The sequence below is a fragment of the Mytilus trossulus genome, chromosome 12 (genome assembly GCF_036588685.1).
Source record: "Mytilus trossulus isolate FHL-02 chromosome 12, PNRI_Mtr1.1.1.hap1, whole genome shotgun sequence".
Lineage (NCBI taxonomy): Eukaryota > Metazoa > Mollusca > Bivalvia > Mytilida > Mytilidae > Mytilus > Mytilus trossulus.
The window spans coordinates 11,317,630-11,389,718 of record NC_086384.1 but is presented as its reverse complement, the minus strand read 5'-3'; the positions used below and the strand labels follow the sequence as shown (position 1 = coordinate 11,389,718).

Here is a 72,089-nt window from a genome sequence, read left to right as displayed (position 1 = left end):
ACATTTTTCCTTCAGACAATTTTGAAAAAAAGTAAAAGAGCAAGAAACTGTTATTTTCAATTTCACAATTAATGTAAAATCAAAAGGTCAAAAGGTCTTGGTCAACATCATCATTGGCAACTTTTGATTAAAGAACAGTTTGGATCCATGGTTGCGGCTAAGGACTTCCTCTAAATGTTTTTAAGAAGTATCAAGAAATAAGAAAATATGAAAAATTAATTGAAAAAGACCAGCCCTCTCTCCCATGTAAACATGATCAGTCCCTTAAGTTACATTACAACTATTGATGTTATGGAATACATCATCCACATAGTTGAAAAGACAAATTAACAATGAAATATACGATATGGTTTTTTTTTCTGGCATCTTGAACATTTTAGCTATGTCTCAAACGAAGGAAATGGCATGACCAAGTCTTCATGAAGGGTTGATCAATTTCAATTCTAAAAATCAATAAAATGGAATTACATATATTGCCGACATGATAAAGCCCTTGTTGCTTTACTTATTCACGTTATAATGGCAGTAAAATATGGTGATTCGAAATCAACAATACACTCGATACATTACAACTTAAGATGTTTTGAAATACATCATCACTATAATTAGAAAGACAAATTAACTATATATTAAATACAACGATATGTTTTGGTCAAGTTTATTTTCTGTTAATGTAAAAGGAGTGTTCAATTTTTTTTCATAAATTCAAAGTTCGGGAATTAAATGTATCTCTTATGGAACATTTGGGAACTTTTAAATAAGCAAGTACATCCTACATATAATGTATGTCAAGGTAAGGGTTTTCAATTTTAACATTTAGCATGTTTTAAAGATAGACGGGGTCACATTTTCTAAAACTTTTATATATGTTTCATTTCAAAATGACCAGCCCTCCCTCCCAGGTAAAAAAGGTATGTCCCAAATGTAGCATCAACAACTGTAACGCAATTTTAGGGACTTCTCATTTTTTTTCATGGGAGGGAAGACTGGTTATTTGGAAATCAATCATATTAAATGTTCTTGATCCCCGTTCAATAAGATTTTTTTAATGTACCCCCTCTTTTCAAATCACAGGTAAAAACTGGATTCCCCATACATTTTGACCATCCCGTTCCATGTAAAACATGATTAGTCTTTTAGTAGTTATGTATTGTAAAACAATTAGAAGAAAGCGAGTGGACGAGTAAAATGTCAATGGTAATTAATCGTTTTCTATATCAAATATCATAGGCTGATTTCTTTGAATATTAAATACAATAAATCCCTATCGTTATTTTTCAAAGCAAAAAGACAAATGTTTTCCCCATGTCTTCATCCTGTTTCACACACAAAAAACATTATACACGTTTTATTGTTCATGATCTACAGGCTTTAAATACTTCTTGAATATTGTTAATTAATACACAACCCTGAACTTAAATGATGACAGTAAAATATTGTCATGTTTGATTTCGATACATAACATATATATCGCGTAGCATTTAAATTGACAAACTTTTTACGTAACATAACTTTTCTATCATGTCACTTAGATTCACAAATCTTGTTTTCAGGAGCATCAAATGATCGGAGTGTGTCAAATACCAAAATCAGGTCAATTTCACATTGACCATCACCGGAAATCATATGATATGCCAATGGAACAGATCAACTACAACAGAAAAACAACAGACCAAACGAAACACTGAACATGCTGCAAAAAAATCCACACATAGACACGCACTATTTGTTAACAGGTGCCATATTCTGGTCAAAGTACAGGACAAGAAAAATTGTGGGTTAAACCTGGTTTCAAGACTAGCAAAACCTACCGCTGATATGGCAGTGCTGAAAACAACGCTAAAATGACAACATCACGAGACGGTTAAAATAAACACAAAAACACTCCGGACAGAGTAATACATGATTAAAAAGTATACAAGTATACTAGAGCATGTCAACTACAGAATAACAACTGATATCTTTCTTAAATCTACAACAACACACCAGTACACCACAGTTTGTTTTGATAAGTGTGCCAAAAAATTATGGCACAGGGATTTTATTTTAAATAGAGTTTTCAATTCGATTTTTGTAAATGTGTTGTTTTGTTTATTTTCTTATCTTTACATGAAAACGTATAAACGTTTAAAATTTTATTATCTACATGCTTTAAATACTTCTTGGTTATTGTGAATTGAGACACGTGTGTAAAGTTATGGTGAATCAATGTGGTGTTGACAGTTTCACATGTGTAATATCGATTTCAGTTGTTTTTAGGCATCTAGATCTATCCCTTGAGTTTTAAAAACCCATCAGTCTACAAAACACAATATTAAAATACAAATGATATGCAACAAAAACCCAATCAAAAACTGGTCATGACCTCACTTGCTCCAGAATAGCCTCCAGATCATGTTCAACATGTGTCACCTACCATGTTGGTTATGGTATATTTAATCTCATGCATTTATATGTCTTATTAAGTAATGCCATGATCGAGTAAAAGAGGATGGAGTTTGATAAAACAATTGGAACATATTTGCGTTATCTGTGAGACAGATATTTTTTATCAATCGACTAACCTTCTAAGGGAAATAATCTTATAATTACTAAGTGATAACTTAATAGAAGGCAACTATGATAGAAAATGCTAGCTCTCGAATATCGTATCAACTGACAGGCATATACATTCTAAGTTCCTAATCTTAATGTCATTTTACTATCTAAGTAAAAATTCTAGAATGCTAATTTGCTATGTTATTCACATAATTTTCTTCAAAAATAGGAAATGTACGCGTCTAGTCATTGAATAGCGAAAATGACACTTGTATAAACCTCTTTATCAATACTACCACTAGGTGATCTTGATGAAGTAAAACAATAGGAATATTAGCAACATGATAATTAATCATTAAGTCGAAGACATCAATTTACACCCCACCACAGGAGGCTTTATTATACATTCATTATACTATGAAACAGATGTAAAAAGACGCAATGTCGATTAATCTCAAGAGATCACGTACAAGGGACAACCGAATGAGTCCTTATATATTCATGCATAGACCTGGCATGGTATATATACAAACCTCTTCAATCATTAAACCTGGAGACTTTTGTATATTATCAAATAAGTGCTTAAACTTACACAACAGTAAACTCGGAGTACTTATAACTACTATCTCTATTAGATATCGTGTAGATGTATGATTGATTAATTTACGGAAATAAAGACAATAAGAATGTTCATCATATGAATGAATAATAAAACAAAAGTGCTGTCAGTTTCTTTAGTCTAATAAAAAGACTATCATCAACGTAGACCTAAATGCACGTGTTATAAATTAGAGAAAAAAACTGTTATGAAACAGACACACATCTATCTACTATGCTAGATACGAAAGGTTGGCCTCTGAAGAGAGTTTACCTGGAAGTATTATAGAAAGAACCCGAAACATTGCAAATAAAGTTCTAAAGAATTTAGCAATTATTATAAAAAGGACGTAAAGTCAGATCAGAAATATTGATACAGTTCCATGAAAAAATGGGTTTATGGTCATTTCATAAAACATCATCTTCTTCTCGTGTCAGACCACCAATTACTCCCTCCTAATTAGAACGTATGTAAAAGTAGCACAAAAAACAAAAGATACAAAATAGTGCTTTTGTTGTCCTTGTTTACTTTAACAAACCAACAAATTTGCAGAAATGAAACTTTTGGTGAGAGATAAAGGTAATTAGATCATTTTGAGCCAAAATTTACTTCTCTATGAGTTTTAAATTGAAAATTAGAGGATTAAAGCGCACCATATTATACTTATTTATGATTATTATGATTTTCAGAAAACCAAGGTCATGTTAAAATATAAGTATTTATAAGTTATAATCATATACATTTGTTCTATTAAATGAAAATTAACATTAGTTATCTGATTCTTGCATCAAATTTTGTTAGCTTGATTGAAAATCTGGATTTCTTTGTTTTTACCATCCAAAATAGCGAAAGACACCCATCCCGCAATCTTTTTTAAAAGTAATTCGTGAGCAGCTAACAGTTCTTTCTGTGGTTGGCATGTATCATTGAAACATGTGTCTAGCGCAAATACAAAATTTCAATGATGGTGTATATGATGATTTTATTTGAATAATTAACTTATAAAAATTAAAATTAAAATTATTCTAATTCATCGTTTTAACTTAACATACTTCGGAGCTCTGATGTTGTCAAATTCTATTTAATGTGTTCTAAGAAATATAAAAACAAACAGTCTAATTATGATTTCTATACACGTATAAACACGAAGAAGACTGAAATTAATGGTGTGGTACGTATTACAGGATGTAAGAATTTAAATGAGATATGTAATATAAATGTGTTTGTAAGTAAAGTTTATGCAGTATTTTTAGTATTAAAGAATTCAATCTCAATTAAAGATGATTGCAATTAAGTTCCATATAGTTTTCTTATCTATAATTTATGGATTTATCAGTTGTGACGAGAAAGGTAAGTTCGTAGTATTCTATATTAAGTTATTACTTCGTTGAGCAATTGCATTCGTATTTCATGTTCACCCACAAAATTAACTAGAGGCTCTAAATAGCCTGTGTTGCTCACCTTGGTATATGTGAATTAAACAATGGAAGCAGACAGTTCATGACAAAATTGTGTTTAGGTGATTGTGATGTGTTTTTACATCTTACTTTACTGAACATTCTTGCTGCTTACAATTATATCTATCTATAATGAACTTGTCCGTGTAGTTTCAGTGGAAAATGTTAGTAAAAATTTACAAATTTTATGAAAATTGTTAAAAATTGATTATAAAGGACAATAACTTCTTAGGGGGTCAATTGACCATTTTGGTCATTTTGACTTATTTTTGAGTCTTGAATTGCTGTACATGATTGCTGTTTACAGTTTATCTCTATTTATAAAAATATTCAAGATAATCACCCAAAACAGCAAAATTTCCTTAAAATTACCAATTTAGGGGCAGCAACCTAACAACCAGTTGTCCGATTCATCTAAAAATTACAGGGCAGATAGATCTTCACCAGATAAACAATTTTACCCCTTGTCAGATTTGCTCTAAGGGCTTTGGTTTTTGAGTTATAAGCCAAAAACTGCATTTTACCCCTATGTTCTATTTTTAGCCGTAGCGGCCATCTTAGTTGGTTTGCCCGGTCACAAAACACAACTTTTTAACTAGATAGCCTAATAATGAGTCTGGCTATGTTTGGTAAAATTTAGCCCAGTAGTTTCAGAGGAGAAGATTTTTGTAAAAGTTAACTAAGATTTACGAAAAATGGTTAAAAATTGACTATAAAGGTCAATTACTCCTAAAGGGGTCAACTGACCATTTTGATCCTGTTAACTTATTTGTAAATCTTACTGTGCTGAACATTTTTGCTGTTTACAGTTTATCTCTATCTATAATAATATTCAAGATAATATCCAAAAACTGCAAAATTTCCTTAAAATTACCAATTCAGGGCCAGCAACCCAACAACGGGTTGTCCCATTCATCTTAAAATTTCAGGGCAGATAGAACTTGACCAGATAAACAATTTTACCCTGTCAGATTTGCTCTAAATGCTTTGGTTTTTTAGTAATAACCAAAAACTGCATTTAACCTCTATGTTCTATTTTTAGCCGTGGCGGCCATCTTGGTTGGTTGGCCAGGTAAAAAAACACAATTTTTAAACTAGATACGTCAATGATGATTGTGGCCAAGTTTGGATTAATTTGGCCTAGTAGTTTCAGAGGAGACGATTTTTGTAAAAGATCATGGAGATTTACGAAAAATGGTTAAAAATTGACTATAAAGGGCTATAACTCCTAAAGGGCTCAACTTACCATTTTGGTCATGTTGACTTATTTTTAAATCTTACTTTGCTGAACATTATCGCTGTTTACAGTTTATCTCCATCTATAATAATATTCAAGATAATAACCAAAAACAGTAAAAAGTAAAAACACAAAAATACCGAACTCCGAGGAAAATTCAAAAAGGAAAATCAAAAATCAAAAGGCAAAATCAAAAGTCCAAACACATCAAACGAATGGGTAACAACTGTCATATTCCTGACTTGGTACAGGCATTATCTAATGTAGAAAATGGTGGATTGAACCTGGTTTTATAGCTAGCTAAACCTCTCACTTATATGACAGTCGCATCAAATTCCATTAAATTGTCAACGATGCATGAACAAAACAAACATACTCAAAGAGTAAAAATGTCAAAAATAGGGGTACAACAGTCAATATTGTGTTATCATCTTAATATCTCTACATAAACAACAAATGTAACAAAGAAGCACAAAAAGGCATACATTAATTTAACATTCTCATTTTGCTTTTCTTATACGGCTGAATTTATCTATGTAAAGTCTACCCATAATGATAGAAGATTTCATTACTGGTTTAAAAATGCGCGTTTGAAATTCGCACAGGTAGACATAAAAATAATTTTGTCGTATGACGGCATACATAAATGAAGACTTACGTAAAGTTGATATAACAAAAACAGACTTAACAGTAAAAGTAATAATAATAAATAAAATAATGGTGTGGTTCAAAGTATGACGGGATACATAAGAACAGTTTCACGTCAAATACGGCTGAATTTATCTATGTAAAGTCTACCCATAAATGATAGAAGGTTTTCATTACTGGTGTAAAATAGCGCGTTTGAAATTCGCACAGGTAGACATAAAAATAATTTTGTCGTATGTCGGCATACATAAATACAGACTCACGTAAAGTAGATATACCAAAAACCAGACTTAACAGTAAAAGTAATAATAATAAATAAAATAACGGTGTGGTTCAAAGTATGACGGGATACATAAGTACAGTTTCACGTCAAATGTATATCATGAAAAACAGACTAAACAGAAAAAGTAGTGTTATAAAATTTCCTTAAAATTACCAATTTAGGGGCAGCAACCCAACAATGGAATGTCTGATAGATCTTGACCTGATAAACAATTTTACCCTGTCAGATTTGCTCTAAATGCTTTGGTTTTTGAGTTATACGCCAAAAACTGCATTTTACCCCTATGTTCTATTTTTAGCCATGGCGGCCATCTTGGTTGGTTGGCAGGGTCAAAAAAATAAATTTTCAAACTAGATACATCAATGATGATTGTGGCCAAGTTTGGTTTAATTTGGCCCAGTAGTTTCAGAGGAGAAGATTTTTGTAAAAGTTAACGACGACGGACGACGACAGACGACGGACGACAGACGACGGATGACGGACGCCGGACGCCAAGTGATGAGAAAAGCTCACTTGGCCTTTTAGGCCAGGTGAGCTAATAAAAATGTGATTCCCATTTATGATAATTAATCCACATAAAAAGAAGGAAATCAAGTAACTGCGTTTTTTTCAATTTACCGACTAACACCTTTTATTAAGATTGATAGTTCACTGTATTTTAATCCTAGAAATAATAAACTACAACCAAACAATGTGGTTCCAAAACAAACACTATTCTCACTCATAAGCATTGTATCATTACCGACAATTTAAGGATACCATTATAAAATATATACCAATATGTTGGAGAAAACTTCGACATAGAAACAATTACCTGGAAATACAAAGAGAAAATAACAAATCAACCATATGTTATCTTAAATTGCGAATAAGAGACAACAGTGCTTTAATAAGGTTAATAAGAGGCAACAGTGCTTAACTAGTGCTTTTTATGACTTTCGAACAGTGGTATACATGTACTACTGTTGCCTTTAATCTTAAGAATTCATTAACAATATACCAATCAAGGTTAAAGAAAAAAGGGTACTCAAAACAACTAAGCATAAAGAAGACAAGATCGGTTATCTTAACATATTAAGCGTCTCCTGTATTGACCAACTGGTATGGTTTATTTTATTTATTGAAATTATAGTTAATATGTTTTCATACTTTCTCTTTGCTCTCCTTGTATCAAAATCCTTATCAAACCATAGTAAGAAAAGTTGGTTTAATTCTATAAATTCATTAGCAAAATATTAAGACATAGATTTATCACAAGTTTTTAATATGAAATCAAACTTGAAAAGATTTATTTTAAATAAACTTAAATTAAAGTATAATAAGTTGTGGTATTCATCTTTAAACGATGACAGAAAAAAATGTCATTTGGAAATAAACTTAGAACATACAGATTTTTTAAGAGAAGTATATATTTTGAACCTTATATGGCTATAGGTAATAGGAATCTGAGAATTCTAATGACAAAATTCAGAATTAGTAATCATGATTTAGAAATAGAGAGAGGTAGATACAGGGGACTTCAGGCAATGGATAGAATTTGTAATCTTTGTAAAAAAGAAGTGGAAGATGAACTCCATTTTTTACTTAAATGTTCATCTTTGGAAAGTGAGAGAGTTTTCATTATTTCCAACATAACTAAAAGTTACAAAAACTTTCACAATTTAGATTATCAATCACAATTTATTTGGCTTATGTCCAATAAAGATAGTCACATTTTTAATCAAGTAAGCAATTTAATTTATAATCTAAATGTTGTTCAAAAACAACTATTAGAAACTTAGTCAGTTTATATATTTTACTGTAAAAAGACAGAGGCATAATTTAGAAGTTTAGATATTTGTAAAGCTTCTTTTTGTAAATGTAGAAAGCACCAGGGAAAAAAACAGAATATTGAAATTCAGTTTCCTATACTTTTTAGGATCACTGTATTTGTCAAAGTTGAAACATGATACATTTTATAAATACACATTAGTGTGTGTTTCTTGTCTTTACATTGTAATCATTGATTTCATTGTATTCAAATAATTGTAATCATTTTGTAATCATTGAACCAAATTTAACTTGTGATTATTCTGCCTGTAATGGGCGTTTTTAATTGACAATAAAAATATATTTGATTTCATTTGGTATGGGGATATACATAGTAAAAACAGCAACATATCTTGATAATATACAGTTCCATAATGTCACATTTATCAATGATATATAGTCAATAAAACCAACACCACATATTCAATATCATGTGTTATAAACGTGTTATAAACTCATATGTTATTTTTTAATAATGATAATAACTTTTCTTTTTATTTGATTTATAGCGTACCAATATATTCAATTGCTAACGAAAGACACAATGAACCCGACAAGGCATGCGAGAAATGTTCGGTCTATTGGAAACTGTGCACAGTGTAAAGCAAATTGCGATTGTGAGTGTGTAAGACGAACTTGTGTTGATACTAGTTGTTGTAACGAAACCGAAAGAATTTGAACTTTCTTGCTGTCTTGCTTATCTTCAAGGAATAATGTTATACAATGTATGAGAACAAATAAAAGCGACAGCAGTTAATAAGCGATGTATTAGTGTGTTTATTTTTGTATTATAAAGTTTTACGTATCTGAAAGAGGGTCCGAAGATACAAAATGAAAAAAATAGAAATGAATGGACAACGCCATGGTCAAAAAAGAAATAGACCACTGTTTAACAATTATATACAGAACACAACATATAAAATCATAGTCTGAGCAACACGAACCTCATCAAACTTTGAAGTTTATCCCGTGGGCTTCTGAAGGGTAACTACTGGATAATAAATGATACGGTTCTAACATTAATGAATATAACATATAACAGTTTTATTAAAAACTGTTTTTCGGTATTGATAATGAATGAATGTGGTAATACTGTTTTGATGAGCCTTTATCGTACCTCCCTACTTCAATTCAGCAGGAATGCTCAAACATAGAGTAAGACGAAAGATTAAAGTACAAAATCAGGTCGAATCAATGTCAATGTAAAATAAGAAAGAATATAAGACAAACATGAAATTATATAATGCAAGATTTGAAAAAAAAACCTAAAGACTGAGCAACACGAAACTTCAACAAAAAGCGGAAGTGATACCAGGTAAGCAGATTCTGCTCCACGTGTGGCATTTTTCGCGATCTCAAAATGGTGGAAAACGGTATGGTTTAGTCAAAATAATTAGTACCTCGTCACAGCATAAATTGTAAATAACCTTTTATAAGACCTTCATAAACATGATACATATTTGAACTAGTATTGTGAGAACAAAATTGTAATTTTGTAAATCTCGTTTTATATAAGTGTTTGAATTTCAAGATTATATACACGTCATAAAATACGTCCCTTTTTGCGGTGGGTTGTGTTGGTATTAAAAACTCCGCTTTTAAATAGTCGTAAATCGATTGAGCAAAAACAAATCTGGATAATAATTAAAACCATGGGAAAACATCAACTATTTGTTAACAACTGCCATATTCCTGACAAGGTACCGAGCATTTTGAAGAAAAATAGTGGATTGAAACAGATTTTAGGATTAGCTAAACCTCCCACTGATATGGACATGTTAAAAATACCGCTTAAATGACAACATCACTACAGGAGAAATAAACACAAGAACATTCCGGACAGAGAAATACATAGTTCAAAATATAGTAGTATATTATAACATTTCAACTACAGAAAAACAATGAATACCTTTCTTTAATTAAGAATAATTCACCATTTCACCACAATAGTATTATGATAAGTGCGCCATAAAAAGTGACGTCACAGGGATTTTTATTTTTAAATGGAATTTAAAATTGGGTTTTGTAACGGTGTTGTCAACTTTGTATTTGTTTGGCTTTTTAATTATTTTGATCTGAGCGTCACTGATGAGTCTTATGTAGACGAAACGCGCGTCTGGCGTATAAAATTATAATCCTGGTACTTTTGATAACTATTGTTTTATTTATGTTCTTACCATTACAAGAAAGCCCGGGTTTTATGAGTATTGCCAAGCCCAGTGGAGAAATACTGGGAAAACCCGGGTTTTAATGGGTTTTAATGGGTAATAATCGGCAATACTGGGTAATACAAAATACAGGCCTGAATTTTAAAGTGGATTCAGTGATCAAACTCAATTGCAATACATTTAAGATATTTATAAACACATTTTGATTTATAAATTAGTTAACTTGTTTGAGAGTCATAATACAAGTGTATATACATTTGAAAAAGTACTATTCTTGCAACTATGATACCAGTAAATATGTAGGCACACATTACACAAATATTAATGGAAAAGGCCTTTGTCAATAATTCTCTTCTGAAAGTCTATTAAATCACCCTATCGTCTAGATTGGTCAAACTGTTAACATAAATTAAAGGAATTGATTTTTCAAATGTATATATCTTACATTAAGAATTTACAAAAAAATGGAAGAAAAAATACTTGTGCATAATTTATATGTACATCACTAATTAATAAGTAATTATTTAGATTAGGACAATGTTTATATAACAATATTCAGTCTTTTCATTTCTATGAGGGTTAATGACTTGACCCTGTAGGGTGTTTATTTAGCAATATGATTGCATAGACATTTAAATTTATAATTCACATAAACACTGTCATAAAATGCATTTTTTTTACGTTTGGATAGCCGAAACAATACATGGAAATTAACAAGGTATAAATAATCCTAAAATATTTGAATTTTGTATTCTGCCTACATAGAAGTAGTGGAGAAAAGAATGAAATTGAATTTTCAATCTTCAAGAAACATGACGCTCAATTGTTATCTGTATAAAACGTATATATTTAGCTATAATACTATGAAAGTACAACAAGACTACTATTTTGTGTTAAAATAAGCTTAAAAAGTCTTATTGCCCAGTATTGCCAAGTATTACCAAGTATTATCCATTTCTGGGAGTATTGCCCAGCCCGGGAAAAACGAGGAATTCCCGCCTGTGTTTTCCCGGGTGAGTAATACTTTGCCAACCCTGCAAAAAAAGTAATATTGTGTTAATCGAGCCATACCTGTTCCCTAGATAACGCAATTGAATTAAATTTTGTTAAACAAAGTGTGGAAGTCCATAATAGTGAGGTAATGTGTCAATAAGAAAAGGTCAGTGTAGCTTTGATCCTTAACTCCAAAAAGTTCAGTGACTTTTACTATTGAAATAACTGAAAAGCAAAACCCTAAAAATGACATTCTTTCAAAACTGAATTTCACGTCATCAACTAAAATGTATGTTCAGGTGTTTACAATTCGTGTATTGTGTATGAGCTTTTGATTTAGGCATGAAATTAGGAGCCTTTTGTTTTGAATTTTCCTCGGAGTTTGATATTAATGTTTTTTACTTTTTTCTATTTCGAGTAATGCCTGTAGTTAAATACTGATTCCCTAATACTTTCAGTATTGGTTGTCGTATACATTGATTGATTGCAATAGAAGAAAAAAGAAACTTCCAGAAAATATTTGTGCATTGTTTCGAAAGGCTACAGGAATCTAGCGTAGATGTCGAAGTTTAAAAATTATGTTTGCATTTTAATATGATTTTTAAATAAGGGAAGATAAAACATAATTGACAGTATAAATCGTCTTTGGCTCCTTTTTGAATTAGACTCCAAAAAACAGTCTTCATCACCTGAAATTATGACTGAATTTTGTACTATGATATTATTCACTGGGAATTCATTATTTTTCGTTGGATACCAATTTTTGTTGATTTTGTGGGAACAGTTAAACCAAAAAATTCAATGTCCACCGAATCTCAAATTTTCAAGAGGCTTGTATGAATACTTCGGCAAAACAACGAAATTCAATATCCACGAACATGAAAGTTTTCAGTAATCCACGAAAATTACTTCCCACGAAAATAAATGAATTCACAGTATAGAGATTTTCAGATAGTTTTAAAACAATTTTGGCATTTACTCAAATCATTATTCCACATACTAAAATGTTTGCGTATTTTGATCGAATTTACAAATGATATTTTGTTTCTGTATTTTTCCTTTCCTTTCCTCAATAGTTTGCGTTTTGACTAAAAGTTGTTTTTGTTTGTTGTTTGCTGTTATATGACCCAAAATAGAAGGCTATAATTCAGTAGGTTTCTTTTGTTTAAATTGAGCGTCAGTGGTGAGTCTTATGTAAAAGAAACGCCCGTCTGGCGTATTACGTAATAATGTGGTACCTTTGATTATTTTTCAATCTGTCATACTTTTTATCATAAATGGTTGTATGTAATAACCATATGTACTAACAGTGAATAGTTCCAGTATGTCTTTTTATGCCGGGGACTTTCACATCTTGCTATATGGTTTGGGTTCAGCTTTTTGTTACAGGCATAACGGTGACCTTTAGTTGTGTATTCACCACTGGTGGATAGTTGTCTCATGACAATCATACAACATATCTATATTTTCATCTCAAGAACAATGTTTCAGGTATTTGTATTCCGTAGCGAATGTACGTTTAATATCAACATTTGCATGATGATATTAACGATAGCACTGTTATGATTTTACTGGATCATAGTTCTATCAAGTATGTTTTAAAACAACACAGAATAGCAATGGATGTCACATTACGAAAACGTATTTCTATAAGAAACTATGACATTAACTTCATAAAAGATAGTCATCCGATATTAATTATTTCCATAACAAAAAAGCGCGACGTGAGGCTAATAGACTGAAATGTCACACCATGAAATAGGAATAAAGTTTCATTATCAAATCTTCAAACCCTTAATTATACTGCAAGATCTATTAATGCTGCTCATTAAGTAAAACTAGTATTGTCAAAAAGTATATAGCCATTAGATAACAATAATATAGTTGTATCGGTCGGGTAGTCTTTTGTTTTCTATGTTTTGCTTTGTGTACTTTTGTGTGTGTGTTTATTCTTTTTCTTTTTAGGCCATATCGTCGTCAGTTTATTTTCGATTTATGAGTTTGTATTTCCCTCTGGTATCTTTCATCCCTCTTCTTTCAAACATTAAGACTGTAAATTTATATATTTTTGTAGATAATTGGTTGAGCTGATTTTTCTAAATCTGCATGCACATGTACAAGCCTATAGAAAATTTGAACTTCGTTTAACATTTAAAATAGTGGTTTACATTTACCAATAGATCAACACAACAAGTTGTATTCCACAAATTTCAATGAGGCCTCAGTTGTGAACGGACAGTCCCAAGCTACAAATTGTGTGTCCTAAATGAAAATGGTAGCAAAATTTCTAAGGATTCATATTCGAGAGTATATAAATAACGGGTACAGTAGTATACCACTGTTCAATAGTCATAATTCGAGTATGCAAAAATAAATCTGGGTAACAGAATAAAACCGCGGGAAGCACATCAACTATAAGAGGGAAACAATGGAACAACAGAAACACTAAACTTCACCTAAAACAAATGCCAACGTATGTAGAAACGGATTGAATATCAAAACTGACATATTTCTGACTTGGTAAAGGATGTCTTAACTTTTTACTTTGATGGGTGTAAACGAAAAAAAAACATTTTGCTTCCTAAATCGAGAACAACTTTGTTTTGGGTATATTTTTGTGGCATTAAAAAAGGAATATTTACCTGATGCCTTCAATTTAATGTTTATAAACATACATTTGGTCTATGTCACTGCTTGTGAACGTTTCTCCGCAAAAGTATCAAAAGGCTAGTAGGCCGCGCTTCTGTGTTGACATGGTATATCAATGATAAGTAAAACAACAATACCTAATGTGTAGTCAAATTCAAAATACTATAGGAAAGTCCTGGAAACTGTTATAATCAAACGCTATTAATCAACTGGACAGATGGAAAACATTTTCCATATTCCTGACTTTATACAGATATTTTCCGACGAAAATGGTGACTAAACCTGATCGCACAGCTACTAAAACCACTCATTTTAATGTAAGTCATTTTGTGCTGACATGAATTGTCTTTGATATGGTTATATTTATTTTACTGTTTACCAAATATTGATTTTTTTTAAATACTAAGGCTTTTCTTCCTCAGGCATAGATTACCTTAGCTGTATTTGGCAAAACTTTTAGAAATTTTGGTTCTCAATGCTCTTCAACTTCGTACTATATTTGGCCTTTTTAACTTTTTTGGACTCCAACGTCACTGTTGAGTCTTTTGTAGACGAAACACGCGTCTGGCGTATATACAACATTTAGTCCTGGTTTCTATGATGAGTTTATTTATACCCACTGGGTCGATCCCCCTGCTGGTGGAGATACTATTTCCCCGAGGCCTAGGGTATCACAAGCCCAGTAGTCAGCACTTTTTGTGCTGACATGAATTGTCATTGATATGGTTATATTTATAAATTTACTGTTTACAAAATATTGATTTTTTTGAAATACTAAGGCTTTTCTACCTCAGGCATAGATTACCTTAGCTGTATTTGGCAAAACTTTTATGAATTTTGGTCCGTCACTGATAAGTCTTTTGTAGATGAAACGCGCGTCTGGCTTATATACAAAATTTAGTCCTGGTATCTATGATGAGTTTATTGATGTTCCTTTATATTGTGCACATCAGTTAGTATCATGTCAAATAGAGTATGTACACAGCCAAAAAAATAAGTAAAACTAATTATCAAGTAGACTCTCTAACAACGAAAACACTATCGTTCATCCTCGGAAATGAGAAGTATAAATGACAGCCAAAGAAACCATAATTATATAAAAACACTAGTTCCTCAAATACAACATTCTAAAAGTGCAGGAAAAGTTTATATTTAGTACGTTTTTGTCATATTAATGTCACTTTCAGTCATACCTTCTAGCTCAAGAATTATGTTCGTGATTCTAATTTAACACTTGTAACTGTCAACATATAGTTTTTCTGTTGGAAAAATTGTTATAAACAATGCCATAATATGTTATCCTATCCTATGGCCGTTATTCGGTAAGTAACACATACTTTATTACTATTATTTGTTCCCGTGCAAATAACATTACGGAATAGTTCTTCTACTAGGAATTTACATTATGAAGGAAATTTTGTTTTAGGTCAGAGTGTCTCAACAAATGGTAATTCATTAAATCCTCAGCGATTTGTTTTACATATTCATTTCGCTAATTTGGATAAGCAATATAAGCATTGCTCTTCAGCCTAAAAGATGAGTGTAAAGGAAATGTGCTATCCCTAAGATCAAAACATCAATTTTTTTTATTCCCATGAACACTATAATAAAAACATTCCATAGTTACAATGGTTTAAAGATACCGAGATGTCGATTTACATGTGTGCGACACGGGATATAGGAAAATTAATGATCCGATACATTTGAGAATACCCTAAAATATTGAAACGTTCGAGAGTATACAACCACATGCAGTGCCTTCACAGAATTCCAGACAACCTGTAAAATTCTTATTTCTAAATTATTATTATTCTCGTTTTAACTTGAAATAACTAACGATGACATGTCGTTAGATTATAAAATTGAAATAACAAATCATTTTCATTTTCATTTCTAATTGACATTATTTAGAGGTTTTAAGTTGTTATCAATTTGTTTTGTTATAATTTGGCTATTATATTTCTCAATTGAACTGTGTCATATCTTTCATGTCGGTTTAAAACGCACTATATGGAAAGGGTTTTTCTCATTGTTGAAGGCCGTAAAGTTGCCCTTAATTGATGACATCCACTTTATTAAAACTTTGGTAGCTAGTTATATAAAAATTTACTCATTGGCAAAATCATACCGCATTTACTTTATATATATATATATAAATTCTATCTACTGTGCTGTATGCATTCTATTTAGAACAATAAACCAGTTTAATGTTGTTTTCTATGCACGTAGAAGTATAAGAAATTGACTTGTAAAATTAATGATGTTGTAAATAATGTTTTGACGGTTTATTAAAATAAGTAATGTAATGTTAATGTTTTTTGTAATAGCGCTTAAGTTGTATCCTTGATTTTAATGTCAGTTAGAGATGGCTGAAACTCAATACCAAGTTATATTCGTTTTCATTTATATAATTTGTGGATTTGTCAATAGCTACAGTAATGACCCAAAATGTAATTTTTTAGTATTCTATATTTTTAGTATATTATATTTTTTTTAAATTTTATCTTGTGACAAATTAAAATTTTTAGTATTTTCTATTTTATATTTTACCTTCAGAGAAAGTAGGTGAACAAGTAGCAGCCATTTTCAATTTCACAAACGAAAATAGAGAAAGGAAATGGGGAATGTGTCAAAGCGACAACAACCCGACCATTGAGCATACAACAGCCTTCGTACAACAGCCGAAGGCTGTTTCAGTGTTTGTTTTTACGTTGGTTACAAGCGTCTGACGCATTTAAAACGCTCGATTAACCACCTATTAAACAACAACGCCATTTGTACTTGAAGTATCACGGGTGATACCTATTTGAAAACATTGTTTTGTAAGAAAAAAAAATCTTGGCCTTATATAATTCTATTTACTCCCTTTGTTTTTATTGACAGCGTACAAACCTAGTAACTCGATGACGACATCAACAACGAGTACATTACCGACGAGTACATCAACGACGAGTACATCAACGATAAATACAAAAACGGATGTACTAGATAATCCGATCGAAAGACAATGGGAATGCGCTCTATGCAGAGCAAGATGCGACTGCCCTTGTGTGAGACGCACTTGTGTTGATACGTCCTGCTGCCTCCTGCCGGGTAGAAGAGTTTAAGCTTATCTACAACACCAAAACCCACGGATAATGGAAAAACTTTAAGGTGGCGTATGATGTGATAACAATTAAGCGGATATTCAAACAACTTAAACAAAAAGAGTTTTTCAGTAAGGTGGTTGAAAATACAGTGGTCCCTTAGTATGCGACTTTGGCTACTTAGTTATTTGTGTTCTGTAAAAATAAAAATAAAAAGAATTTGTAGATTTAGATTCACTTCACTGGGCAGTTCAGGGCAAAACTATCGTATAGCCCAAACATGACCATGCAATGTTATATCAATCAGATTTAAATACAGATCTTGAATCTTAGCTTCGCTCACTAGAGTCAGCCACCACTCTCTCTGGTAATATTATATCACACACTGAAATTCCCGGCTACAAATTTTGAAGCAGTGTATTATGATACGACAAAACCAGAGGTTCCCGATCGTCTTTGAAATAAAAGTAGTACCGAGCGTAGTGTTATCATTGTTAGGAAAGCGGTGAAACAGTCTCTTATTGAAATTAGATTACTGCTACATTTTACTCGTCACTGATGGGTCTTTTGTACAAAAAACGCGCTTATGACATACACAACTTTAAACCTGTTATATATAATGATTCTACTGACACAACAAAACATACAGTTATTTTACAATATAAACACAACATATAGAACAACCAAAGAATATAAGATTTGGTGCGTTATTTTCAGTGACATATGAGTGTAGCATTGAATCCAAGATAAATGAATAGGCAAACCCTGTACATGTAGCTGTATCAAAAGAAATAAACATCAATAATGTTTGGTGATGGACATGATTTTTTCTGCGTATGATTTTTTTGTATCTGCTTAAAATATATTATTTTTTAATGTTCATTAAAAAGTAAAATCACAAAAATACTGAATTAAGAGGAAAATCAATTCGGAAAGTCCATTATCACATAGCAATATCAAATAACAGAACGCATCAAAAACGAATGTTCAAGAACTGTCATATTCCTGACTTGGTACAGGCATTTTCAAATGTAGAAAATGGTGGATTAAACCTGGTTCTATAGCGCGAACCGTCTCACTTTAATGACAGTCTCATCAAATTCCGTTATATTTACATTGATACATTAAATAAACAGACACAATAAATAAAATAGTCAAAATTTGGATACATCAGGCATCATCGTATAACAATTTTAAAAGGAAAAATTTAACAGAACACAAAAACATCTACTATCTACAAACACATTCATTGATTTGAGTGTCTGACGTCAGAAAATTTTGTACGTCACATACATTTGTGGTTCAATGTGCATACAAACAATTTTAAAATTTACATAGGCAATGTTAGCATTGATTGATTGATTGTTAGTTGCTTTACGCCGCATTAGCACAAAAAGGCTATATCGCGGCGATGCAATGTTAGCATACAGGGTTAAAAAATCAAAAAGTATAAAAGAATTAATTTCAGAAATAGACCTAGATTTAAACTAGTCCAAAAGATATATATAGAATTTATAAGAATCCACAAATAGTTAATTCAACTACGCGATTAAATGATTTTGACGTTTGTGGTTCAACGTATATTGTAATTCATAATAGCAATATGTCATTATGACATATAAAAGAACAATAGCATAATGACGGGATCACAGAGTCACGTTATAAGAACAAAAGAAATACAAGAAGTCGCATATACAAAACAAACCACAAAAAATGGAAAGCCAATACAAACACATTGACGAGATGTATAAGTACCGAGCCACGTCAAACTAATATGACCAACAAAACAATCTGCAGAGGTAAGCTAAGATGAAGAGTCAGATTGTTAAAGAAATTAAAGAAACCCGAATTACAATTAACAACCATTTAGATGAAATACAAAATGACATACTAGAAAAGTTAAATGCAGTGGAAGTAGAAGAAAACACGAAGATGGTCACGTTGTTGTTACTATTAAAGGAAAAAGAAGATGAGATAAGCGAATGCCAGAAAAGCATGGGGGAAATCAAGAAAAATGCAAAAGATCTAAAGAGTTATCTCCTCATGAAATATTTTGAAAACGAAGTATCAAGCAAAGGTGAATTCCTCCAATCATTTGCAATGATCGACACAGAAAATTTTCAGGAACGTAATTTGTCATATAAAGCACATGCCGCCATTCAAAAACTCCTAATCGATATCAACAATTTCGGGGCTATAACGATTGAGACAAAACCAAGTAATGTAGTCATAAAAAGAAGAAACTTCAAAGAAGAACAACTATTGGTGCCATCCTTATCAACGGTGGACCATATTGAATTAAATCTGATAAAAACTATAGATTCTACGGGAGATAACACATGGGGATGTTGCACGTTTCCAGATGGTAGACTTGCGTTTCCAGATTACTATAGTAAAACTATCAGAGTATTCAACACTGACGGATCCTTTTCATTTGATGTGAAAACAGCAACATGTGCATGTGACATAGCGTACATTAGTGAAGACAACACGTTAGCTGTATCATCAGGAGGATCAGATACGCCATCCATTTCACTAATTGACATACAAAACAAACAAATGAAGGAAACAATACCAGTTGGTTCTTATTGTTATGGCATAGCAATAAAAGAGAACGAGCTCATTTGTTCTGCGGCTGATGATGGAATACAAGTCATCAACATGTTCAACAACTCCACGAATGATATAGTCTCAGAACAAATACCATCTGGTGGCTACGTTGCTACATTTTGTGACAAAGTTTACCATGCAAATAACGAAACAGACTGCGTCACGTGTTTAGATCTACACGGTATTGACCAATGGACATTCCAGAATGAGAATATTCTAAAGGAGCCACGTGGTATATCTGTAGACAACGACGGTAATGTGTACGTAGTGGGGGTAGCATCTTTTAATGTCGTAGTTATATCTGCGGATGGAACACAATATAAGGAACTATTTATAGTCAGTGATGACCTTTTTGAACCGTATACTCTTGACTATAATAAAGATACTAATCAGTTATTAGTTGCCGATAATAGTAACAAAGCAATGCTTTTTGATGTTGGCCGTTGATTCCGTAGTTAACAGAACAAAGAGTACTTAATTGAATATGACTGATAATTCAATGATATGAAGTTAACGTTTTGAAAAATGATGCATTAGAACATGTGGCAAAGTAGAATATATTTTTATACCTGAGTGTGTGTGTGTGTATGTAAATATAACAATGTCACTTTTATGATTTTATTGAAAACTAAGAATATAAGCATTGTAATTTAGTCTGGTTTTGTTTTATGTTTTAAATTCTATAAATCATGGAATTGACGAGTTAACTGATCAATCATTTGGCAATTATTTAAGTGTTACAGATTTAAATTTATACCAGTATTAAATAAAGGCAACAGAAGTATACCGCTGTTCGAAAGTCAAACATCGATTGAGATAAAACAAATCCGAGTTACAAATTAAAACTGAGGTAAACACACCAACAATAACAGGATTACAATGAAACAACAGAAACACTGAAGTGGAACAAAAAACCAAAACGACAATGCAACACACAGAGAAACGAACTATAAGATAATAACTGCCATTTTCCTGACTTGGTACAGGACATTTAAAGAAAAAAATTTACTCAGTATAAATCTTCAATTGACGAGTTTTTTCCGGTGACGGATGAACTCGAAAGTGGCCAGCCCATATGTGTCACAGATATTCCATATCAGGATTCTGTAAAACTTCTAAGGGAGATAACTTTATTATTACTAAACAAGAACCTGCATGTGATGTGATACTGAGATGTGCTTAACATAGGTACCAAACTACGAATTATTTCATGAAAGGACATCATCATCAATAAAGCGAACCATGTGCGCGCGTAAGTTATCATTGAAGATGTGTAAATGCCATACGATTGGTCAGAGTTTGCACCCCTGAAAAAAAGGGAGCTGCCAATGGGAAGTTTAGAATACCAAATTTAGTACTGCGCATTTTGACAATCAATGTTGTTCATTCATCCTGGGGGGGGGGGGGGGGGGGGGGGTGACATTTGAAAATCCAAAACCTAGGTAAAAAGTCGTCACGCGTTTGAACAAGTACCGTTGGAATGAGTATTTTTTTTAAATAAAATATCCACCAATCAGATTCACTATATATATATGGTTGATGCAACAACTTGATTATGGAATTGTGACAGCATATAAGTTTGGAAATAATTATAGATTAATGAATATATCTTCCTCATTCAAAGGTCATATTCCTTGTCAGCTTTGGCTTTACTTTTTGTACTTTATGGTTTTATCAGCTGTTCAATTTTTAATAAGTTTTAAAACTTTTGGATTTTCAAATATTGTTGCCTCCAGCATTACTAAAAAAACATCATTTGTGGAAATGCGCATCTGGTGCAGTGAAATTGGTATCGTTAATTTTGCAATTATAAAAATAAGAAGATGTGGTATAATTGCAAATTAGACAACTCTTCACAAGAGACCAAATAGTCCCGTCTGATTGATACTTAAAAAGGTATCCATTAATGTTCGATCTCTCTGTGCGGTGCAATCTATGTTTTGGTTTTGTTTTAATATTTGGGTTAGTCGTTTTTAATAAGATGTTCATTATTTGATCAATAGTCTGAAATACTAGTATTACTTATGTTTTATTACAATGTTGATACATACTTGCAATGGGTTAAATATTGATATATCAAATCATCAAGGATAGTGTCACAAATAAAGTCAAATAAGCTTGCAATTGTTAATAAATAAAACACATGACAGATTCACTTGCATAATCTTTTTGTGTATTGATAGATAATCTAATTTTAGATGCATGATTTTTTTATAAATTGCTATTGGCTTTCAATTATAGCTGTTAGACACTGTGAGTACTATCAGATCCGTACTTAGTGTCTTTTTGTTGGATGTACAAGTACCCGGTACGTCCTCTCTGTGTTTTTGTTATAAGTATTTCTATCTGTATCGAGCTGATGAGTTAAGCCTTTTTCAACTGATTTTTATCTGACAAATATTTCATCTATATTGTCTTCAAGATTGGCATCTTATTAAAAATGACTCTTCCTCAACAGATTGTATTTCCATCACGTCCTGTTATTGCTAATCGCAGACCGGAAAATCAGAGACATATTTATTACATGGTCGGGTTGTTGTCTCTTTGACACATTCACCATTTCCGTTCTCAATTTTATTGTTAAATATAAAGTAAAAAACACCATGAGAACTCTAAAATCGGGTATTTACAAACGACGCAGAAGAAGTTATTGTAAGTGCTGTTAAGTCGCCAACACTGAAAACTCTTTCACACCAGCACAGTAACGAAGCAGCGATACAACATCTATGTAACATCTAATTGTAAAACGGATACAATATACGTGTTATATATACTCACTTGTAAAACTTGTGACATGCAATATGTTGGTGACACTGAAACATCAGACTTATTTATCACCGGGCATTTACAATCTGGTTGTTTGGATTTAAGTTGTTTATTTTCCTATGTGCAGAAATTGAAGAACTCTCTACAAACGAGGCAATGGATTTTACTGGCGTCCCCTTTCCAACTGGATGTGGATGTGTATTTTAAATATTAAAATATACTTCACGTTAAAATGCCATAATTTGAAAGTCTAATGCCTAGTAAACGGTTTGTATTGAACAGGTTAGTTTTCTGTGTACTGTTTATCGAAATTGAACTTCCATCTTTTTCATGCATTTCGTTTTTACCATGGCGTTGTCAGTTTCTCTCTGAATGTCACCTTGGTATCTTCCCTCTTTATATCATAAGATGTAAAGCGTGTTGATGTTAAGTCTCATAAATTTTATTTTAACACTTAAAATGGCATGTTTCAATAACTTTTTTTAAGCCTATGTGTCCTATAAATTGTACTTTTTTAAATGTCCAAAGCAAGAGCTGAAGAGTGAATAGACTATGACTGAGGGATCGAAACCAAATACTCTCCCTGAAATGAGGTGTGTCGCAATTGCTAATATATCAGCATACAAAAAAATTTGCATACTAAAAAAAAGTAAACTAAACTAATCGAAAACTGTAACACTTCAATATTTATATACATATCAATCTCACAAAAAAAATTGCATACTAAAATAAAGTAAACTAAACTAATCGCAAACTGAGAGACTTCAATACTTATATACATATCAATCTCATTGGCACTCACACCACATCTTCCTATATCTATAATATGCATACATGTACCAAATATCATTGACTATAAAAAAAATAATAATACATTTAATAAGAACCATGCTATGATTACCATGCGCACAATGCTTGTTGTTGGTATAGTAAGTCTTCATCTGGTAGGCTCGCGACCAAAAACATGTAAATAAAAACCAAGAACTAAAAAAACGTACAAATTTAGTATGTGTTTCTTTATTCTATATTAGCTAGAGGTATAGGGGGAGGGTTTATACCTCACAAATAGGATAAATCCCGCAGCATTTTTGCGTCTGGTCCAAGTCAGGAGTCTCTGGTCTTTGTTTGTTTTGCAGTGTTTTTTTTAAATTTTAGTTCATTTATATGCTTTGGAGTTAACAGTGTAACGCTCATTTTCATTGAACTTGTGTATTATTTTGTTTAAAGGCCAGCTGAGGACCACTTCCGAGTGTGGGATTTTCTCGCTGCGTTGAAGACTTTTTTGTGGCCTTCGGTTGTTTTCTGCTTTTTCGTCGAGTTGTTGTCTCTGTGACATATTAACCCAGTCTCAATTTTATTTTAATTAGAACTTAAAAAATCTGCTGATTTTCAATTTTCCCATCGTACATCTCAATTATTATATAGAGTATTAGTGTTTTAAACTTTTTTAAGTCTTACAGTATGCTTGAAAATGTACGTTTAACTTAATAAGCATGTGTGTTGTCCGTTAGTTTGTGGCCATTGTTGTTCAACGATTGTTTTGATCAAAGAAGTATTTCTCATAAATTATTGCACGTTACTATATACATGATATAAAAAGATATTATCACTGTCTACATAGTCGCGTTATTTTATCTTATTAACACCTAAGATTGTACATGTACGTGTGAAGGTAAACCCTTATTCAAATGTATAAATTATCAAATAGCCACTGGTCAACGGTAAACATCAAACGACTATGTAATCTGATTTTCTTTGGTCAGTGAATTGAAAAGAAATCGTTAATCATTTGTTTAAATTGTTGACTTACTTATCACCTTATCCTGGAGATTTAAAGAAGCCTGGGAATAAACATGGTTTGTGAGGAGGATCGATCCAAATGATATAATATGTTTTACTTGTTTTCGAACTGAATCATGAATGTGTATGAAATATAGTGTCAGTATCGATCGGCCTTAAAATGTAATAGAATAATGCACAGAAAACGAAATGATTGAATTGGCTCGTAATTCTAATTATATGTTATTACATAGCTTAATGTCTCTGTTTTGCAACCATTTGATTTTCTGGGGGGAGGGGGGCTATGGATTTTTTTAGGAAAAAAAGTTTGTTTCCAGTTTTTGGAGAAAATATGATTTGTTTGTGACCCTGAGAAGAAAAAAAATGTTTGTTGTCCAAATTGTATGTATGAATCTCCGCGCTTCATACAAAATGAACTAGTCATTTAAGCTAATAAAATTTACAAAAAAAATATAAATGTATTTTTAAATACATATACAGGTAATATGCTGGAAATGATACATTTGTTATCAAAACAAATTTGAAATGTTGCCATGGTTACAAATAAAAGATTGCCAAAAGAAATAATTTAAAATATATCCTATAAAAAATGTAAGTCTTTCCAAGATGTATTGTGGGTATTATTAGTTTTCAACCAGCCCCATAAAACTTAACAGCAAATTCCAATGTTTAAAAAATGACAATCGGATAAAAAAAAAATCCCGTATTATTAATGAATAAGAACATCTGCATATGGACCAACTCTAAAATATTTGAAAAATAAAGCAAATGAGAAGTATATTAGAATTTAATTTTATTATCACAGATGATGAAATATTGCACTTTATAATAGTAGTTTTGTTTTTCAATGTCAGCACGTGCTACCAAGGTCGCCAAACATTATCATTTATTGGAATACTCAAAGAATTTGGTGAATTGTGCCTGTTTGTCGTTGGACTGTCACGACCTCTAACGGTCACTATTAAGTTTTGTGTTTCATTGTTATGCGTCAGTCGTCTTTCTGTTGATGGTTCCTCTGTTTTTACACATAACAACGAGTTGCTCGAAGAACATTTGTATCCCACTGAAGATGTGAATGAATCTCTGTTTTTGTTCACGTGATACTGGATATTGTTACTCAAGTGACTTACAAGTCTGTTGTTTATATTACATTCATTGTAACTCGATGGTTCCTTTGCTTGACAAAAATTGTTCTGATTATGACTGGATGGCACATCCGGGTTTCTGGTCTCTACTGTCCGACAAGCATCTGTTTTATTATTCACATTCATATCAATTTGTTTATCTGCCTGGACACGTGAGTTTATTTCTAGGAAGCGAGCTGCTTGTCCCGTACACACAGTGTATCCCATTTGATAAGGTGTCGTTATTGTAGATGTAATGTTCGATCGGTTGGATGTTGAACTCTTATGAATGTTCTCCAAATACTGGACCGTCATTTCCAAAATGTCTGCCTTTTCCAGCTTGGAGTTAAATGCACTCTGAAAATAGACGCACAAATTAATTATAGATCATTATAAAATACTTGCAAATAATTTTATACATGCAGTCGTTAATAAAGTATGATATATAATCAATGCTTAGTATGATAATACGGTTTATCGCTTTTATAAGATAAACCAATTCAATTAAAGAGAAATGATTATTGCCTCATTCGGATCCGGTTCTTGTTTCCCGCCAATCAACGTCACATGACTCGTCAGCATTACATTGCACTAGCCAATCTTGTCTACCCTGAGTGGCCGGTTCTGAATTGGTACCAGTTCGAGCTTGACTGTTAATGATACATAGTATGGCCTATGTATTCAGTGTTTTATAATATAAAAAATGTTAATCTTTACTCCCCTGAAACCAGGGGGTGATGCGAATAAGACCCGACGTATTTGGGGATCATAACCCTCGTTCTCTTTAGAATTTAACCTGGAGGAACTTGAGCATCCATTGCTACCAATGGTGCACATATTTGTCAGTTAAAACTAGCATGTCGGCATTCTGTAATCATGTCAGACCTCGTCATTCTAAGTGAACTGTGGCCGTTATCTCCACATTAGTTATTTGTTTGTTATGTTTTTGCCTAAAAATGGATTCTGTGATTAATGACCTATATATATATTTTGTTAGTAATGTAGCTGGTCTGTTGTCTCGTATCGCCTTTTACTCCAATTCATTTGAAACACAAACTAGCACATACGGGTTATTATCGCTATGCGTTATATGTTTGGCTTTAAAGTATAGGTTAGCTGGCGTAGCGACATGAGAACTGGTAGGTGCAGTGCTTATTTTGAAATGTTCACGTGTCGACGTACAACACCTTAATTTAATATGTGGTGTTCTGATAATAATTAAAAATTATTAAGATATCACCCTCTCCTATTTGTCCTAGTTAAAGATACAAAGCAATAATTTTTAGATTCTAGGGGAAATAACTCAAGGTAGATTACTTTCGTAGCATCCTATGCAATCTAAATTGTTTTGAACTACTATGAAATATAATAAATACAAAATTTAAGCCATGCATTAGATATCAAACGTGCATTGAAAATGTTACTATTTGAAATGTTGGTTTTTTTCTCTCATTTATTTGTTGTTACGAGATTTAGAACATATTCCCTTTTAAGTATAACTGTGAATGTCCGCTGGTCATTGTAGGAAACTGATATTTGCATTTCAAGTGTATAATAAAAAAGGTTTTTTTCAAAGTTACGTAATTGAATCCTTTCTTACCTCGTTGTTTCTTCCTGTTGCCTCGAGCACCAACGTTTTTAACTGGGACAAACAATTGTTAATTCTTGCTCTTCTTTTCTTTTCTATCAGCGGCTTATTTATCTAAATAAAACAATTCAAATTTATTTTTCAAGGTTGTCATTTTTTATCCACAATAATTGAGACTGCTGTTATGGTAGTCTCAGACAACATTTATCTATAATACAATAACAATTTATTTTTAAAAATGTGGTTATTTCAAGTTTTAAATTCACAACAGTTACCTTTTGAATGATACTGAAATCAATTGCTTCATCCTAAAACCCATCTAATCTCGACCATGGCAAATGTTTCTCATTTTAAAAACATTATTTGCATGTAAAAAAAAGAATCATTCAATGGAGGACACCGGCGGTTTTCTTAGGAAAAGCAGAAACAAAATCAATAGGCTGAGATCATATAAACTCTGCAAGTTTTACGCAATATTAGAAGATGGAAAACCTTTTTTTCTTATGTTGTAAATAAAATACAAAGAAACTTGAGATAACCAATTTAAGTAAACTAATAATGAAAACTGTATAATATATAATGACTCCTTCAATTTTAATAGATCAACTAACAGTTATGTCTTAACCCACAGCTCACGGTCAAATCAAAACAATAGTTTTCTTCATTTTTAAACAGTTAAACAAACACTGGAACTGATGTCGGCAAACTAACTTTTTTTTATCTTTTTTTTATAAATATTTACGAAATTAAACATTCAACCTGAGACTGCAATAACTTTTGACTGCTGCTTTATATGCGAGTGTCTTATTTGTTGTTATTTGTGCCAAACATAAATAAACTGTATAATTGAAACAAAATATTGAATTGATTTGAATTCTATACGTCGTATGGTATAAAAATGTGTTCAAATTAAAATAATTATATTAAAATGCAAATGTTATTAAAATAAAGAAATAAAACTATGGATATAAACCCTACCTTTCGTTTTCCAGATGTGGAATCTACTTCAATAATGTTGTTCACCATATTACTTGATCTTTGTAAAATTTGTTTATAAACTTTTCTCTGTGCTTTTATATATAATAGTAAAAACGCGTGTGACGGCACGCGTCAAAAGACACGCCCCTTTATCAGAAATCAATTGGAGATTGAAAATATTTACTTAAGTGATCTTTAATCTTTTTATCAGATTATCAGTTTACATCTGATTGCTTATTACGTGATAAAACTAACAACTTTGTCGGGAAATAGTTAACGGTCCTTTCAAGTGCCGACCAATCAAATACGGATTAGGATGTACACGTTTTAATGGCGGCAAAAAAAAAGAAAAGAATCGTCAATTTTCAGCTTACCAGTAAACCTTTATCTCTCGTTAAGTATATGAAAGTTCTGTAAATATATTTAGGAACGTAATATTTCTCATTAAATCTGTAAATATTTACGAAACAAATAAAGTTGAAAACCAAATTATTCGGGGGAAACAAAAGACATTACAATATCATAAAAACTTAACTTTTTAAAGATACACTTAAGTTACCAATTTGTTAGGTTTAATTGCTCATACACAAGACGGACGCAAGACCATTATCGTCTTAGTATAAACTATTTTCTTAAAAAAAAAAAAAAAAATTTATAATAGAAATATGATTTAATCATACATTTTTTATGAAACGATTGTATTACTTTTTTGGACTAATTCATATTTTTCTTCTTTAACTTTTTTTACAACCGATTTTACCTTTTTTTTTTTACTTTATTTCTTGTGGTGCAGCAGTTTAATTTATTTATTTTATCATATAATTTATTAAGATCATACGAATTAAATCTTAAATTTCTTATAGGAATAACAAGTTTTACGATCCGATATAGATTTTACATACAATCTGTATAAAAATAGTAGCGTAAACACAAGAAAGCGAAAGGAGTAGGTCCGGTAAGGACCGATTTTGGCCTCAAATTTCAGGTTCATCTGACGGACGATTTTGACCACTTTTTAAACACTTAAGTGTCTATTTTATTTGATTATATTAGTTAATGTTAAAGATTTTAACTGGTTTTGTCATGAAAAACAATCCGATTCAAGCTCAAATATGAAAAATCTACAAAATATGCCGAAAAATGTCACTTTTCAGATGTTTTTTGTCAAAAATGAAAGTGGCCGCATCCGTGTTCATCTCAACCTTTATATATGTTATGTATTATCAACAAATACAACTTACATTTTAATAATAAGGATGAACACGAATGCGGCCACTTTCGTTTTACACGAAAACCGTCTAAAATTTAACTAAAATGGTAAAATTGTGAAGATTTCTGTAATTTAGCATGACTTAATGGTGCTAGTACCCTATATATGTGCATTGTATTGTCAAAAAACAGTCCATATTTATGTCACAGAAGCATTCTACTGTCCAATAAATAACTAAAAGGTTCCTTTTTAACAATTTGGTAAAACTGCTATATTTTGGGGCCAAAAAGGGGTCTTACCGGACCTACTCCTTTATGTCTATTCTTAGTTTTGGATGAAAGCTATAATATCAATATTTGAATTTTTGCAAATTTTGCAAATATGTGAATTTTGGCGAATTTTGGAAATATGTGATCTTTTAGAAACATGTATTGCTCGGTGAATCGCGCATCTGCAGAATAAGAGTCTTTCATTTAGTCAAAGAACAGTTTATAGAATTGATGTTACAAATATGTGACTGTGTATATTCAAAACTCGTAACAGTTTGTATATAGGTATTTTGTATAATAGTATTAGTCCCATGCAGGTAAATATTTGTAACAACATATACTTATTACATCACTTATACAGCCAATTACAGAAACCATATACTTTTTTTCTATTCAATTTAATTTTACAACGAATACCTCTTTCCCACGGGTCAAGTGTAAAACTCGTCAAATATTTATTGTGTAGATTAACGGTTCCTTTTTATTTCACCGACCAATGAAAATCGTATTAAGAATCTAAGTCCCGCGATGCCCCGTGGTCATTTGATAACTACATGATAATTACATCTTAAAGTAAATATAAAAGTGTTAACATAACGGACAGATAAGGTGTTAATCACGTAAAATAACACTTTTCTCGAGTGATAATATCTTCTTAATGTAAAAGCAAATGGAACGGTACGAAATTTTACACTTTATAAAATGTCGGTGTATCTTTGATCAGTAAGTCGAGCATTTCGTCACCAAATTCTAACGAGACCAACAGATGCCTGGTTTCTTCAAAATCTGCTCTTACTTATCGAATTTAAAAAATTTTACTACTTTTTTTTTTATTAAGAATTTGATTTTCGTTTCTATATAAAGATGTGCACGTGGCGTCATAATCTAAATTCAAATTCGTATATATATATATATTTTTTTTTATTGGATAAATAACATGACAAAGAATCCATGTATATTTCCAGATAAGGGAATATTTTGGTTTTATGCTGAAATCCTGTTAGTTTGTTCACGTGAATGTCGGAAATCAATTATACAAGGTTAAAATGCAACGAGTTAAGGCACAACAACTTATCTTCGAAAAATACCTTTGTTTTCCAGAGTCAAATGTCTGTGAGTTAAGGTTATCATATATGTCCTCCACTATAAAGTATTTGTCGTTATAATGTGTATATGCGGAATACTGACCGTTTATTTTGAGGGGGGGTATCTACGAACTAGAGTCAAAAGCAATGTTTCCATTATTTTTTCTCATAGATACTGGGAGTTATGCTATGGATGAAATGAACCGTGTCAAATTGATGGAAACTGTACTCTTGAATTAACAGAAACTGTTTATATAATACACACATAGTTCTATTTGTATTTTAAAAGTATATGGAAGTTTTGTTGATGTTTTACTGTCTTGTTGAGGTAAACCCTATCTGGGTTCATGGTGGGCGTAGAGGTCGTGCCTCTTTTTGATTGAATGTAATCAAAGTTACATAAGATATTTTGTGAGCTCCGACGATTACGGTCACAAGTTATTTTTGGAAGATGGTGAATCTTTGTCATTTTCGGGGTATTAGCGGTGAAATGTTAAAAGTTATTTCAAAATAGCAACTTGAACTGCGGGGGCATCAAATGTGTCTCCCAGACACAATGATATCTCAAAGAAAGTCCTATATTGACTTTGTTATAATACAGCTACTTAACTGAGAATGTAGTGCAGGCCGGATCATCACTTTGTCTACTTTTAATTCTTTTTTTCTGCTAAAGTTTCTGTTATATAATATTTTAACCAATCTAATTAAAAACCGATCTCTCATGCTCCCGTTTTCTGATATGTCGCGTGGGACATATCAGAAAACGGGAGCATGAGAGATGGGTTTTTAATTAGATTGTATTTTAACAAGTCTGTGAGAAGACATGAATTTTAGTCTATTTATTGTTTTGTGTCGCAAATGTGAAGGATAATGGGATTATTTAGATATTTTTAATTGCACAAAGTTCATGAAATAGGAGTTTTTGTTAAGGGACCGGTCATTATTTATTGGGGAGTTGGGGCCGGTGCAAAACGTAGAAGGACACACATTTATTTTTACTTAATTTTTAATAGGACTTCTACTTATTTAGTCTTCAGCACTAATAGGACAGCAATATTTTTATGGCATATGCATATGTATGAATGAAGAAAAAGTTAAATATTAGGCTAAACACATTTAAAAATAAAAAATAAACAATATTTTTGGAGGAACAAACAAGAAACAATAATGGAAATACAATTTCAAGTCTAGACATTAATAATAGGTTAATAGGACAAGTATAAAATGATTTTGAAAAGGTTGAAAAAATAACAAACCAGATTATAAAATTAATTATTCTACATTCTATTTAGACAGAAACTTTTTTTGGTATATTCAGAGGGTAGGACAGAAACTTTTTTAAGGAAGAAATATGAATTGCAACGGTCCGACCACCCCCCCCCCCCCAAATAAATATTGACCGGTCCTTAAATGAAAAAAAAACATATTTCAAACCAGATGCTTCGCAGGGCGTAGCTTTATACGACCGCAGAGGTTGAACCCTGAACGGTTGGGGCAAGTTTGGACACAACATTCAAGCTGGATTCAGCTCTGAATTTGGATTGTGATTAAATAGTTGACACAGCATAGGTTTCTGACACAGAATGAATGTGTTCTAATGAACTTAAAATTTGTGTTTTCTCTTAGAGCAATTCACTATGCTGTTCAATATTAATCCTCTCAAAAAAATGTTTGAAGAAATTTTCTTTTTATTTATGAAATTTCAAATGAGAAAAATTGAACCCAATTTTTTAATCACATCCCCCTTTCCCTTATTCCAAAACTAATCTCAATTAAAATATTCTAATGGAGTTTGCAACAATAACTACTCATTTAAATACATCATAAAATATTAAGATGTAAAAAAACTGCTTGTTATCACTGAATGGTAAAGATTATTTAAATTTATCAGTTGATAGTAAAAAGTGAATATACATTGTATATTGTATATAACAAAGATTTAAGTTGATTCTGGACAAAGAAAGATAACTCCAATTAAAAAAATTCTTGCAATAAGATATTTCTTGCTTACTATTTTGGACAAAGAAAGATAACTCTAATTAAAAAAAAATTTGCTATTTCACAATATTGTGAAATTGGATATTTCTTGCCATTGCACAATACTGTGCAATTGAAAAGACTTGCTATTGCACAATACTTAATATAATAATTTTAGATCCTTATTTGGACCAACTTGAAAACTGGGCCCATAATCAAAAATCTAAGTACATGTTTAGATTCAGCATATCAAAGAGGCCCAAGAATTTAATTTTTGTTAAAATCAAACTTAGTTAAATTTTGGACCCTTTGGACCTTAATGTAGGCCAATTTGAAAACGGTACCAAAAATGAAGAATCTACATACACAGTTAGATTTGGCATATCAAAGAACCCCATTTATTCAATTTTTGATGAAATCAAAAAAGTTTAATTTTGGACCCAGATTTGGACCAACTTGAAAACTGGGCCAATAATCAAGAATCTAAGTACATTTTTAGATTCAACATATCAAACAACCCAACCGATTCATTTTTTGTCAAAATAAAACTAAGTTTAATTTTGGACCCTTTGGACCTTAATCATTAATGTAGACCAATTTGAAAACATGACCAAAAGTTCAGAATCTACATACACAGTTAGATTCGGCATATCAAAGAACCCCAATTATTCAATTTTGATGAAATCAAACAAAGTTTAATTTTGGACCCTTTGGGCCCCTTTTTCCTAAACTGTTGGGACCAAAACTCCCAAAATCAATACCAATCTTCCTTTTATGGTCATTAACCTTGTGTTTAAATTTCATAGATTTCTATTTACTTATACTAACGTTATGGTGCAGAAAACCAAGAAAAATGCTTATTTGGGTCCCTTTTTGGCCCCTAATTCCAAAACTGTTTGGACCTTAACTCCCAAAATCAATACCAATCTTCCTTTTGTGGTCATAAACATTATGTTTAAATTTCATTGATTTCTATTTGCTTAAACTAAAGTTATTGTGTGAAAACCAAGAATAATGCTTATTTGGGCCCTTTTTTGGCCGCTAATTCCTAAACTGTTGAAACCAAAACTCCCAAAATCAATCCCAACCTTTCTTTTGTGGTCATCAACCTTGTGTCAAAACTTCATAGATTTCTATTAACTTAAACTAAAGTTATAGTGCGAAAACCAAGAAAATGCTTATTTGGGCCCTTTTTGGCCCCTTATTCCTAAAATGTTGGGACCAAAACTCCCAAAATCAATACCAACCTTCCTTTTATGGTCATAAACCTTGTGTTAAAATTTCATAGATTTCTTTTCACTTTTACTAAAGTTAGAGTGCGAAAACTAAAAGTATTCGGACGACGACGACGACGACGACGACAACGACGACGACGACGACGACGCCAACGTGATAGCAATTTACGACGAAATTTTTTTCAAAATTTGCGGTCGTATAAAAAGGCAACTTTCCTACTGACAAATGTTTTTACTGTGGATTTTTTATTACACTATTAGTTGTTGCTTTATAATATGGTACACAAATTAAAAAAAAAATCATTTCGTTTTGGCCCCAGATGACTTTTAAAATGTTCATATGATATCATTTGAAAAAGCTCCAAGAAATTATCTCTCTTTGATGAAACAAAACCATTTTTTTTGCTTAAAAGTTGAAATAACTTTTTTAACTCATCGGTGACCTATTTTTTTTTAATTATTTTTACAAATGAACTCAGTGTACTTTTAAAATAAGCGATTTCTGTAATTTAGTTCATTGAACCATATCAGCTGTGAAGGCCTTCTCTTAATATTTGAAACGCCCTACTATGTATAAATAGCCTTTAAACTACACCAAATCAGACCATGACATTGTCTTCCAAGAAATGAACATCACAATAGGTAGAAAAAAGAAAACACCAAGAAAAATAAGTCAATACAAAAAAGCCGACTGGGACAAAATACGCACAGAAGTTAAAAATTTCCAAGACGAATACTTTTCTTTAACACTAACTAATAACACCACAGAAGAAAAGGGGACACTGATCAAAAACAAAATACAAGAAATAACAGACAAAAATATTCCATCAAAAATAATGAAACAAAAACAAGATATTCCTTGGCTAACACCAGAAATAAAGAGACTAATAAGAAAAAGAGACAGAATACATAAGAAAATAAAGGCAACAAAATCAGATAAAAATCGGATACTATCAAAAAGCACCGATCCTTAAAACACCAAGTACAACAAAAGCTTAGAACATCATATTGGAACTACATAGAAAACATTATAATTGAAGACAGTAAACTAAAAGATAGTAAACCAAGCAAAAAATTTTGTTCATTCATAAAAAAAACAAAAAAGTGAAAATATAGGTGTATCACCACTAAAGGTAAATGGTATAACAAAAACAAACCCCCAAGATCAGGCTGAAGCACTAAACCATTAATTTCACTCAGCATTTACCACACCTAAACCTTTGAAATTATCTCACATTTGTGAACTAAAATCATTAAAATCAGCAACACATAAATTTGAAATGAAGCAAATAAACATCACCCCAGAAGGAACATCTAAATTACTAAAAAACTTAAACCCATCAAAAGCAATTGGTCCAGACAAAATATCACCTCATTTTCTAAAATCTGACATGGAACTCTCATTTAAATGACATCACGAACATAGCAAATGCATCACTGAGATTTATTAAAAGAAACGTCAAAACTAACAGCATAAAAACAAAAGAACTGGCTTACAAAACATACGTAAGACCAAAAATTGAATACTGTAGTGTCGTCTGGGACCCCTGACAGAAACAACAAATACATAAAATTGAAATGGTAGAGAAGAGCTGCCAGGTATACACTCAACCAATACAGCTATCAAAGCAGTGTAACAGCCATGCTTGAACATCTAAGATGGCCAACATTACAACAAAGAAGAAATCTTGCATCCGTCACCATGCTATATAAAATTCAACACCAATTAGTCTCAATCCCAGTAAAGATCAGTAAATACATACCCAGTAATACCATCCAAAGAACATAAATTTATGCCGCCATTCTCTCCCACAAACTATCATTTATATTCATTTTTTCCTAGTACAATAAGGTTGTGGAATTCCCTAACATACCAAGTAGCCTGTAGCCCAGACTTAGAAGCTTTTAAGTCTGGTGCAAAACCACATATGTATTGCTAAATCAAACCATGTTTTTATCTATATACAAAAAAACCCCAAAAAAAATGTTTTTTTTTCTTGAAATTATTGTAAAGATGTTTAGTTTTCATTTGTTTCCCTAGCATGTGCATTCTTGTAATCTTCAACATATTGAAGTTAAGAAGTATTATGTAGATGCAAATAAAAATCACTCAAATATCGTGATATTTGGTCCGATATATTTTGGGACCGAGTTGTGTTTGGTCCGACTTACATGCAGTCACTTCCGGCTGGAAAGTGCGGGAACTACAACAATAACAAAGAACAGGCGGGAACAATTTTATCACTGAAAACATGGTCAGAACAAAAGCAGACAGTAGTGGAGCGTCGAGAAAGGGTATAATGAGTTTTTTTTGTCCTAAAGTTTGACTGAACTTCGCTTAAACTTTTACAACTATAATAATTTATAAAAAAGAAGATGTGGTATGATTTATTGATTGTCAAAGGGACAACTCTCCACAATAAACCAATTCAGGCAATTGACACAGAAATATTGATAACTATAGGTCACTCTATCACAGGGGCTTGTTACAATTGCCGGGTTTACTATCCATACCAACCCCTAAAAAAAACACAAGGGAGGAAGCTAATTTGCGACAATGCTTCAAAATATTGTTGTAAATTTTTTCTAAGACTTTCACTTACTCTGTGACCTGGATAAATATGTTCCCACTTGAATTATCTCTCCAATGACATATATTTGTTACCTTAAGTAACCTATATAACTATTGTAATCCTTAAAACAAACTCGACATTTCTGAAATAGAAGGAATCGAGGCCCTAAATTTGAAAATGAAAGTATTAAAACGACACCTATCGGAAAATATATTTTCGGCACTCTGGTATTTACCATAAATGTTATGCTTTTCGGAAGTCTTCGGTATTTTTGATTTCAATAACGTAAAAATTGGCGGGAATTTTTCGATATATACCGTCTTTCATCATCATATTCATGTAAATTCCTGAGACAGCCGAAAATATAATTTCCGGTAGATGTCGCTTTAGTACTTTCATTTTCAAATTTAGGGCCTTGATTCCTTCTATTTCAGAAATGTCGAGTTTGTTTTAAGGATTACAATAGTTATATAGGTTACTTAAGGTAACCTGATCCTGATCCTAAGGTCAATAATTGACACTACTGTTCTCTGTGTGCCATCTTCCTCCTCTTATGGTACACCGTTGCTTGAGGTAATATCTCGCGGTACTTTGGTATACTTGTTTAGGCGCAGGATCGGGAATCAGGGATTGCAAGTTCTTGGAATCTCCCTGATTTTGTAATATATTCCCCTACAATTTGCGATGTTGCTTCGTAGGTTTCTCTTTTTGGTGGTGCTAGTATTGACTGTATATTTGTTGGATCGATGTTAAGTAGTTCCATTTGTCTTCGCATGTCCTCTCTTTCTTGTTGGTATCTTGGGCAGTATAGCAGGAAGTGTTCTGATGTTTCTTCTTCTCCGCATTCACAATATGGCGTGAGGGATTGACCGATTTGGTTTCTGTATTTGTTAAGTCTGCTGTAGCCCGTTCTTATTTCTGACAATATTCTTCCTATTTGCTTGTTAGGCTTGTCTAGTTGTGCGTCCTTACCAACGATAGGAATTAGGTTGAAAAGCTGTCTTCCAGTTTCACTAATTGTCCATCTGCTTTGCCATTTGAGTTTTGTAGACATCTTGACTGCACATCTTACATCTGACATGGTTATGACATTATACTGATCATTTAGTGATGAGGCCTCTTTTGCAGCGTCTTTTGCCAACTGGTCCGCTATCTCGTTCCCGGCTATATTAGCATGGCCTGGGATCCAAGATAGGGTTGTTAGTATGCCGTGTCTTAAGAGCGTTCCCAAGCATTCTTTGATATCAGTAATTGTGTCGATGTAGTTAGAAGATTTCCAGTTCAGAGTCAAGATGCCTACAGCAGTCTGGCTATCTGACAGTATTTTAAGCTCAGAAAACTGATCCTTTATAGTCGTTATACAGTGCTCCAGGACCATTAGTATGGCTACTAGTTCAGCAAGAAGTATCGATCCTCTATTAGCTACTGGCCTCTTTAGACTTATGCCTTGGCTATTTCCAGAATATACTACTGCTCCTGCCCCACATGGTCCCGGGTTACCTTGACATGAACCATCAGTGAATGCCACTACTGTTGAGTCTGTGCTGTCTCCTAATAGGTCCTTAACAAATATATGTCATTGGAGAGATAATTCAAGTGGGAACATATTTATCCAGGTCACAGAGTAAGTGAAAGTCTAAGAAAAAATTTACAACAATATTTTGAAGCATTGTCGCAAATTAGCTTCCTCCCTTGTGTTTTTTTAGGGGTTGGTATGGAGAGTAAACCCGGCAATTGTAACAAGCCCCTGTGACTCTATGGCCTTTGACAATGAGGAAACCCCATACCGCATAATCCACTATAACAGTCAAGCGAGTAAGCAAACGGCCTATAATTTATGTACTAAAAATGAACAAAAAAAATGTTACACATCAGTCATTAAAAAAAATAACTACCACTGAATTACAATCTCCTGATTTGGGACAGGCACCTACATACAGATATTGGAGGGGTAAAACTTGTACATTAACTTCGGACAGTGGCCAGGGTGGAGGGTGGTAATGCCTTTTTACCGTCGGGTGTCAAAGGCTCATTTTTCGTCTAGTGTTTGCGTTAAATTGGGTAAAATTTTACGGTGATTTGTCAAAATATCCTTATTGGTCAGATGTCTCAATTAATTATCGTTTGTTATTTTTGGAAAAAAATTAACGTGATTCTTCAAAATCAGTCATGACGTTGTTATTGTCTAAAAGAATGTGTATATTTCATTGCCATGCACTAAAAATTACCATTAGCGTCATTTGTCAAGAATTTTTATAGTTATACGTCATGAAGGTACTCCCATTTCTCCCCTCATGATGTAACAGTACTAGACAATTCATCTGTCCCTTTAATGCATATGGCAGATTCCATGTAAGAAATGGAAATGTCTGTCAAAATGAATAAATAAATAAAAATAATAATTAGTTATTTGAAAGATAATCTGTGAATGTTTTGATGAATAATGATGGTAGATGAAATTATAAAAATAATTTTTGGATATGATAGTTTCTGTTTAAAGTAGAAATTATTAAAACAAGTTGAAAAAATGCAAAAAATTTGACAGAATTAACTCCCATTTTTGTACACAATGTTAATGTGTCGAAATGCTTTATGTTGACACTTGTATACTAGTATTTTCTAGTGTAGTCATGTTATTCAAACATCCCTGTTTCCAAATCTGTTACTTTTTTTAGTCAAAAACATCTGTGATATATATTTTTTTCACTTTCAAATATCTTGCTTTATAGCTCAGTGTCTGTCAATAAATCTTATGTCAGGAACATCGCTGTAAAAACTTTCAAAATCATTGTTGGTTCCAATATATGCCATTTAAAACTGTAAATCATGAAGTGCATAAGAAAAAACCCATGTTGATTCTTTCATTTAACTTTATTCAAGCAATAGTTTTAACTTATATGTTTCATACATAAGATCTGTCAAACTTGTTTTCTTATGTCTGAAACATTTGAATGTGCCAACAGTTAAAGTTATTTGACCTGAGGTGAAATCTTGTGAAATGTTAGGCTGCAGTATTTTCCAGGGGTTTTAAAAATGACTTTCAACTAGGATTTGATTTCCAATGTCAGTAAAAAAAAACAAATATATATTGTCTGTCAAAATATCTTATGTATGAAAAATCTTATGTCAGAATCAAGTCTGTCAAAATCTTATGTCAGAAACTCAATTTGTCTGTCAAATCTTATGTATGAAAAATTAAAGTCTGTCAAATCATATGTATGAAAAAGTCTAGTCTGTCAAATCTTATGTATGAAAAAATAAAGTCTGTCAAATCTTATGTCAGAAATATTTAAGTCTGTCAAATCTTATGTCAGAAATAATAAAGTCTGTCAAATCTTATGTCAGAAACATAACATTTAAGGCTTCGTTTATTTAAAAAGGATGATGCTGATAATTTTTTTTTTGGTCAAATTGTCTTTATCTTTTTTAGTAAAGCATGTATTCAAAAACAGAAGTTCATTGCTTATGATTTTTGCCTAACATGCTTATGGGAGTTGTTTCACTTTCTTACATGGAATCTGCCATATATTTCCTAATTTACATTTGCTTTTATTGATTTTCTTATTTCGTGGTTTTTTTTAAAAATTTGTGCAATATAGAGACTGAAAGCTAATTAGCAGTGTCCATTCAAAACGGGAAATTTGTGTACAATAATTTTGCGCTAATTTTTACTTATTTTGTACTATTCAGACACCTGTATCTATATTCACATATAGGTAAACGTCTTTTCTACATTTTGTGTGCTTTACTATGATCAACGACCTTTCCGAGTCCAGATAATCCATTTATATCATCATTCAATACATGTATACTACTTTCATTCTCGGCAAGTTTGACATTTTGTAATATTTAGACCGTTCAACATCGATTTCCAATCAATATCATGACTATCTGTCGTATGAATAACACATCATATCTGATTATAACTATTTTCGTTAAGTTATCAAGAAAAGACACTTATATACATATACATTTTGTATTGACTGTTTTCAGTATGTAGAGCTACACTTAAAAATATTTTTTTAAGCTTATTGATCTTAATTTTAAATATGTATTTAGTAATTTTATCTTTACAGTTGTTGCTGCACGGGCTCCAAGAAAAGCTTTGGGTGGCAGTAGTTCTGGTAACACCTCATCATGTTCTTCACCAAGCAGTAGTAAGTACAAAAAGTTGTGGTCAATAGTACATCACATAGCTCCAGATATTTATGTGATCTCGCAATAAAAATAGTCAAAGCCATGTGTTTTCAACTCTTCTAGTCATTTTCTTGTGCATGATGTACACTTATCTTAACCCTTTCAACGCTACACAAAAAAATAGAAAAATGGCTGCTGCTGCTGCATTTTTTTTTAGTTCATTCATTAGAACAGTATTTTTCTTTTCAGACTGCTGTATCTTTTTTATTATATGAGATACAGAGAAAGTTATTGCATGAAAAATGCTCAGGAGAGCATGAACTGTAATGATAGGCAATTATTTTACTGAAATTTTTATCAGGTTACCTGCGTTTTCAGGTAATTAACAGGTAAAAGGTGTAATTTATTACATTTGTGTTGAATTTTGAATAAAAACTACTTTTACTCTTCATTTATTTTGTTGTTTTATCTGCCATATTGTAAAGAAGACACCAATAGCCCGATTCAGTAGCGTATTGTACCATACATAACGTTTTATTTAATCGTGGCACAAATAAATAGCTCCGTGCTAAAAAATTTCAGTCAACCTCCGTTTTCCCCCCTTTTTCTACGTCTCGTAATGATCGATCAAATCATATTTCCCACACGAATTTAATGTAATAAACACATTGAGATATAAAGAAACCTTTTAACTAATCCTCGTTGTTAGTTTCGCCAAGGAAATGCTGAAATTTTTCCATATTTACAGCTTCGTTTCCGATTTCCGCCATTTGCATTTGTCAAAATATTTGTTTTTATTTTCCTTCTATTTTCCTTCTACTGCATGATTTTACTATAAAAATTGTCGGGATTTCAAGCGCAAATGAGACCTTGCATATCCTAGATCCAAACGATGAAAAATTAGAGAGAACCCGAATGAAAACCGAATGGTTTAAGAGTCCTAATGAAAAATCCTTTTTCATCGCGGCATATGCCGCGAATAGCAGTGGCGAACGGCGTACGTCATCGCGGCATATGTCGTGTTTAGCGTTGAAAGGGTTAAGATAATTGTCGCAAAAATCTCTTTTTGAAATATTTATAATTGGTTCCTCAAAAAGATTCAGACATATAGACATAAATTTTAAGAGAAGATTGGAAGGATTACAAAAAAATATGTGTTAAATACATGCATGTTGGATATAATTGGGAAAGAGCATATTTTATTTATTAAAAACAAATATTTTTCTTTCAAACAATCATGTTTTGGGGTTATTATTTACTATATAGGAATTCCATGGGCAATATTTTGTATTTTATTTTAACAGGTAAAAATAAGTATGCAGGTGGCAATTCTGTGTGTGATCAACCTACACCTGACTGGCAAAAAGGTATTGGTGGCTTTCTGGTCCAGTCCCCAAAGGGAAAAGGGAAGGAAAATAGCCAGGAGGACAGTGAGGCTGGGAGCAGCAGTAGTGGTAGTGGATGTGGCAGTAGCCAAAGTAGTGAAGGGTAAATTCAATGAGATTTCAAACATTCTTCGTTATTCAGATTTATCTGTATGTCAAATTTATGTTACATTTTCTCATGAATTTTCGTTTTTGGGATACGATTGCTTTGAAGCAATCTGTAGACTTTTACCATTGGCTCAAAGCAATGCCCTTATGTCAATCGTTTTATTCTAAACATTAAGGAACATCACATAGCTTATGATTGTCTTGCTTTAAAAGGTAAAAACAAATCTTTTTTATGTATGTCTGCTATTGAGGGTTATTGTTGTTGCATAATTTTAGATTATCATTCCATCACTTATCAACTTCCTGCTTGCTTCATATTTAGTGTATGGAATGATTGGGATGTCTCACCGTTGGGGTTATACACAACTGTTGAACAATTTTATATTTCATAATTGATCAGCAACTTTGCCATGAATAGTTTTTAACCTAAAAATGTAAGCACTTTTTGGGGATGTCAAGACACTTTTATCCTGTTAAAAGAACTTTCAGTCTATCACATTTTGTTTTAAAGTATTACAGAAAAGAATACATTCCTTGATGAGTTGTTGTGGATCATGTCCGACTTCTACTTTCTGTTTTACAATACAAAATTACAAGTGTGGATATGCTTACCGCTTAATATATACATTCATGTTTTTAAATTGTGTTCTTCTTTATTTTCAGACAATCTTCCACAGCAGATAATGACTGAATGAACCAGAGAAAGAAATATTACATAGATTATTATCACAGTATGAATGTGTTTAATATTGAAAAGGACAATTTGTGAACTATTGAAGAACAGAAAGTAGTTGACAGTTTACATGTATGAACTTTAAAAATGTAATGGCTGTAATGAAATAGTGCAAAATTATTTAAAGCATTCAGAATTTTGACATCATTTAAAATCCTATAAAAGTGTGGTCAACTGGTCAGATATGGACATCTATATTTATTTGTCATTTATTTAGAATAGAATGTTCATGTAATGTTTTATCATGTGTTATGCAAGAAGTGTGAGTAAATTGTCACAAATGTAAATATTGTACAGATATAATTATGATGAAATAAATAATGATTAAATGAGCTTAGTATCAAATATATATGTAAGAGCCTTTGTCCATTCCAGTCCAACTTTTAAGATAATAATAAAAAAAATATTGAATGATTGTTCTTTGGTACATAATTGGCTTAGGGCTATTCCAGAAAAAAATGAATGGGGTTGGAAGGCAGTTTTTGTCAGCACACACCACCCAGACAATTGTAATTAAGAATTATGGTGCATTATAGTGTGAAAAGTTGCTCTGATATCCATCACCCATGTACTATTAATACAATGTGCCTTCCAACCCCCCCTTCCCATATATTTTTGTCGAGCCTTCGACTAAAGTCGAAAAAGCGAGACTAAGCGATCCTACTTTCCGTCGTCGTCGGCGTCCACAAATATTCACTCTGTGGTTAAAGTTTTTGAAATTTTAATAACTTTCCTAAACTATACTGGATTTCTACCAAACTTGGACAGAAGCTTGTTTATGATCATAATATAGTATCCAAAGTAAATTTTGTAAAAATAAAATTCCATTTTTTCCGTATTTTACTTATAAATGGACTTAGTTTTTTTCTGCGGGGAAACATTACATTCACTCTGTGGTTAAAGTTTTTAGAATTTTAATAACTTTCTTAAACTATCCTTGGTTTGTACAAAACTTGGACAGAAGCTTGTTTATGATCATAAGATAGCATCCAGAAGTAAATTTTGTAAAAAACAAAAATCCATTTTTTCTTTATTTACTTTTAAATGGACTTAGTTTTTCTGTGGGGAAACATTACATTCACTCTGTGGTTAAAGTTTTTAGAATTTTAATAACTTTCTTAAACTATCCTTGGTTTGTACCAAACTTGGACAGAAGCTTATTTATGATCATAAGATAGTATCCAGAAGTAAATTTTGTAAAAAGATAACTCCATTTTTTTCTGTATTTTACTTTTAAATGGACTTAGATTTTCTTCCAGTTAATACTTCATACAGTCTGCAGTTAAAGTTTTCAAAACATTTATTAGATTCATTAACTATCCTAGATTTTTACCAAACTTGGACAGAAGCTTCTTACAATCAAAAGATAGTATCAAGAGGAATATTTTTATTGATTTTTTTCCTAATTTTTGTTGAGCCTGTGATTTACAGCAAAAGTAGGCGAGAAACTGGGTTCCGCGGAACCCTTACAAATTTTTTTCTGGAATAGCCTTTAGATATTCACATTATATTTTGCACTGGTCATCAAAGGTTGAATATCAAGTGTTAAGCCCACATTTAAGTGAAATCTAATCATATTGAATTGAAATAAAAATAATGCACTAGGGTTCAAATTGCACTAATCTCCTCAGTGGTCTTGTGTTAGCTCCTTCATTTCAAGGGCCCTGGTAAAATCTCTGATCAAGTCAACTAAAGCAATCAAGCTTGTCATTTCCTTTTTTATGATATCACTGCAAAGCTGGAAGGATTCAATATGTAAGAGCAAAATAATATAAGAAGATGTGTTATGAGTGCCAATGAAACAACTCCATGTATTAAAGTCACAATTTGTAGAAGTAACCCGATTATAGGTCAAAGATGTGTTATGAGTGCCAATGAAAAAAAGATGTGTTATGAGTGCCAATGAAACAACTCCATTTAAGTCACAATTTGTAGAAAAAAAACCGATTATAGGTCAAAGATGATCTTAAAAGACTGGTTAGTTCCAGGTGAGAATTATTTTCCAAGGTAGGATAAAACATTTTCTTGAAAAACTTGACTTGTAGTGAAGTACATTAACAAATCCATCAAAGCATATTGGACAAGTACAAAACAGGGCTCAACATTAACGCTTAAACATGCTCTTGTCTGAGCACTGACATTTATTACCTGCACAGGCATGTTTGTGTTTAGAAGAATAAATCAGTTGAAACAATAATTTGGCACTCCTTAACACTGTTTTAGAACCAAAAGTTTCGGTTGGTTTGCCATGAAATTTACTGATGAAATTGAAATCCCTATATCATTTATCATTAAATTAAATATCGATAACTACTAGGAAACTAAAATGGTCTTTTATAGTCTGCATTGTCACTCTTAATTTTAATTATCCAGCAAAAATACTGTTTCTGATTGCGTTGGCAGCTCAAAAGTTAGTTCAAGGGGAAACTACTAATGGTTGGTTATCATTGGCAGGTCCAGGGGTTGGAACCCCCCTTTTTTTGGACGATCAATGCATTTGAATGGGAGCATATAGTTGGAACCCCCCCTTTTTATAATGGCTGGATCCACCACTGCTTAATGATGTAGTTAGACTAGCATTGGCAATTCTTATTTCCATGGTGATCATTGTCCCCTTCCCTCTCAGTCATGGTCTACATCATCAGTACATGTATAATATATTAAGTTGGTGATTTGGACAGTATGAGTAGAAACACTTTCATTGTAAGTCAATAATATTGGGTATGCAGTTGTACAAGTATTAGCGTGTCATATTTGAATGGAGATTAAATGATCCTGATCTGTTGGTAGTGAATAATTCAATGGAATTTTTGCATTAGTGAACATTTCAAAGTTTTGAGGTTGCATACTTGTATTTCACTGGTATTTGGTATGCAGTTGTATTAGTAACGGTTTATCACATTTCTTTGGAGATTATTTATAAAAGAGATGGGGTATGATTGCCAATGAGACATCTATCCATAAAAGACCAAAATGACACAGACATTAACAACTATAGGTCACCGTACAGCCTTCAACAATGAGCAAAGCCCATACCGCATAGTCCGCTATAAAAGGCCCTGATAAGACAATTGAGTCTATCCCCTCAGTCATGGTTCAATGGCTTTTAATATTTAGCATAGTTGCTTGTTCAGGTTTGTTATTTGATCAGTTTTAGTGAACCACTTTTGGTAAGTTTGTGACATTTTTAAAAATTACATACAAATTTATCTTTCTCTTTATCTCACTGTCATAATTTATCAATCAACTTAAAATTTCTGTGTTTAGTATTCTATAGGTCAGTTCCATGTTTAGTATTCTATAGGTCAGTTTTTGTGTATAGTATTCTATAGGTCAGTTTCCATGTTTAGTATTCTATAGGTCAGTTTTTGTGTTTAGTATTCTATAGGTCAGTTTCCATGTTTAGTATTCTATAGGTCAGTTTTTGTGTATAGTATTCTATAGGTCAGTTTCCATGTTTAGTATTCTATAGGTCAGTTTTTGTGTATAGTATTCTATAGGTCAGTTTCCATGTTTAGTATTCTATAGGTCAGTTTTTGTGTATAGTATTCTATAGGTCAGTTTCCATGTTTAGTATTCTATAGGTCAGTTTTTGTGTTTAGTATTCTATAGGTCAGTTTCCATGTTTAGTATTCTATAGGTCAGTTTTTGTGTATAGTATTCAATAGGTCAGTTTCCATGTTTAGTATTCTATAGGTCAGTTTTTGTGTATAGTATTCTATAGGTCAGTTTCCATGTTTAGTATTCTATAGGTCAGTTTTTGTGTATAGTATTCTATAGGTCAGTTACTGTGTTTAGTATTCTATAGGTCAGTTCCATGTTTAGTATTCTATAGGTCAGTTTTTGTGTATAGTATTCTATAGGTCAGTTTCCATGTTTAGTATTCTATAGGTCAGTTTTTGTGTATAGTATTCTATAGGTCAGTTTCTGTGTTTAGTATTCTATAGGTCAGTTCCATGTTTAGTATTCTATAGGTCAGTTTTTGTGTTTAGTATTCTATAGGTCAGTTTTTGTGTATAGTATTCTATAGGTCAGTTTTTGTGTATAGTATTCTATAGGTCAGTTTCCATGTTTAGTATTCTATAGGTCAGTTTCCATGTTTAGTATTCTATAGGTCAGTTTTTGTGTATAGTATTCTATAGGTCAGTTTCCATGTTTAGTATTCTATAGGTCAGTTTCCATGTTTAGTATTCTATAGGTCAGTTTCCATGTTTAGTATTCTATAGGTCAGTTTTTGTGTATAGTATTCTATAGGTCAGTTTTTGTGTATAGTATTCTATAGGTCAGTTTCCATGTTTAGTATTCTATAGGTCAGTTTTTGTGTTTAGTATTCTATAGGTCAGTTCCATGTTTAGTATTCTATAGGTCAGTTTTTGTGTATAGTATTCTATAGGTCAGTTTCTGTGTTTAGTATTCTATAGGTCAGTTTTTGTGTATAGTATTCTATAGGTCAGTTTCTGTGTTTAGTATTCTATAGGTCAGTTCCATGTTTAGTATTCTATAGGTCAGTTTTTGTGTATAGTATTCTATAGGTCAGTTTTTGTGTATAGTATTCTATAGGTCAGTTTCCATGTTTAGTATTCTATAGGTCAGTTTTTGTGTATAGTATTCTATAGGTCAGTTTTTGTGTATAGTATTCTATAGGTCAGTTTTTGTGTATAGTATTCTATAGGTCAGTTTTTGTGTATAGTATTCTATAGGTCAGTTTCTGTGTTTAGTATTCTATAGGTCAGTTTTTGTGTATAGTATTCTATAGGTCAGTTTTTGTGTATAGTATTCTATAGGTCAGTTTTTGTGTATAGTATTCTATAGGTCAGTTTTTGTGTATAGTATTCTATAGGTCAGTTTTTGTGTATAGTATTCTATAGGTCAGTTTATGTGTATAGTATTCTATAGGTCAGTATATCAGATACTTGCACTGTTGGTCATCTATATTTGAATTGAGAAGATATGTGATTTTTTGGTGAACTGAAGATTTGTGATTGCCTTGCCCATGACATTTCTCACAAAAAAATAAAAGGATGAGATGAGATGAACATCTAGCTAGGTGTAATACCACCATATCTGTAGAAAAGTGATGAAAAAACTAGTACACAATTTTATTTAGGCCAGGGGCCAGCTGATGACCACCTCGGCTGCATTGAAGTCCCATTGTGGTCTTCAGCTGTTGTCTGCTCTTTGGTCAGGTTGTTGTCTCTTTAACATATTCCCATTTCCATTCTCAATTTTATTCCCTTGAATTTGACAGTTCTAAGAAATTAATGCAGTAAAAAAGTTCTGAGTCGTAAACATATATCTGGGGTGTTTCAAGTGGGTCTAAGCTTAACGCGGGATTGCTGATTTTTTTGTAAGCTTGACACGTGAAAGTCAATTTATTGTGTCGTGAAAACAGGAAATTAGGTCTTGCAGGACCTGGGAAATGACAAAAAAATAAGAATTGCTTCTGTAAATAGCGTAAGCGGGATACAGGAATCTGACAAAACAGTAAGGGGGATCCAGGATCGGAACCCCCAATGAGACCACCTTTCAAAGCATCAGTCTTTTTGTATTTGGTGTTTCTTTAGAATATTTTGGATACTTTAGGTTGCATGGTTACGAAAGCTTGTTCACATGAAAGAAAGGGGTTAAAATTTGATTGATTTATGTGAAATTTTGTCTATACATGTGTAGTATGGGACAGAATAAAACTTTTGACAGCCAAGTATTTCAATTTTTGGAACAAAGATAAATTCTGCACAATTTTTTTTTTGGACCTAATCACAAACTAATACAGGTAACATAAGCAAAAGTTTCAAAGTCAATAGACCATGGCTGAGGGGACAGGGCCAAATAATCTCCATGGAAATGAGATGTGCCAATGCTCATACAACTGCATACCAAATATGATTGATCTACCACTCAGGATTCACTATAAACTAGACCGAATCACAAACTAGTACATTGTTGAAGCTGCCAAAGCTGGAAACATCATACCTTAGTCTGGCTTTGACCTTGTCAAAGCGAAGCAAAATTTGAAATATAAACATAAAACAAAAACTTGTTCATGTTTTTAATATGAGAAATTATTGTAAACCAATAATAATTATGATTGCATACAATATAACAATACAATTATTCTTTTAAATTCATGATAACCCTAAAGCATAGACAATATTTATTTTTTATTACTGTAAATTCAGAAATTATTGCGTGCATTTGTTTTTGTGATTTTGTACATTTCTTTTCGCAAAATGTTCATACAGGAAAAAAATAAGCAGGATTCTATTGATCTGAAATACTGCTAACTTTCTTATTTTGGCATAACTGCCAAATTTTCGAAATGCCCATGGGGTTTTTGCATGCAAGATGGCTGTCATAGTCCTAAAAAATCTTCAAGGGGGACTGCAAATACATCTAAATGTTGTTTTTTGACTTTTTCATAGTTTTATAAGCCTGAAGTCATTGTAAAATTAATTGTTTTGTTTAAATTGTGGACAAAATTGCAATTTCAAAATTTCAATTTGGGAGCCTCCATTGGGGAAATCCCTGGCAAATATTGACAGTTAGCAGGTATTTTTTGGTTAGTTTCAATTTTTCATAGATTAAGGTAAAATGTGATTTTGTGGATATAAGATTTAATAGTTTTCCAAAATTCTGCATTCAACCCTATAGAAAATGTGTTATTTGTTGAACATTTAAATGTGGTTTCCATTTACCAACAGAAGCCATAAAAAATGACATCCCACAAATAATAATAAATCTAAAGTTCTGCCTAGCTGATTTTTTTAACGATAAAGCAAAAACAGCACCAAATTTTAAGACTTGTATGGTACAGGCAGCCATTTTTCAATTGCCTTAACATTTTAGAAACAGTAATGAAAAAATCAGATATTACAAATATTGATATAATCACAGTTATGTTTAATCATAAACATGATCAAGGTTTAAATTTGTCACAGACTTCATCAGGATGAAATACTTCACTAAGAGCTGTTGCTAAGTGACCGACTGTTGCAGTGTCAGGATTTTTCTGTTTCCAGTATTTGAGACACTGGTAAGAGATTTCTTTGATACCATTAGAATAATAATCCTGGTATTTACTCTCTATTTCTATATCTTCTAAGCCAACCAATCGTACTGTTAGGGAAAAAGAAAAGGAACAATTATTTTGTTGATGTCAGAACATTTAATAAGACATTTGTGTTAAACAAAGTAATTATTGAATTTGTTACAGAGCTGCCTATCTATATCAAAGAAAACTAAGTAATAATCTTAAAGCATTTAACATAGATCCTGGATCTGAATGAATACCGGTACTTTAATTGATGGATAGGAGTCAGGGTTCTCACTAATGATTTTTGAAGGCGAGTCCAGGGACTCATCATTTTTGGCCATGGTGAGTCCCTACAGTAAGAAGATATTTTATGCAATATAATTTATCATTTTTAGGCTCTAATAGAGCAATGAAATGACAATAAATTCATATTTCTTTGTTCTATTGCTATAAAATTATGATATGTGTGTTCAGTTTATACCAAATATTTCAATTTTGATATATGCATCTTTGGACTCACCAGTTTTGAAAATGAGTCCAGACAAATTTTAATGAGTCCAGGACTCATGTACTCGCCTTAGTGAGAGAACCCTGGGAGTAAATACACATTTTAAAATATTTTTCATATTGAGTTCCAGGTACAAATGTATAGCAATTCTGATGTTAATATCATTTTATCCAAGAAGATATATTTTTTATCCTAGTTTTGACAAAATACAAACAATTCTCATGTTTTTCATGACCAATCTTTGAATCAATTTATAGATTTCTGAACTATTGTTAACAAAGAGGAATGTTTAAAGGAAAAGAGAAATGGAGTAATGGTTTTACAAAAAGAGTTACAATTACTCCTTATAGTACTGGTCAGCAGTTGTATGCTTTAAAAAATATATATAATGTATTAAAGTTTCAGGAAGGGTATTTTTATCAAGTTCAGGTCAAGTGTCAACTTTCAGTCAAAATAAAACAAAAAGGTGGTGTCACTAAAGTTCAGTTAGCATTACTAAGGACTGTTCTGTCATTTTTACAAAGCCATGAGAACCTCAAAAAGAACCCAAGCTTCCTTTCAGTTCACAACTACTATATAACTCTCTTTTCAGATTATTTTTATTACATAATCAAATTTTATTCTATCTATCTCTTCGAACATTATTCATGCTGCTGTATAGTTATATTTTGTATTGTTGAAAAAGGGGTATGGTTAGCTAGGCATGAGCTCTTTCCCATTCTTAATTTTCAGAATAAAAGCGTCAATTTAAATATGTTGAAAAGAAAAAATGTCCTGATACATTTTTTAATTAAAAATGTCCTGATACATTTTTTAATTACATGCCTATTTCACTAAACTTACAAGTTCTTCTCCACTGCTTTCCCATAAATTTAGATGACACCATATTTAAATCTGTATCTTCTAATAAACGTGTGGATGCTACAAAATATAATAAATTCAATTTTTAGTCAGTACAACAAACTAGAAGTTCTAAAGAGCCTGCATTGCTCACTTTGGTATAACTGTATATTCAACAATAGACCTCTTTTAAAACATTGTAGATGAGAAACAAATTCATTACAAAAACATCTGCTTTGTTGATTTTGTATTGCTGATCATCTACTTTGTTAAGTTTCTCTCCATCTTCTTCAGTTTTTGATAAAAAAAAAAAAAAAAAAAAAAAAGGTTAAAAAAATCCTCATTTAAGTACACAGTGTATATATCGCAATCATTTCTATAAAAAGTAAGTATTCTAACTTACTTAACCTGCAAAATTTTACTCTTTTTTATCATAAAATGTTAGCTTCGTCAGGATGTAGGATTGCTATGTTAGCTTCTGATAATTTTAGGCTTACCCAAAAACTTACTTTAATTTCATCTTCAAACTTATCTATGAAATATACTTTACATATATAAAAGTACCTTAAGTTTGATTGAATACAATTATTACCTATAAAGGAGGGTAGTAATGCCCTTCAACGTCAGGCAACAAACAGGCATTTTCGGCTACCGTTAGCGTCAAATTTGTTAAAATTTTACCGTGATTCGTCAAAATATCGTAATCCAGATTCACAAAAGATCTGAAACTATTATTGTTACCGTCAGTTTTGCAAAAAAAAATAATGTGATTCGTCAAAATCAGTAAAAAAAAATTATCGTCTAAAAGAAAGTGTACATTTTATTGTCATTCTCTAAAAATTACTGGTAAGGTCATTTGTCAAGATTTTTTATCATTATTTGTCCTGAAGGTATCCCCATTACGACCCTCATAAACTCACCTTGAACTTGTCTGACTATTTCTTTGTCTACTTTGGCTGGCTTAGGTGGTGGAGATAGATCACGAGTTCTCACTCTCCTACTGCTACTACTGTTTATTATCATAGTATTATTATTACCAATCTGAATGTTCTGAGCACTTTGTATGTTAATAGTAGTACTAGAATTTCCAAATAATCCTGGCTTCTTGATTTGTATGGCTCCTCCTTTTGTTTCTATCTTGGGTTCAGATGAAACTACAATAGAATTGTAAATAAAAATTTGAAGGTCAAACTATGTATGAAAAAGATATCTTGCATTCAGGCTAGTATGCCAATTCTTCAGCGGTTTGCACAATTATTAGGATTGACTTACTTTGGTAGGATTGCTGCGGATAATTCCGACAACAAATGTAGGCATGTTGTACACAATTGTAAAGATAAATCAATTTAGAATTATGATATAACAAGTTTTAGTGGGGTTGACAGCCTATAAAGTGGCATATAACGGAACTTTCTCACCACCTAACTTTTTTCTAAAATACGTTAAGAACCTCGTGTTATAATAAGGTATATAGGAAATTTTTTTCTGAGACAAGTGCCTGTGATCATATAACATTATTTTTGAAGTGTAAGAAAATTACTTATCTGTGTTTTGTCCATGGTTAATTAAGTGAATATTTGATTCCAGGGAAGGCGCTGACAAATTAGATAGGATCAGGAAATACTTACAACAGTCGTATTTATTTCCTGGTACAGGTAAATTATTTTAGGGGTAGAGTTATTTCCCTTAGTCATTAGGATTATTTTCTTATACTCTTAAATTTCTCTGGACTACAGTGATGTAATAGTTTGTGAAAAGTTGTCTGCCACTATAACAGTTGGATTTACTATCTATAAAACTATGATGTAAAAAATATTTGTATTATAAGTAGATTTTAAGAATATAAACATGATAAAGGGGAGATAATTCAAACCTTGACATTAAAATAAAAATCTTACATACATATATTTTACTTATACAAGTTAATACGTATTCCATACATCTTCAGGTAAACAAAAAATTACTTATATAAGTATTTCCCCTGACTGCAAACTAACAATGTTAATACAATTTTTGGTCAGACAGTTGTTTTAAAATAGGATTACAAACCTGGTTCATGATATGGTAATGAATCCGATTCAATATCATGTAAATTTTTATTATTAGACATTTTTCTCAATGGTGCTGTAGCTTGGGCAACTTCTCTCATTGCCATATTAACCTGCAAATATAAAAGTACCCAAAAATACATCCTCAATATGCTTCAGGGGAAACTTTGAAACTTTAATAGGATCTTTTCACTATTTTAGCGTATATAAAAACAAGAGGCTCTCAAGAGCCTGAATCGCTCACCTAAATTCTTTTGGTTAAATCTCTCATCAATGATTATTTTGGCTTTTCAATTTATTTAAATGTTCTTTGGATAGTCCTATTTTCTTCAAAAGCAAAAAAAATCATTTTCTCCTATGTTCTATTTTAGCAATAGGAGCTATGTTTCTTTACATACAAGGAACTAAAATTTATACTAGATACTCTGAAACTCATTTAGCCTAAGTTTAGCTGAAATTGATACAGCAGTTTCAAAGGAGAAGATTTTTTAAAGTAAGTCAACATGATGAACAAATTGTGAAAAAAGTCTTTAAAGGACAATAACTCCTTAAGGGGTCAATTGACAATTTTGGTCAAATTGACTTATTTGTAGATCTTACTTTGCTGAACATTATTGCTGTTTACAGTTTATCTCTATCTATAATAATATTCAAGATAATAACCAAAAACAGCAAAATTTCCTTAAAATTACCAATTCAGGGGCAGCAACCCAACAACCGGTTGTCTGATTCATCTGAAAATTTCAGGGCAGATAGATCTTGACCTGATAAACAATATTATCCCTGTCAGATTTGCTCTAAATGCTTTGGTTTTTGAGTTATAAGCCAAAAACTGCATTTGACCCCTATGTTCTATTTTTAGCAATGGCGACCATGTTTGTTGATAGATCAAAACTTCGGATACAATTTATAAACAAGATACCCTAAGGAACATTCAGTAAAAGTTTGGAAGTATTTGGCCCAGTAGTTTCAGAGGAGAAGATTTTTGTAAAAGATTACTAAGATTTACGAAAAATGGTTAAAAATGGACTATAAAGGGCAATAACTCCTAAAGGGGTCAACTTCGGGCCAGGTGAGCTAAAAATTAGTCCTGGTATCTATGATGAGTTTATTTATATCATAAATATAATAATAATTGTCTATATACATGTCTTTTAATATGATGTTAATGTATATATTTGTTCTGCATAACAGACCTTCCTGTGGAAACTTTGTTTTAAACATACACCTTATCCCTATTAGTCTACTCGGCCAGCCGACCCAGCCGCTTGACCCTTTTATGCATACAACAATCAATTTTCCATTGTGGTGTCAGATATTTTGTTTAATGACGTCAAAATTTTATGGGAACCTGTGTGATATCCAGTAATGGCGGACAAATAGCGATAAGGTGTATTGCCATAATAGCTAAATATTCCAGTTGGAACAACTGTGGTCACTACACAAATGCTACACTTTAATACATTAGGAAAAAATACTCAATTATGCAGGACCTTCTATTTGATGACAGTGTAAGTTGGTCCATGATCAACCTTCCAATTCTTAAAGGGGTGCCCTGCTTGTAAAGATGAATAAATGAAGTTCACTATCTGCCCTAATACATACATTGTGTATTCAGAAATAAGTTAAGATGATAAATCAAGGACCATAAATTACTTATGTAAAATGTTTCCATGTATACAATATGACAATATGACAAGATTTGTAACAGCATACGTCTGCTGTAGCCTAGATTTAAAAGTCTTACCTCTCTCATGGCCTCTGCTACAACAGCCTCAGTATCATTCTTCTTTTTCCTGCTGTTTGACATGATGTCATGGTTTATAAACTAAAAGTCATCTGCAGATAAACAAGTACATAGTTTCAATTACTAATGATGTCAATTCTATATTCAATCTTTGAAGTACATGTAATAGACTATTTGATTCACTTGCCCAAACTCCCAAAAAGGAGTTAATTGGTACAGTGTACTGTACAACTTTAATTACTTGCATTTTTGTTTGAATTTACTGCACTTGTATTCTTCAACTGATCAAAACTAATACATTAGTAAAAAGGGCAGTTTGAAAACATGTTCAAATTTTGATTTTGATGTTTTGAAATGTTTAATGTATTTTGGTTTCTTTACTTTTGAACTGTGTGTACATATACATGTACCCTGATGAATTCAATGTACATCATGTACATAAGAACAATGAGACCTGCTTTATGAATTTGGAATCATAAGGTTTTTTGGATACTGGTTGGTGTCAATCCCCAAGGTACCATCTCAATGTTGTTTGTGCTGTTTTTAGACCCTTTTACAACGAAATCTGTTTTACATGCACACATATTAAAATTGCGTTTTTTATCCAACGCAATCATAGGTTTGAACGTAGTTTTCAATTTAGACTCGTTTATATACATATAATATCATGTACAGTGATGTAATGATGTATTTTGAAAAGTATTGATCACAGAAATTAATCAAAGTGCTGTAAAGAACAGATGGGTAAGATTGCTTCAATTAATCAGTGGGAAGTAAAATTAAATATTATTGGTACAAAAAATTGGTCATGTTGGTTGTATAACATAAATTTGATTCACTTGCCCAAACTCTCAAAAAGGAGTTAATTGGTACAGTGTACTGTACAACTTTAATTACTTGCATTTTTGTTTGAATTTACTGCACTTGTATTCTTCAACTGATCAAAACTAATACATTAGTAAAAAGGGCAGTTTGAAAACATGTTCAAATTTTGATTTTGATGTTTTGAAATGTTTAATGTATTTTGGTTTCTTTACTTTTGAACTGTGTGTACATATACATGTACCCTGATGAATTCAATGTACATCATGTACATAAGAACAATGAGACCTGCTTTATGAATTTGGAATCATAAGGTTTTTTTGGATACTGGTTGGTGTCAATCCCCAAGGTACCATCTCAATGTTGTTTGTGCTGTTTTTAGACCCTTTTACAACGAAATCTGTTTTACATGCACACATATTAAAATTGCGTTTTTTATCCAACGCAATCATAGGTTTGAACGTAGTTTTCAATTTAGACTCGTTTATATACATATAATATCATGTACAGTGATGTAATGATGTATTTTGAAAAGTATTGATCACAGAAATTAATCAAAGTGCTGTAAAGAACAGAAGGGTAAGATTGCTTCAATTAATCAGTGGGAAGTAAAATTAAATATTATTGGTACAAAAAATTGGTCATGTTGGTTGTATAACATAAATTTTTAACGATGACTTTAGAAATAACATCATTGATATTTTTAGAACAGATATTAGATTCCTGCATCTTGCAAAACATGCAAAATTTGTGTTATTTTGAATTTCTTGTCAAGTATACATCCAGCTTTATTCTTCGTTGTATATAAGTAAATAGGCACACTTTTAAGAAGCAAGGTTTTAAATATAAAGCACATGATTTGTTGCCAATAATCAGTTGGGTGTTGTTTAAAACTTAAGAACACGTGCGAGTAACTACTTAATGTTGCAACTTAACAAATTAAATAATCTTTAATATGGGGACTTTCCCCAATAACAGTTGAAAAAAAATCAATAGAAAAAAAAAAAATCGGGAAACTTTTCCGCAATTTACATTGTTCTAATGAACTCAAAATCGTTCAAATCTTTTTATGTCATGTTTTGAATTACTGGATCTGCACAGAATGCAGAAAACAACTTCTGTCTTCTGGTCTCGTTGTCATGAGACTTTGATTGTCTAGTAAAATATAGGAATTCAAGGAACACAATACCAATATTTCATTTTTAATAATTTTTTGTCTTTGATGTGAATTAGCATTACCATGGTTACCTGATGCATTGCCCTTCTTTGTTTACATTGAACATGACGTCATAACTTAGAAAATGGCACAAGTAAAATCCCTAACAACAGAACCAAAATCGGAAATGTTACAGTATTTCAGTTTCTTTTTTAACAAATATTTAAGTTACAAAAAAATTTATTCATACAGACTTCGTCCCCATTCACAGGTAATGCCTGCCTCATATTATAAACTTAAACACCCATCAGGGGTCTGTGACTGAAATTAAGTACCTATGTCTAATTCAGCTTGGATTTTAGTATTATTATTGTCATATGAAACAGTTATGCTGAATATAAGGTGCACATGTACACAGACTACTAACTAACTAAGGCTTTGCTTCAAAATCTTTCTGTTTGAATCTGTCATATTTTTTCTTGCAACAAATGTAAACTACTGTGTCGTTTTTTTCTTCCGGTCAACGATTGATTTTAGTTATGTTGGTACTGTCAATCCTTGCATAATGACCAAAGGTCTGGTGTGATTATGACCCATTTATAATCATACATGTATGTCATTATATGTAGGTTAACAGTGGCGGATCCAGGGGGTGGTCCCACGGCGCACCGGACCACCCCCATGACGAACCTCATTTATTTTTTTAAATGTCTATTTTTTCAATAACTAGCTAATTAACAAATTAACACTTAAGATTAATCCTTTCATCGCACTAATTGGTGATGGATTACCTGGATACCTGGAGGTGTCACAATGATAGAATACGGATCAATGCGTTTCACCTGTATACATGTAATTAAATTGTCAAAACAGCTCGTCAATATGAAGTTGACTTCTTAATTTGAAAGGTAAATACAAATTATTTTTGTATTTTTAAGTGAAATTTTTATCTATAATTGCATTCTCCAACTAACGGAGTCTCGGTTTTAAATTTCATTTATGTACATTTGAAAAAAAACAATCATTATGAATGAATTAAATTAAATTTGTTTATTTATCTCTTTGACCCCCCCCCCCCCTTTCCCCCCCAACATCAACAGCAATTCAAGCACTGAAGTTGGTACCGGCATTTGTACAAAGCGCAACATTTGATGAAATTAAACATTTTGTAGACTTTTACCATACTGATTTGCCAAGTCCATCTACAATGCCTTCCGTACTGCGTTTGTGGCAAAATACTTGCGAGTCAATGCTTTCAAAACCAGAAACTATAGCAGGTGCTCTGAAAGAATGTTGCAAAACCAATTATTTCTGTTATCTTAAAAATCATAGCTACCATGGGGGTGACGAGCTGCGAATGTGAGCGACCGAACAGTGAGTTATCACTTCTAGAAACCTACCTGAGAACAACTATGGGACAATCGCTTTTAAACTGACTTGCGTTGATGCAAGTGCACTACAGTTTGGAACTAAACATAAAACAAATTATAGATAACTTTGCAAGGAAATCCCGCGAAGCATGATGTTGAATGACCTGATAAACGACTCTTAGATTGTTAAATTAGTAAATATTGAACAATTTTACGTAAAACTATTTTTACCGATTCGGAACATTTTAGCTAAACCTTTTTTACAGCTTGCCTTATTCAGATGACAGTTGTATGTTGTGCTATTTTAGATTGCAAGATATTGTATGGAGTCTTAAATAAAAATCAGTTTTACATGTCTTTAAATTCCTTTACCTAGGAATATGTGTATCGCATGGTATTGTCCAAATTCATGATCTTCCATAATGTCGAAGGTATTTTTTAACCTTTTTCATACCATTCAATATTCATTTGGGACCATCCCCAAATTTTTTTCTGGATCCGCCACTGGTTAAAAAGTTATAAAAACTGTCGGTTAAAAGCTCATTAGAGATTATTTTATGTCCTTATGTGTATACTATGCCAACTCTCAATTATTTACTTATTATTTATTATTTATATTTATAAGAAAAATTCCAAATACACATTTGCTCTTCTGAGCAACTAAGATCAACTTTGTACAGCTTAGTCACAGAAAATGACCTATAACATAACTGATTGTCAAATTATAACAGCAAATTATATAACAGTCAATGTAACTCATTATAAATACTTAGCTGATGATAAAACATACATATACTTTTTCTCTTGTTCTATTGAAATTTGTAGAGTTTGATCGAATTTTCTTCGGGAAATTCCCAAATTCTAAATTTGGAGTAAATTTCGTCTGTTATTTTTTCCGGAATTCTATTTTCGTTTTTTATTTTTGGAAAGAAAACAAGGAAACATCACTAGTCGCTACGATAAAATGTTTGGGGTCTTCCTTAACAAAAAGGTTATAAAATAAAATGGTTAAATTGTACCTATATTTAGCTTTCTCTCTGCTCTCTCATAAAATTGAGTTACTTTCGTTTTCGACTGACGTAAACTTCCGGTTTCAATCCAAAATGTCCGAAAGGTTTGGGGATTTTTAGTTCTATTTGTCATTTATCTGCAACAATATTAGGATTGAAAATTGATTCAATTATACAATACTTTAAACATTGTTCTGATCAATATACAATTAGAAATCACAACATCCTGAAATATTACTTGACTCATTAAGATTTATAATTTGTTTACATTGACAACCATGATTTTCTATTTTCTAATTAAGCTATTTTGTTTCTTGTGTCATATCAGAGACATATAATACAAATGTATTATATGTCTCTGGTCATATTGATATACTATCTGTATTTTTCCAAAACCGTAAATTTACATTTATGATGAGTGCAGAAATTAAATGAACAGAGTCAGAGGTCTAGGTTAAGGATATCTTGGCTTTTTGCCAATTTTGGGCTAAAAAGTCTGTAGAATGCATTGTTAACCATGCTAAGTACCAAGGATTTGTATATAGTTTCTATGCAAATCCTTGAAAGTATGAATATATATAACGTATAAAAACATGATCTGACCACTAGAGACAAATTAATCCTGGTAAAATGAGTCAATATATTTTAGGCACTGGCTACGGTTACATGGAAATGTAACAATAATAAAAATATTATTGTAACATTGGAGACTAATTGCCAGAATGCAAAGTTGGGTGAGGAACCAATTAATTACAAATGTAACAATAATTACTGAGGCTACGGTTACATTATGTTATTGTTACATGAAAAACAGCAATGTACGCTAGATTGATTAAACTTAAATCTTCTATTATAGTTGTATTGCTTCATTCTTTCATATGTACTAAGTAATACTTGTAATTTAATACTGATAAATAATAAAATATTATTATTCAACAAATGGTGTACAACTTGAATAGTTTTACTACGTATTAATGGTTTTGATGTTCTTAAAGATACTACATAAGATTAGGAGTGTGACTGTCAAAGGCGAAAAATATAGTTCAATGGTTTCACTTTTTTAAAGTATTTAACTGCACACCTACTCCTATTACTGTCATTATACTTTGGACCAATTTAGTTTATGGTGAAAAAAATAAAACTTTGGTTGCGTTTTAAACGAAACTGAAACAATATCAAGACATACATTTGTACATTTCATACAGCTTTATAACTTGACGCAACTTGATAATCAAAAGCAAAGTTTACTAACTGTAACTTAAATACTAAGAAATTATCTATGTACACGTATCCATGGAGAACGTAATTTCGTTCTGACATCAAAAATGTGTCGGACTTTAAAAACAACTTACTGGATTTGTAGAAATTGTCATTAGAAATAAAAAATTACAGTAAATAAATTGTATGTTATAAATGTATGTAATAATTGTCCTCAACTTTTATTATTTAGTACATATTACTAGTCCCATCGTACATTGCTTTTTTTCATGTAACAATTACAAAATGTAACTGTAGCCTCAATAATTATTGTTACATTCGTAATTAAACAGGTCCTTACCCAACCATGCATTCCGGCATTTAGTCTCCAATGTAACAATAATATTTTTATTATTGTTACATTTCCATGTAATCGTAGCCAGTGCCTAAATTTTATTTACATTCTTTTAATTCGAAAAAAAACACCACCAAAAACAGAAAAAACTTGTGACAAACTTTTCAATACCCTAGGATCTTTAAGAATTTAAAAAAAAAATCTTTGGCTTTCCAGTTTTTGAAATTACATTGCCTCCCTTTGATTTAAGCTTGACATACATGTAAGTCAGTGGTTTTTTTTCTTTCAAACTTTAAATAACATAGCAGACAAAATATCTTTAGAAGAGATGCACATGCAAGGAAGTAAAGGGGAAGAGTTAACGGACTGGCAAAGTTGCCAGAGGGTTGAAATTACTTATAAGCTGACACGACTGTATCACTAGACTTGTAAAAATAGTTCATGTTTACAGAATTTATTGTAGTACTTTTTGTTGATGTGTATCAGTAATTTAGGTCCCCAAACCAATTTTCTTAGGAATTCATGTCTGTGTCATTATTACTAATATTCCTATACATGGACATGTATATCATGTATATATATTTTTTACAACTCGTCTAAACATCAACCCAACAATGTAAGATCTGTAAATTTGCCTTTGCAAATTTTTTGTTCTTCCCTAGCCAGGATTCGAACCCATGCTTCTGTGATATCGTGACACCAAATCACCTGCACTGCAGCCGTCCCGCTAGACCACACGACCACCTGGGCTCTAAAATAAAGCTTTCAGTAGCCGTGAGTTACCTTTCCTCGTCAGTTTTAATCTAGCGGCGTACTACAGTACATGATATATAAGGCATGAAGATGTTATTGTTACAGATCAGCTAAATTATCTATAGTAAAGGATCCTACAAATTAATGTAAGATACAGTCACAGAAAATAATTATATTTATAAGTGCTTCTGAGTCAGTGACAACTCTACATATATATATGGGTTCAAATCCCGGCAAGGGAAGAACCAAAAATTTGCGAAAGCAAATTTACAGATCTAACATTGTTGGGTTGATGATTAGACAAGTTATATATGAAAAATGTCCATGTCTTTTATTGTATTAGGAAAATGTGGAAGGAGAAAAATCTTAAATAAAATTCAACCTGTTCCAATGCATTTTATATTGTTTTGAAATATTATAAAAATCTATCTGGCTTTTTTTGTGCACTTTTTTTTGTTTCACAAATGTCAAACGTTCTTGGAATTTATGATAATTGAACAGATGACAAATATTCTTAAGGTGCAATTTCTTGATATGGAAGGATTTTTTTTTTTTTTAAATCTTCTGTAGTTTGTATTTAATATATGGACTTTTTTTGTAAATCTACATCACCCTTACAAATGTATACACTGCCAGCAGAAATTGCTTGCCAGACACATACACATGTGTAAATAGTTCTTTTGAATCATCTACAATTTATTCTTGCAGTTCCCTTCACACAGATATTAGTCATGAAACAGGGACAACAGACACTGGCCAGCTAGCTAGTACCAGTATACCATTAGCTATAGTACCAGCTTACAAACATCTTAAGCAAGCCAAAGACAGCCAAGGAAGTGTCCCTCAGGTAACTACACACATAGAGACACATACATGTAGTCGCACATTTATCAGCAAGATTCCAGTCTTGAAATCTAGCATAAATTTAACCTTAACTTGAAGTAATTGCAACAGAAGATTTTTAGGTTTTAATCTTTAGCATTATACCCCAAATGTACACAGAAAAAAGTCCCATAAAATCTTACTTGAGGAAAACTAAAAATTCACGATTCTTTAAATTCCCATGGAGATTTTCTTTAATATGGGAGATAACTCTGCCAAAAAAAATGGTAGAAATATCAATAAATGTTGATACAAAATTATAACTTTACTGCTTCTACTCAACAGAATGTATTGATTCTTGATATTTATATATATTTGAGTCTTAAGAGCATCTCAAATTGAATAAAATTAATTAAGCATATATTCTTCTTATTGCAGTATAAAGTTTCTTTGAACAAGGTAGATGCTGAACAAATATAATTTACACTTATAAACAATACCACATATTCACATCATTTTTTCATAGTGGCCATAATTTTGCAATTTCTTAAATAAAAAATGTGCAAAAAAAAAAAAATACCCATAATACTTAGGTTTTTTACATTTCATTAGCTCAAGATTATATAATATAGTCAAATAAGAACTTATAACCAATCAAAGTATCATACTTTACATAAATTTTATGAAAATCAATCACAAACTGACAAAAAAAAAACATCTAAAAAGCTATCTCCCTTTCCAATGTTAATTAAATGCTGATTTTGAGTTTTCCGCAAGTTAGATTTTATGGGATTTTTTTCTGTGTATATTTTGGGCTAAATGCTTTAGATCAGAACTAAAACATTTTCTGTTGCAATTAGTTTGAGGTTCAAACTTAGTTTGACTAGACTATAAATTATAACTTTGTAGACAGTTACCTGGTAAATCAACACCTTATGATTCACATATTTTGTATTTTTAAAACAAGATCTGAAAGCAGCTCAGATTTAAAATAGTCAATTATGTGCGCCTTTATGGTGTCATTTACAAGATAGAGGGGATCGCCTGTATCCTTGCACTATAAACTTTCATCAAGGGTCTTAGTGATTGTCATTGTTCAGGATAAACTAGAAATAATATTTGTTCTGTAGGTACTAAATCACAATTCCCTGATGACAGCAGAGCTGAAAGACATTTATAAGAATTCAATTTGAAGAATTTTAAATTTGGCAATAAAGCTTGATAGTTTTCAAAACCACACGTTCAACATTGGAACGGAAGTTAAGACACCCACGCAGGAATGAATTGATATTCACTAAAATCAAAGTTTTTTCACATAAATGCAAAAAACTTGAAAGTTGTCTATTGTAAGGTTATATTTATCTGAAAAACAATATAATATAAACGTATTCTAATTACAGCTGCCATCCCATAGATTTCAGTATTCAGTATGGCATGACTTGAAAGTAGTATCCATAAAAGGAACAGATCTGAAAGCACCAAGAATAAGAGATGGTATGGCAATAAAAAGGAATTTCTAATTATCTCTAAACTGAGTAAATCCAAAAGTTATTATGTGCATTTATAATTATTTTTTTAATAAGGCAATAAAATAACGTTTGTAATTATTGTGATTTCATTAAAATCTGCATACATGATATATGAATCATGCAAATTATATTTTTGCAGTTTGACACACAATCGTTTTATATGAATCAGTAAAAACCTCACAATAATTAATGAATTTACCGAATATATATATAAATCTGCATATTAAAGTATGAAATCATTTATATACTGGTTAACCTAAATTGTATTGCACAAATAGCTGTTTACATTTGAAAAAATGTTTCTGTTGTTCTTTTCTTCCCTAAGATTTTCTTTTTTTATCAATAAATGATTGGTTTATCAAGGAGAAATTTAAAAGTCCTCTTACATGAAAATCACAGAGAACAACACTGTATTTATGCAATGGGATGGTTGACTTTGCAAAAAATTTAATTGGCAGATAATCAACATTGTTTTTTAGAAAAGGTTTTAGGGACGACATAAAAAAATCAATGAAGGATAAAAAACTTACTTCAAATAGTTTGGGGGTGGGGGTCAACTTGCTGCAAGTTTTGTCTAATTGACATTCATTTTATATATATCCTTATTGGTCAATCAATTTTTCACAAGTTAAGTTAAGAGGGGGAAGAGGGGTCCGTGAAAAAATATATGAATTTAGTTTGTTATCCTACATTGAACTTTTGATGTCGTTCCTTATTTCCTGTGCTAAAATGTTGACGGTGGCCAGCAACCAAATGATATTTAGGTAAGTAAACTGACATTAATCCATCAACAATAATATTATTTCAGTTTAAACTTGCTATTTTTAAAGATAATGCCAGCATTAAATATTAATATTTGTAGAATATTTACTAAATTACAGGACCTAATGAAAAAGAAGAAGCATTTTATAGTCTGAAGGATGAAGATAACCAGTACATACATCACAACTTACATGGGAGGAGGAGAATTACACATCAAACTACCATGGAAAACTGGGAAGTGGCAAAGGTATCATTATCTTTGGTGCATACTTTATGTGTAGAAATGTCTTATATATAAACAGTTGTCAAAATTAAAAAGTGAGAGTTAAAAACTTAATGTCTGTGTCATTTTGGTCTTTTGTGGATAGTTGTCTCATTGGCAATCATACCATATCTTCTTTTTTATATTAACATAAAGAATGATTATACAAAATAAAACTAGAAAATGTCATGTATGTGCCATAGGAAATCATGTTGTTTCATTTATTTTCGTGATTACCAATTTTCTTGGATTGAGGAAAACTTTTCATGGATATTTAATTTCATGCGTTTGCCAATGTCTATGACGCTATATACAGTCCTTAAAAAATTAATACTTCATAAAGCATTTAAATACTTGGTTTACCTATTGCCAAGAAAAGCATGAACATTGGTATCCAATGAATTATAATGAATATACCCATAGCCAGGGTACGACCCACCCTTGAAAACAAATAAAGTCAGTGTTCTGTTCGAATTGTGACTGTTAAAGTCGAGTTTGTGAGTCCAAAAAACCCCTCCTCTTGAAAATTCCAGGCTACGGGCCTGGTGAATCCATAACATCACGTTTCCATTATTCAGTGAACTGTGGGTCAAAACCCTAATTTGATATAAATATTTTAAATTTCACATCATAATGAACATATCTACTAAATTACAAGTTAATGTGACTGCAACTTCATGGTAAACTACCTCAATAGAATTTGTTTGCCTCAATATTGCAATATGTAATGATAGTCTCTCTAATACTACAGGGAGATAACTCTGTAAAATCAGCTTAACGTTTTAATTATGTTGTGTTGTAAAGGGAGTAATAAGCTTCTCAATGATCAAAATTGGTGTTTGTCAAACTACTATATATATAACCAGTGTAATTTTTCTGACAAAAGGGTTTGTTCAAAATTTTTGAAATTTTTATATTTTTGTTAAAGGGTCAAAGTAAATACTTTGTCAAAATTTTATGAAAATTAAACGAGCCAAATTTATTTTAGTGAAAGTTTTGGGTAACACCTTAAAGCAGACCTCTTCTGAACAATAAGACAGATTGATGAAACTATAGGCAGCAATAATTATGTGCACCAAGGTCCAAGGAATATAATCCTTATCCTACATGTAACAATGTTCTCAAACGTTTCTTGTATCATTCTGGTAAACAGGGAAGTATGAAATACCATCTTGTTTCTAGAAATTATAGCATCACATCCGTTACAATAATATCAGAAACTAATTTCAGATAGCATCACATACAAACCATGATGTGAAGGGGAGATAATAAATATACTAACAGTAATGCAGTGTTTTTGGTTAACTTTGTGAGCTTACTTATAGTTCTAATTTTGTTTATATTTTAGTCTGCAAGTTTTTGCTACCAGGACTTAAGTGATGCTTATCAGCGCAAGCATTTCCAGAATATCCTTGGACGCCTTCGAAATGTTGAGCAGCTCTACCTGGTGGACAATGGAATGCAGTACCTCAACTCCTACAGCTTCCCAAAGTAATTATACAATTCTATTTCATAGGAAAAGACTGGATATTGTGCATTATCAAGGCAAAAAGACACTACTGTAAATTCAGAAATTATTGCGTGAATTTATTATTGCGATTTTGTCATTTTAAACCAAAATGCGATTTTAATTTTTACAATTCTGAGAAAAATCCTGTTTAATTGATATGAAATATTTGAAAATGCGATTTTTCACATTAATAAAAACCTCGCAATAATTTCTAAATTTACAGTATTCATACCAGAAAATAACAATGAAAAATAACTCTTTTTGCTGCTCCTATTCTGAGAGTCACAATGATCCCTCCAACATGGAGTAAATACTGCAATTCATGTTAATGTTCTTATACTAACAACTTTAAATTAGTCTGTCACTTCTTTTGTCCTTACTTTGAATAAACCAAGATGAGGTTTAACACTTTTAAGAATTGTGTAATTTTTGGTTTATATGGGAGTGTTCAAAGACATTTGATTTGATATGAAGGTTAAAATAAGTCATATACCATGACATTTATCTGAATTAATGGGAATTTTTTTATTGAAGAAGTATGAAAATCACTCTGACAACATTCACACTATATTCAAACAATAATCTCATATAGACTAAGAAAGATCATTTTCAAAACATAATTATGTGATACCTATTGAATTAAAGTCTCTCTGTTCTCAATATTGAAATTAAAACGGAATTTTATTAAGCTTTTTATTGTCCTTGATATTTATATTTGATCTCTTCTAAAGTGTTCATAGGGATTTTATAATGATATTGAATATATTTATTTCTTTTTTCAGATGTGAAGTTTTGAATATCAACAATAACTACATTGCATCTTTTAAGGTATGTTGATGTATATTTCTGTGAGGTCACAATAATTAAGAATGTTTGTCTTGTCTGCAACAGCAGTTTTAGAAGCTGTGTCATATATGTTAAAATGCAGTTTTTCTTGTCTAAGTAAACGGCATAACTGATGAGGAACCAGTTACTGTCACCTGGAATTTGAGACAATTATTGAAGCGTTGCATGATTAAGATATTCAGTTTTCCTTAGAAAAAATATTTTGACTTCATTAGTAAAATTCTGTTGTTTTTGATATGATTGAGACTGAGAAATGCTAAATTTTCTCTTTAATTAATGCCAAGTAGGAAGGTACCCACACATGCACATCACATCACCTCTTTCTGCTTTTTTTAATTCTGGAAAACTTAATGTTTTCATAGACAGCAATTATTTTAGCCTACTTGAGTATAAAAATTTGAAATTATGAGGATGAAAACAGATAAATAAATTTTTGAAATCAAACTCATAGTTTCTCTTTAATTTAGTGTTATTTGTGGGTTGAATTGACATACATTTCTAATAAGATAACATTTAGAGAAGAAAGAAACTGTGAACATGAAGTTGTTTTGGTTAAATCACACACCTTCATTTCTTATTGCTACACAATCATGACAATAGCAAAATTTAACATGACCATGATTCAGTGTAAGTTCTTTTCTTTACTAGCTAAATTCATAAGTGATGATAGCAGGTCTTAGTAACCATGAAATACCATGCAAGAAATTGTCACTTGCTATATGCTTTTCTTAGCTATAAATAAAGAGGGAAAGTTAGGGTCTATTGTTCACATACACAGATGCCTTATGTTCTGAAGTTTATGTCAGGCATATGTTCTTTGCCCTTGCTGACATTTCTATTGTTCTTTTCTCAAATACTATTATCAAATGTCTCGCATAATTCTACATGATACAGATTTACCAATTTTATTTTAGTATGGGAAACAAGATGGATTGATAAATAAGTGTTTAATATCCAGCAGGAAATATTACATGCATTATTAAGATACAAACATGTTGATGTGATATGATAATGAATATTTACTTTAATAGTTTACTGTGAATGAATATTTTTAACATGCTAGTTTACGAGGTAACAGTCTTCAGGAAGATATGCTACCCTTTGTAGATACATATGATTGACAGTTTGTTGTAGATGCATCTGCTTGAATTAATTAGGAAATATAAGCCATCTTTTTTCTTTGTCATTTGCAGTATTTACCATCCATACCTCGAGTGAAGTTACTTACAATGGAAGATAATGATGTGGATAACTTCAAGGGACTTGGAAATCTCAAAACTCTGGAAGATCTGTATCTACGTGGAAATCCAATCACCTTTTTAATCAACTACAGACAAAGGTATAGACTTGGTCTTAATTTATATATATATATAAATGTATAGCTACAAATTACTGTGTAAGTATCAAAATAAGAATATGGTATGATTGTCAATGAGACAACTCTCAACCTGACTGACCAGACCCCATATGGCATAGACACAGTTTTTACTATCACTTTCAGTATATTAGGTTAACACTAACAGATAAAGATGTGATCCAAAAGAGTTGTTTATTTTAAACAAAAACCTTTCTTTTATTTTTTGTGCAGCACCTGGTCCAAGAATACAGTTATTGGCCTATTGCTTTCATTGTCTAAGAATATAGTCCCTAGGGTGAACCGTATATAACTTTTTTTTTGGATACACTTTCCCACTATTTATTTCTTGATATTTAATGTATAGTTAGAGCTGGTAGAAGTTTCTATTATTTTGATATTATTTGTTCCACTAGTAATACACTACACTGTAAACATATTTTTGAGAAAGAGCAGGTGTGATTATTTAATTTGAATTTATTGTCTAAAAGAAATGCATGCACTACGAAATAACTGTGTTCTCGGGCCACTTATTTTTTGGGGCAAATAAGGCCTCAATGCACTTTTTACTACGTAACTTCAAACAGGCAAATTTAACAATGTAGTTACAGTACCATTGTTGTAGTGCTGTCATGAGATAACTATAATCCTCTTTTGTTAAACATAATGACCACCTCTAAAATCATCAGAATTTCATGTAAGGTTTGGAACAGCTAACGTGCAATTTCTTTCTCAGAGTAAATATTTTTTAAAGTTTTTCCAACTTGTAGAAAATACCCAACTGCCAAAGCAGAAAACATTTTTAGAATTAAAAAACAAGAGCACCTCAAATACCTTTAGCAAATACTTGAAAAGTGGAGATGTATCAAACATCAAATTATAAAACAATTGTTGGCTTTCAATTTGCCCAAAGATATGAATATAATGACATTAACCTCATCCACCTTATGAATATCACAGCTTTGGGGTTTATAAATCATCAAAAGGCAATAACTTTATAATGAACAATTGTATATTTAAATTGATATTGTTTGAAAATACCTTGAATATTATAACATTTGTTATTTTTTCTTGTTATTGACTGATTTTTTGTTTATATAGAGTGTTCCAGATACTACCTCAGTTAAAACGTTTAGATGGTATCCCACGGTTACAGAGTGACCTTGAATTTGACCCTGAGTATGGAGACATGGATGAAAGTATGAATGATTCAAGCTGTGTTATATTGTAAAATTATTTGATTCAACCTGATGAAAAACATTATTTGGAAAACATCTTTGATTACTTGATAGATGGTTCACTGCATTTATTCATTTTACAATTTTTGGAATTGCATGAAATTAAACTTCTGTGAAATAGAACATTCCGTCCATGAAGACACAATACAACATATATTTGCTATTTGTAGAATTTCTACATAAATGAAAATGTGATTTTTATGCCCCATTTATGGGCATTATGTTTTCTGGTCTGCATCCTTCCGTCGGTTCGTCCATTCGTTCGTCCCGCTTCAGGTTAAAGTTTTTAGTTGAGGTAGTTTTGATGAAGTTGAAGTCCAATCAATTTGAAACTTAGTAAACATGTTCTCTACGATATGATCTTTTTTATTTTAATGCCAAATTAGAGATTTTATCCCATTTTCATGGTCCACTGAACATAGAAAATGATAGTGCGAGTGGGGCATCCATGTACTTGGGACACATTCTTGTTTGTCAATGAGAAGTATGTCTTATCTCTTATTTTACTTTGATATTTGACATTTTTGAAATTAAGGACTTGTCATTTCAATTCAGACTTGTGAATTATTTGTATCATTCCGTCCTGAAAGATGTATTTTCTGCATTGTATATATTTTTCCTTTACTTTTACATTTCAATTTGTTAAAGGTTGTTACACGATTGGATGGGTTAGTGTACTCTTTATTTAAAATTGAAAGGGAGGTTGTTAATTAGACAATCAACAGCATTAAAAATCATGTAGAATTTAAGAAAAAGAAACATTATATGAAGCTTGGGTAAAAACAGTTCATCTCAGATACTCCACCCCAATACACCTTATCGCTATTTATTCCATTCCGGATAAGTTCTAAAATTACACAACTTTTTCATCTAGTTGAAGCTATCTGGGACCCTGTTTAAACAATTCACCATGCATGATACTTTTTAATGAGACCTGTTTAAACTACTGTAACTACTTAATTCAAACAAAATATTTTTTACTTCAATATTGATTTCGAAAAAAATAGATCATACTATATCAAACTTTCTTGATGATCACTTTCTGAAGTTTTTTCTCCCTCAGCTCACTACTGATGACCTCCATTTTTCGGCCGATGACCTAAACAGGAAGTTGTATAAATGACTGTTTTTCCCAGAATGGACTAAATAGAGATAAGGTGTATGCCAACATATTATATTCTGGAACAGTTCTTCAACATGTTTGATTTGAATTTATTTTATTGTTGTATTATTCATACATTATACTGTGGATTCATTATTATTCGTTGGATACCAATTTTCGTGGGTTTCGTGGTTATAGGTCAACAATGAATTTAAATATTCAACGAATTATAAATTCACTAAAGGCTTTGTTCACAGTGTTTGACAAAACCACGAAATTAAATATTCAAGAAAATGTAAGTTTTCCCTCAATCCACGAAAATTGATATCCACGAAAATAAATAAATCCACAGTAATTCTTTTTTAAGATACATACTTATGCAATATATTGTACCTATATTTACATATTTAGCTGGTTCTTTAATATTAATATGACATGCTGGTTATGTCACAATAAAACATGTAATTTGTTAGTTTTATATTCTTACACACAGTTTTTGAAACCTTATGTTATATTCATTATGCATTCTTATTAAGAAGTCAAGACCTTCTGCTGTTGTTTTTTTTTTTATTTTGGTCGGGTTGTTGTCTCTTTGACACATTCCCCATTTCCATTCTCAATTTTATTTAGTGTAAGGTGGTACCTAACACTACAGGGAGATAACTCTGTAAAAATAAGCTAAACGTTTTAATCACATTGTATTGTTAAGGAAATATTAAGTTTCTCAATGATCAAAATTAGTGTTTGTCAAACTGCTATACTACAAACGAAATTTTTCTGA

The 72,089-nt window shown here is 31.6% G+C and overlaps 5 protein-coding genes across 6 annotated transcripts; 3 read left to right on the top strand and 2 right to left on the bottom strand.

Annotated features, from left to right (window-relative positions):
• The first annotated feature begins 19,275 nt into the window (after positions 1 to 19,275).
• Positions 19,276 to 20,523, top strand: LOC134692208 (uncharacterized). The gene has a single exon (XM_063552657.1). It carries the CDS (start codon positions 19,276 to 19,278, stop codon positions 20,521 to 20,523), a length of 1,248 nt encoding a protein of 415 aa, XP_063408727.1.
• Positions 20,524 to 25,422: 4,899 nt separating this feature from the next.
• Positions 25,423 to 28,497, bottom strand: LOC134692821 (transcription factor HES-5-like). The gene is made up of 3 exons (XM_063553399.1): positions 28,333 to 28,497; positions 27,367 to 27,468; positions 25,423 to 26,123 (listed from the first exon to the last, which is right to left on the bottom strand). The coding sequence occupies exons 1-3, from the start codon at positions 28,378 to 28,380 to the stop codon at positions 25,503 to 25,505; spliced, it is 771 nt and encodes a 256-aa protein (XP_063409469.1). The 5' UTR covers positions 28,381 to 28,497; the 3' UTR covers positions 25,423 to 25,502.
• Positions 28,498 to 36,261: 7,764 nt separating this feature from the next.
• On the top strand, positions 36,262 to 43,377 carry LOC134692813 (PCNA-associated factor-like). Its single transcript, XM_063553385.1, has 4 exons — positions 36,262 to 36,403; positions 40,758 to 40,838; positions 42,123 to 42,306; positions 42,975 to 43,377. Exons 1-4 carry the CDS (start codon positions 36,361 to 36,363, stop codon positions 43,000 to 43,002), a joined length of 336 nt encoding a protein of 111 aa, XP_063409455.1. The 5' UTR covers positions 36,262 to 36,360; the 3' UTR covers positions 43,003 to 43,377.
• Positions 43,378 to 49,262: 5,885 nt separating this feature from the next.
• On the bottom strand, positions 49,263 to 59,661 carry LOC134693703 (uncharacterized). 2 transcript variants are annotated; one of them, XM_063554595.1, is made up of 6 exons: positions 59,588 to 59,661; positions 55,221 to 55,312; positions 53,475 to 53,586; positions 52,346 to 52,579; positions 51,429 to 51,506; positions 49,263 to 50,160 (listed from the first exon to the last, which is right to left on the bottom strand). In XM_063554595.1, exons 2-6 carry the CDS (start codon positions 55,281 to 55,283, stop codon positions 49,961 to 49,963), a joined length of 687 nt encoding a protein of 228 aa, XP_063410665.1. In that variant the 5' UTR covers positions 55,284 to 55,312; positions 59,588 to 59,661; the 3' UTR covers positions 49,263 to 49,960. The 2 variants fall into 2 exon arrangements, with proteins under 2 accessions (XP_063410665.1, XP_063410664.1); XM_063554594.1 differs by lacking the exon at positions 59,588 to 59,661 and adding an exon at positions 59,359 to 59,559.
• On the top strand, positions 59,616 to 71,780 carry LOC134693701 (acidic leucine-rich nuclear phosphoprotein 32 family member A-like). The gene is made up of 8 exons (XM_063554593.1): positions 59,616 to 59,682; positions 62,592 to 62,730; positions 64,106 to 64,199; positions 65,116 to 65,243; positions 66,607 to 66,749; positions 67,551 to 67,596; positions 68,808 to 68,953; positions 70,070 to 71,780. The coding sequence occupies exons 1-8, from the start codon at positions 59,672 to 59,674 to the stop codon at positions 70,197 to 70,199; spliced, it is 837 nt and encodes a 278-aa protein (XP_063410663.1). The 5' UTR covers positions 59,616 to 59,671; the 3' UTR covers positions 70,200 to 71,780.
• Positions 71,781 to 72,089: the final 309 nt, after the last annotated feature.

Bases quoted from the DNA above. Each gene is read 5' to 3' on its own strand.
- LOC134692208 (XM_063552657.1), top strand. From the start codon at position 19,276: ATGAAGAGTCAGATTGTTAAAGAAATTAAAGAAACCCGAATTACAATT.
- LOC134692821 (XM_063553399.1), bottom strand. From the start codon at position 28,380: ATGGTGAACAACATTATTGAAGTAGATTCCACATCTGGAAAACGAAAG. The intron at 27,469-28,332 runs GTAGGGTTTATA...TGTTTTATTTAG, and splicing joins CCACATCTGGAAAACGAAAG to ATAAATAAGCCGCTGATAGA. The intron at 26,124-27,366 runs GTAAGAAAGGAT...GTCTATTTTCAG, and splicing joins CAACAGGAAGAAACAACGAG to AGTGCATTTAACTCCAAGCT.
- LOC134692813 (XM_063553385.1), top strand. From the start codon at position 36,361: ATGGTCAGAACAAAAGCAGACAGTAGTGGAGCGTCGAGAAAGG. The intron at 36,404-40,757 runs GTATAATGAGTT...TTATCTTTACAG, and splicing joins TAGTGGAGCGTCGAGAAAGG to TTGTTGCTGCACGGGCTCCA. The intron at 40,839-42,122 runs GTAAGTACAAAA...TTATTTTAACAG, and splicing joins ATGTTCTTCACCAAGCAGTA to GTAAAAATAAGTATGCAGGT.
- LOC134693703 (XM_063554595.1), bottom strand. From the start codon at position 55,283: ATGTCAAACAGCAGGAAAAAGAAGAATGATACTGAGGCTGTTGTAGCA. The intron at 53,587-55,220 runs GTAAGACTTTTA...TTATATTTGCAG, and splicing joins TAGCAGAGGCCATGAGAGAG to GTTAATATGGCAATGAGAGA. The intron at 51,507-52,345 runs GTGAGTTTATGA...TATATTTTGTAG, and splicing joins AATAGTCAGACAAGTTCAAG to CATCCACACGTTTATTAGAA.
- LOC134693701 (XM_063554593.1), top strand. The intron at 64,200-65,115 runs GTATGGCAATAA...ACTAAATTACAG, and splicing joins AGCACCAAGAATAAGAGATG to GACCTAATGAAAAAGAAGAA. The intron at 68,954-70,069 runs GTATAGACTTGG...TTGTTTATATAG, and splicing joins TTAATCAACTACAGACAAAG to AGTGTTCCAGATACTACCTC.